We start from the raw sequence: 72,089 nt of genomic DNA, 5'->3' as shown, positions 1-72,089 counted from the left end.
AACCAAAAATGGCTAAGACTTACTTATGAAATGAAAATCTAAGCATGTTTAGTGGATCAGAGAAAGGATCAAATGGAAAACATGGCAGAAACAGAAGAAAGGAGAAAGAAATGAGTGTGTTCCCTACCCTTTGTTTTACTCTAAGCTACATTTACAACTGCTTGCTGTTTAGTTACACCTAAGTGGTCCAATATACCCTGAACTCAACATACTTATACATCCACAATTCATTCTTTTCAAAACTCACTACTCTTCTGCTTTTATATTACTACATTTGTATGTGATACACCAGGAATAGTCAAAATTAATGAGAAGACACAAGACTTGACTTCCATCATAAGTATCCCATAGCTCCTAGGGACCTGACCCTCCAACCAGTTCCAAAGAGTCTATTTCCAACAGTCTTAATTCATGCAGATCTGTTTCATCCTTCTCTAGAAGCTGCAGTCTTCCCTATTGACTTGTCATTAAAGTGCAGTCCATCAACGACTTGGCTGATGCCTGAGAGGCCTGAGTTCCAACCTTCTCCACCAACAGAATGATTAACTCAGTAGAATTATGGACAGCTAAATCTATATGACTCTTGTCTCTGTTACCCTTGGTCACCTCCCAATACATGAGGCCTCAAGTTTTTCTGATCATGCTCTGCTATGACTCCATTTTTAACATATCCTGTCCCTCTCACTTCCATTTCAAAGTCCCACTTATTCCCACCCTCAAAAACCCTCCCCTGAGTCCTCACGAACTCCTGTTTATGGTTGCATCTTTCCCATATTAGCATCCCTTTCATAGAGATTTCCTCTATCTCCTTGTTGAAACTGAAAGCGAGGGCTCTCCCCAGATTCAGCTTCACTTACATCCTCTTAAATAGAGAAAAAAATTTTATTACACCTCTTCAGTTCCCCTGCTACTTTCAGGGCATTACTTTTCCATCTTCTCTGAGAAAAACACGCCCACTGATGTTCGTGCCTTTGGCTTATTATAGAAGATTGAAATTTGGCCTTGTTTTCAATTATCCTGACAGCTCAATTATTTACTTTATATGGCAAATGACTTTTCCACAAGACCCTTTATATCTGTTTCTAGTACTAAGAGAATCTGCATCATCTCTTACACTGGTTAAGTAATTAAAGGTAGATCAGTGAAGTCATAATAAGCAGGTTAATTATCCCTAAGATGATGAATAAATTCAACCTCTAGTGGTTAGTCAATGTTAAATACAGACTCTAGAGTTCACAGCAATTCAAATTCCATAGTTCACAATTTTAAATGAAAAGATCCTGCTTTCTACACAAACACTGTAACAAATTTAGTTACTGAAAACAAGCAAGTAAACATTGATAATCTCAAGCTTACAAGCCAATAGTTCTTGAGTTATTTTTAAAAAACCTCTCAATATTATAGGGAACTTCTGACAGTGTTTGCAATTATAACTATACAGACGAGAACGGGCACGTTCAGGGTGGTATGGCCGTAGACATGGCAACTTAAAGTCTTTTGTCATCCACAGTTATATATGACTTGCTGCTCATAAAACTAAAGCGTTGTTGGTTCTGTGTTTAGCTGTCCTCCTATAGGTTCCTATGGACTTTTTCCAGCCACTTCTATTGTATTCAGTACTTTGGGATGGCTCTGTAAACAGATGAAGCCAATAATGTATTAACAGTACCAACTGAGAGAAAGTATGGTTAACTGAGGTTACTAAAAACAAAAAGCAATTCAAATCAATTGGCAATTTACAAAAAGAGTTTAAAGACTTTAAAAGCTATTATTAAAATTTCTACATTGGTCTATTATGTTAGGTTATATGTGTGTACATACTGTATGTCCACATGGGAAAATTTTATTAAGAATTTTATTTTAATTGGCTTATAGATAAGATTGTCCATAAATTTAAGCTGCTAAAATTAATCAAAGATACACTTTAATTCGTGTGACCTGAATCTCTGTATCATATGTTTTATACTTGTTGGTAGAAAGAAACTAAAAACATTTTATATGTTTGTGCTTAAGTTTACTGGTTAAACAAACTACACAATGTTAGATATTTAAGAGGTGTTTCCAAATACATGATTCTTACAATTTATAGAAGGCATTGGACCTTCTGGTAAATGTTTTCTTAAGTTGTTATCTAATGGTTGAAACGGTTTGCTAAGTTTTCATGTGATATTGCTATTGTCAGCAAGTGATCTAGGACTTGCTCCCTCATTTCTCTATTCTAAGCCCAACTTGTTCTTTCATTTCTCTATTCTCTTCAAGGTAGGAAACTAATTCTATTATGAAGGAATCTGTAGGACGCACAATTTAATCTTTAGACCTTATAAAAGAGATGGCTAATATTTTTCTGTAATAGCATAGCCAAAATAAGAGCTTAAATTATAATTTCATAGCTAGATTTACTTCGCCATCAGCGAAGTAAACACTAAGTAGAAAAAACTTCCCTTTCAGGCCAAAGGGAAAGAAAGTTTTAAAGTGAGAATATAATTTTCCTCATGGGCATTGTCTACCTTAGAAAAACTACTACAGAACATGCCTGTGACTATAGACTTGTAGTTCAGGCCACCGAAGATTAGAGATGGGACTTGGGCACTCCCTTGACTTGCATCCTCTGGTCTGCTTTAACAAAAACCAGGAGGAAAAGAAAGCTAGGCATCAGAAGCAATGGGTGGCAGGCCTATTAATGGCTGATCTGTACAGTGATCTGCCCTCAAGGAGACCCAACAGGCTAGTCCACTGCAGTGGCTTTCAATGTGGTAAGCCTGGGCTTCAGCTGAAGTCAGCTTGTGAAGAGCCCTGGCAGCTCTGCCAAGAGTTGGATCACTGGAAATGGACCTGCCCTGGAGTCAAAGGACGCCCAGGTCAGAGCCACAGATCTTATTGGCTCTAAGCTGAAAAGCCCTTCACTCATCCCAGCTTCCAAAGTGACCACCGCAGCTGAAGGGACGGCCAAGTAGGGTCAGCAACATTTCAGGCAGAACTATAAATTTCTTGTTAGAGATGCCACCTGCCTTTACCTGGCCAGCTCTCCTCCCAGTCCAGCTAAGTAATGAAAGTCAACAGAGTGCCTTCCCCTAGGAGGTTCACACCTCCCTCAGGATGTACCCCATGTGAAGAGTTAGATAGGTCTGGGCCTCTTACAAGGCCTAAAGCCCACCAGATTATTATCAAGCCCCTTCTGTGAGGTTCTATTTGCCTCTCAATCAGAAAACTTAATTGTAGCTTAGACAGCACCTTTCTTAGCTCCTCTAATAATGACTCTGTCCTTTGTTCTAGACCCTGTCTAGTGCACTTGGGCCTCATTCCTTTGTAATCATAACCTCTACTCTACCACCAATGGCTCTACTGCCAACCTGTGTGTATTGATGGTCCTCTTCCCCACTTAATGCTGTATAATTGTTCAAAATTTCTCTACAGACAAACCCCTCTACCTACAAAAGATGAGTGACTTTTCTCCCAGTCTTGGCTGGAATCAGCTTTCCGGTCTGTTGGGTGTTCCCCAATAAACCCTTTCCCTTAATAAAAAAAAAAAGAGGGAGGTGCCGTTCTCTGAAGGGAGGAGAGAACTTCCACTTTGACTATGACTTTGTCTAAGTATGATCAGAGTTGGCGAACTCGGAAGGCTTCCATAGCCTTGGCAACTCATGATGGGAGCCTAGGGTGGTTACTGGCGCCATAAACTAGAGTGTCAATTTGTTGGGTCAACAACAGGAGTCACTGTGCACTTGCTCCTCATGTGGGATCTCTGTCCATAATGTGCTATACATTGTGATTTAATGATATAACTAGTACTCAAACAGTATGTTTCACTTTGTGTTTCTGTGTGGGTACAAACTGTTGATATCTTTACTTAATATATACTAAATTGATCTTCTGTATATAAAGAGAATTGAAAATGAATCTTGATGTGAATGGAAGGGGAGAGGGAGCGGGAAAGGGGAGGGTTGCGGATGGGAGGGAAGTATGGGGGGGGGAAGCCATTGTAATCCATAAGCTGTACTTTGGAAATTTATATTCATTAAATAAAAGTTAAAAAAATTATAACTAGAGAGAAACTTAACTTCATTATGAGAATACATTGCAAAAACATATATTTAACTTAAACCTTATGCTTGTTGCTATGCAGCTCTTTACTAACCTATATTCCTTATCTAAATACAACCTAGTGACTAACCTAGTGGGCTGTCTGTACAAACTACCGTGTCAATGGCTTCTTTACTTAGTTTTCCATTAAGAGCCTCTAAGGACTTAGAGTTCATGAATAATTTTTTAAGGATTTATTTATTTATTTGAAAGGCAGTTACAGAGAGGCAGGGGCAGAGAGAGAGAGAGAGTCTCCATCTGCTGATTCACTCTCCAAGTGCCCAAAATGGCTAGAACTACGCCGATCTGAGCCAGGAGCCAGGAGCGTCCTTGGGGTCTCCCACATGGGTGCAGGGGCCCAAAGACCTGGGCCATATTCTACTGCTTTCCAAGGCCATAGCAAGGAGCTGGATCAGAAGTGGAGCAGCCGGGACTCAAACTGGTGCCGATATGGGATGCCTGCACTGCAGGTGGTGGCTTTACCTGCTATGCTGCAGGGCTGGCCCCTCATGAATAATTTTAATACATGCTGAATCAAGTTAATGTGCATGTATTGTATAATATAAATTATTAGCATACTAAACATATGATGTAATATATATGTGTGTATATATATATTTTAATTTCTACAGGATACATTGCTCTTTCTCCCCTCATTGCTATTATTCCTGGCCTAATCCAAATCTGTTGAAGATATTGATATAAGGGTCACTGATTTTTTTTCTTTACCCAAACACCTGTCATTATTCTGGATGACCAGCCACAAACATGTAGTGTTATATGCTGAACTGTGTCCACCCAAAATTGAAGTCCTAACTCCCAGTAATTCAAAATGTGACTATATTTGAATATAGGGTCTTTGAAGAGTTAATTAAGGTTAATTGATTTCATTAGAGGGTGAGCATTAATCCAATAGGATTTAAGTCCTTATAAGAAAGGATTATGGTACAGAGAGACATAGAGGGTAGAACAGGTAGCCAACAGAAGGAGAAAGGGACCCCTACAAGCTAAGGAGAATATCCTCTGAATAAATCAACCCTGCTGATATCTTGAATTCAGATTTCTAACTTCTAGAATTGTGAGAACATAAATCTCTGTTGTTTAATCTACCCATTCTGTGGTATTTTGTTATGGCAGCCTCAGCAAACTAATGCATGAAATAGCTACTAATGTACCAGCCAGCTTCTGAGTGATTTACCTCTATTAACACACTCCTCCCAGCATCTGTAGGAAGTGGGCATATGAGGAAAATGAAATAATTTTCTAAGCTTTTGCAGTTACTAAAAGACAGTATTAGAAGCCGGGCAGTCTGTTTCAAGAAGATACTGACAATGGTGTTTGGAATCTGTAAAGCTCTGGGTATGTCGTCAGTTGGAGTAGCATAAAGGTTAGAGATTGTTTAGTTAGCCACTGCACTCTTCTCTGTTGGCTGACCTCAGTGCCCATTGGAGGTTTAGCCTCTCAGTTATGTCATCTCAAGTCCACTCTGGCTTCTGTCCTATTATTCTTCTCCAATTCATGGCCAAAAAACTTTAAAAGTTATTTTCACTGCAACTTCTATTTATTTCAGTGCTGTTTGTTAGCCCACTGCACTACAGGTCTTATGCCTGTCATGTCCCTGATATAGCCATTACTAAGTTTATTTGCAGCTTCCTTTCTGCTGAATATGATGAAAAGATTTTATATTATTTTTACATTTGAATATGTAATTCACATATATACCCAATATTTTAAAATTGCAAGAAGAATAAAAAGGAAATCGCTCTCTAATCCATGTGTTTTCTCTTTTTTAACTTTTATTTAATAAATATAAATTTCCAAAGTACAACTTTTGGATTATAGCAGCTTTTTCCTCCATAACCACCCTCCCACCCACAAACCATCCCATCTCCCACTCCCTCTCCCATCCCATTCTTCATCAAGATTCATTTTTCAATTATCTTTATATACAGAAGATCAATTTAGTATATACTAAATAAAGATTTCAACAGTTTGCACCCATACAGAAACACAAAGTATAAAGTACAGTTTGAGTACTAGTTATATCATTAATTCACATAGTACAACACATTAAGAACAGAGATCTTACATGGGGAATAAGTGCACAGTGACTCCTGTTTTTCAGACCATGTTTTCCAACATCCTTTCTCAAGAAGCAACAACTATCATTATTTTTATGTGTTTCCTTCTGGAGATATTTTATTCAAAAATAAATATAAATGGTCTTTAATTTTTAAAAATTCATAATTTGAGGCCAGAGCCACGGTTCAATAGGCTAATCCTCCACCTGTGGCGCCAGCACACCGGGTTCTAGTCCTGGTCAGGGCGCTGGATTCTTTCCCGGTCGCTCCTCTTCCTGTCCAGCTCTCTGCTGTGGCCCAGGAGTACAGTGGAGGATGGCCCAAGTCCTTGGGCCCTGCACCCCATGGGAGACCAGGAGAAGCACCTGGCTCCTGCCTTCGGATCAGCGTGGTGCACCAGCTGCAACACGCCGGTCGCGGCAGCCATTGGAGGGTGAACCAACGGCAAAGGAAGACCTCTCTCTCTCTCTGTCTCTCTCTCTCACTGTCCACTCTGCCTGTCAAAAAAAAATCATAATTTGAAGCAAACTAACATACTATTTTGCTCCTCGTTGCTTTCACAGAATGAAGAGATCTTTCCATACTACTATGTACAGAGTTCACTCATCGCTTTAAACAATTGTATCATATTTTGTTACTTATTTAATGTGGATATATCATGATGTAACTCATCCTCTGTAACACTTAGATTTTTGCACTATTTACACTCAATGTTGCAATACATTTCTTCAAACACGTGTCAAAAATATGTTGGATAATATCTAGAAGTGGAATTGTAGGGTCAAAATAATTTCTGATATATGCTGCCTCACTGGACTCCTTAGCAGTTGTACCAATTTATACTTCCAACAGTAATATTTGAGACATTTCCCAATGCACAAGGCAGTGTGTCAATAGTGTCTCTTTGAAGTTTTAATTTGCATTTTTAAAATTGTATGTGTGGTCGAGTATTTTGTATATTTGAGTCATGTACATGTCCTTTGAACTGGAAGATACTAGTAATAAACAGTTTTTGAACATTGTCAGAGTTGGATGATGATGACCTCTGCTTTCTTCCAGATATATTCTCTTGACTTTCATAATAGCACTGGTGCATTTTCCTTCTCTGACTATGCCATCTTGGTGTCTGCTGCAGGGCTGTCTCCCTTTGCTTCTCTCTTCTATTTGGCTTTTCTGGGCACTGTCCTATACAGCAGGGACCAAAGTGAGGTAAGCAAGACACCTTGGGCATCTCAGAGGCACCTACTATCATGGTCCTGCAAATGCAAGGTCAGCATTTGTATGATCCAGAGAAGTGAGAATATGAAGGGATAGATAATCCTAAGAGTAAGCGTTTCTTGACAATTGCTTGCATATTTCCCCTTTACTTGCTGTTTCTTAAATAATTCCTTAAAACTACTTTTTAACTTTAAGCAATAAGCACTGTTGAGATTAAGGAGAAAATGAGAAATTTTGATTCCTAGGAACTGAGTGTTATATAACTCTAGGTGAGTCATTGTTCTCTAGTAAAAGAGGATAGTCACAAAGCTTATTACAGGCTGTCAAGGGTGGCAGGAGATGAAGATGATAACACAATTCCTCTCCCCTTCCCATTTGTGAGAAAAGGAACATATTATGATGTGATGTGGCACATAAATTTGGAATAATTCAATTCTTGAGCATGGGTTTGGTAAAGACCTCAGAACATACATTTATTAAATATCACATTATGCCATGTGGTTTTATAATGTTATAGACTAAGGATATATTTCAAACAATAGTTTCCCAGCATTGTTTTTGGATAATACATGCTCTATGATTAATAATAGTAAAATATGAATGGAAAAAATATTGGTCTAAAAGTCCAATATTTTGAGAACAGATGCTTATATTTTGTTAGTGACCAAAGCAATATTGGATTGAAAACCATTGGATTACTTATAAATTACCGGTATAAGTTTTTGGAATGTGTCTTTAAGGTTCAGGCTCTAAAAGTTAATATCTATGCTGTTGTTATATTTTCTTTGACATCAAAATTACCAAAATTTGAAGAACATTCACAAGAAGTGATGTTCAGTGTGACAGTTAATTTTGTGTCAGCTTAACTGATCCATGGGTGCCCAGATAGTTGGTTAAAGACTATTTATAGGTGTGTCTATGAGGGTGTTTCTAGAAGTTTTTAACATTTGAGTTGGTAGACTAAGTAAGGAGTTGGGCCTCTCAGATATGGATGAGCATCATCTAATCTGTTGAGCTACTGAATAGAACAAAAAGACAGAATAGGTTGAATTAATTCTGCCTGATTGCTTGAGCCAACATGTAACTCTTCTCCATCCCTCTGTACTCTATGTTCTCACACTGTCAGACTCAGACTGGAATCTAGACCATTGGCTTTCCAGCTCTTAGGCCTGAAAACTATAACATTAACTTTCCTGGGTTTCCAGCTTGTAGATGGCAGATCATGGGGCCTCTTAACCTCAATAATTTCAGGTGATTAAATAATTTATAATAAACTTCTTCCTAAATATATAGATTATTGATCTATCTATCTAGGTATCTATCTATATGGAGATTATGTAACCATCTGTAAATAAATGTGTGTGTGTGTGTGTGTCCCTGGAGAAATCTAATTACATCCAGCTGAGATAGCAAGATTCAAAGGGTCAGTTTTTCAATGACCTTGATAAATAGATTGTCAGATTAGAATATATTACATATATTTGTATCTTTTATAAAAATATAGTTTCTAAAATTCAAATAGCAAGAGGTTAATTTTAATAATTACTATAATAAAAGATTTACTTAGCATTCATTTATATCTAAAAACATTTTGATTTATCATTATTTTTAGCCACTAAAATCCACTGCTTAATTTTATCCTGATTCTCACTCAAATTACCTTTAAAAATTTATGATATTGGCTACTATTTAATGAAAAATAACCAATCATGCATACAACTGCCCAAAAACCAATAGAAAAATTAACTCACAGGAAAATTGGAAAATATAGTAACTAGGCATGGATTTTAAAATAGCTTTGATTAAATTTTTCAAGAATTTAAATGACAAAATGAATTTCAACAGGGAATCACAAAATATAATGTGCTATCAAATGCAAATTCAAGAAGGAAATATGCAATATCTGAAATTAAGAACTCAATGAATGGTTTAATGACATATTAGGACATCTTAAAAGAGAATAATAAATTAGAGGTAGATCAGAAGAAAATATCCATTCTGAATGTGGGGAACAAAAAGGACAGAAAATATAGAGCACAAGAGATGTATAGAACATAGTGAAAACATCTAACGTGTATGATTTAAATTACAGAAAGAGAGGAGACAGAGAATACAGCAGAAGTAATGTTTGAATAAATATATTTTTTAATTTATTTGACAGATAGAGTTAGACAGTGAGAGAGAGAGACAGAGAGAAAGGTCTTCCTTCCGTTGGTTCACCCCCCAAATGGCTGCCACGGCCGGAGCTACACTGATCCGAAGCCAGGAGCCAGGTACTTCTTCCTGGTCTCCGATGTGGGTGCAGGTGCCGAAACACTTGGGCCATCCTCCACTGCCCTCCCGGGCCACAGCAGAGAGCTGGACTAGAAGAGGAGCGACTGGGACTAGAACCTGGTGCCCGTATGGGATGCCAGCGCCACAGGCGGAGGATTAACCAAGTGAGCCATGGCACTGGCCCGATAATTTTTGAAAATCAAGAAAAGACATCAGGCTGTAGATTCAAGAAACTATATAAGTTCAATGCAGGAAAAATACAAATGGAGGCATATAATGCTAAAAGTGCTGATACTCAAGCCTGTGAAAGCATGATGTTTGATATAGCTTAAAATAATTAGAGTTGGGGCCAGCGCTGTGCTGTAGTGGGCTAAGCCTCTGCCTGCGGTGCCAGCATCCCATATGGGCACCAGTTCGAGTCCTGGCTGCTCCATTTGGATCCAGCTCCCTGCTGATGGCCTGGGAAAGCAGTGGAAGACAGCCTAAGTGCTTGGGCCCCCATACACGTGTGGGAGACCTGGAAAATACTCCTGACTCCTGGCTTCAAGCTGGCCTGATGCAACTATCTGGTGAGGGAACCAGAGGATGGAAGACAACACTCTCTGCCTCTGCCTCTCAAATAAATAAATAAATCATTAAATAATGATTCGAGTTAAAATATACAACAATAACACAAAAGGTGAGAAAGAAATAAACAGTAAAAGAGTTCTATGGTCATTTCATTTTTCTGGGGAGAGGTACTTTATGAATTAGACTTTATGAAGTTGGAGATGTATGTTGAAATTTATAGGGTAAACACTAAAGGGTTGTAGAAAATACACTGATAAAAAGTAATAGAAGAGGGGTGGACATTGTGGCACAGTTGGTTAAGCTACCACTTCAGATGCCAACATCCCACACTGGGGTGCTGGTTTGAGTCCTGGCTACTCTGCTCTTTTTTTAAATTTCATTTAAGATATACATGTTTCGTGTATTTCATATATACAGATTCAGAAATATAGTGAAACTTCCCATCCTATGATCCCTCTTGTCCACGCTCCCACCCTTCTTCCTCTTCCCTCTCCTTTTCCCAATCTTAATTTTTACGAAGATCTATTTTCAGCATATCTTATACGATTAACCCTACACTAAGTAAAGAGTTCAACAAATTATACAAAGAAAAAAAAACTGTTCCTTGTAGAGACAAGGGCTTCAAACAATCTTTGAACTCTGCTTCTTAAATAGAGCTCTGCTAAAGTGCCTAGGAAGCAGCAGATGATGACACAAGTACTTGAGTTCTTGTCACCTATGTGCGGGACCCTGCTGGGGTTCCTAGCTCCAGGCTAGCTCTAGGCTTCAGTCTGGTGCAGACACAGCTGATGGAAGATGGATCTCTCTCTCTCTCTCTCTCTCTCTCTCTCTCTCTCCCTTTCTCTCTGCCTTTAAATCTTTTTGTAAAAAATACAAGATATAAAATAATAGAAATAATTCACAAGAAGGAGAGGGAAAACACAAAAGAAAACACATGGGAAAGAAATAATGATTGGACACTTAAGTTCATGTCACCATCTTTTCTGGAAGCTGAACATACTTTTGATGGAGATATCTGGTTCATTTTTTTCTTAAAATTCTTTTAAGTACAATGTCCCCAGAATATCTGTGTAGTTACAAATTATTTCATTATAATTTGTTTGATGTTTTTCAATACTTTTGCCCCAAATACCCATCACTTTCAGTTTTAAAGGAAAGAATTAGAAAATGATTTTCACTTTGTAACTTTAGTTTTTTGAGAACTGATGTACTTTAAAAAGATGATTTAGGACCCAACTCTTAACCAAATTTGTAGGTATGCTTTCTGAGGCTTCTATGTAGATCAGCATTCATAAAATGTTCTATCATCTTATCTGATTGGATGTTTCCTGTATGCTGCATTCTTACATTTCTTTACCAGTATTTTGTAAGTGCTTATATAAACATTCATTAATGAATTTATATATTTGCTAACAAGCCTGAAAGGGATGTTTTTTAATACAACTCATTTAGATTTGAAAAAAAAATTCCCTTGTGGTTTCAACTATTCTATGGAAAGTAAATGCACTCAAAAGTGCCTTTCAAAGTTATGCAGTTGTTTTTATTATATTACGGTTATTCTCTAAAACCTGGCTTGCGCATTTTGGCATTTTCAGTTCAATTATTTTTCTGAAATATCTGCAGAACAATGAAAATTGATGTTTTCAATAATGACTCTGAGGTCATCTTGAAGAAAAATCAAAATGTGTTATTTTTGGTTCTAGTACTCAGTTTATTTTAAGATAATTCTTTTAAAATTGACAACCCAGGAATTGGCTGTTATACCAAAGCACTTAATTCTCAGACTATATTTTATACTAGGTATTATGCGGTGCTTTCATTTGTAGTTATTCTTGAGATTTTGGTAACAGGGATTTTTTTTTTTTAATCTTGGGAACCTTTGATTTATCCAAGTACTGTGAAAAACTATCTCAATGCTTAAAGATAGGGCTGATATTCAATTAGTATACACTGGTAGCATAGTATTGATTGTTAAAATAGTGAAATATTGGGGCTAGTGTTGTGGCATAACTGGTTAAGCCTCCACCTGCAATGCTGGCATCCCATAGGGGTGTTGGTTCGAGTTCTAGCTGCTCCACTTCTGATCCAGCTCTCCTCCTATGTGCCTGGGAAAGCAGCAGAAGATGGTCCAAGTCCTTGGGCCCTTTTGGAGACTTCGGAGACTTGGAAGAAGCTCCTGGCTCCTGGCTTTGGCCTGGCCCAGCACCAGCTGCTATTTCTCTCTCTCTCTCTCTCTCTCTCTCTCTCTGTGTGTGTGTGTGTGTGTGTGTGCATGGACATATCTCCCTCCCTCTCTCCCTGTAACTGTGCCTTTCAAATAATCATTTAAAAATAGTGAAATATCATCCAACTGGTTAGTAAATGACTTGAATCCAGAGACCAGCTATTGTTCCCTCCATAACTGCCCTGCTCCCATACTCTTGACATTATTAAGGACCCTACTCCAGAGTTTATGTTGTGGAAATTGATAGATGTTGTGGGAAAGGTCCCACATAATCACACTAATGTTACTCAAGATGGATTATAAACCACCCTTAGCCACTCGGGTAAACAACATAGTATCAGGGGGCACACAGAGTCTTCTCCTAGGGTTCTATATCCTTTCTGAGATTATACATGAACATCTCAAATATAGCTGTTCATAGCAGCATTCATTATTAATTTAGGCATGCAGTTTATTTGTGACTCTAGAAGTGGTAATTTTGCTTTATTTAGGCATCTTACTTTATGTTCCTCCAGACAAACAAGGGTTTTGTCGTTAGGGAGATGATACCAAAAATACCAATGGAGGAGTGGAGAGGTGAGAAAGGAAGCCAATGAAATGTGTTTTATCAAGAAGGATGCCACTGTGGGAAACTGATGCTTCATTTTATTAGAGAAGTCTGGAAGTCAGTCTAGAATGCACATCTTACAGTTATTCATCACAAAGAGTTAGAATTCTGCAGAATAAATACTCCTAGTCTTGCCTGTTAAAGACTGAGGTCTCCAGAGGAATTACTTTCCTGGCATCTTTGACTTGCTGTGCAGTAAGCAGAGTTGGCACAAATTGCTAGAGAAAACTCTGTGGTAGAGATGCAGGCAATGATAATTCAAATTCATTTAGTCAAGAATCTACTATAAGAATAAGGTCTAGAAAAACTTGCTAATCTAGGCTTTAGGTAAGAGATGTTGTCAGGCGGTGCCGTGGATCACTAGGCTAATCCTCCGCCTGCGGTGCCGGCACCCCAGGTTCTAGTCCCAGTCAGGGCGCCGGATTCTGTCTCGGTTGCTCCTCTTCCAGGCCAGCTCTCTGCTGTGGCCTGGTAGTGCAGTGGAGGATGGCCCAGGTCCTTGGGCCCTTCACCCGCATGGGAGACCAGGGAAGCACCTGGCTCCTGGCTTCGGATCAGCGCGGTGCGCCGGCTGCAGCGGCCACCTAGGGGATAAACCAACGGAAAAAGGAAGACCTTTCTCTCTCTCTCTCTCTCTCTCTCTCACTGTCTCACTCTGCCTATCAAAAGAGAGAGAGAGAGAGAGAGAGAGAGAGAGAGAGAGAGAGAGATGTTGTCAACAATCTCTTGCTGCCCCATCACTCCCACCTCACTTTGCCCCCAAAGTGAAGAAGCGTGTTGGGGACTGATCAACTTTAAGGGGAGTATTTTCTCACCTGACATGTTTTCTGGGAGTGAAGACTTAGCAGGAGGGAAATAAAAGAACTTTCACTGGAGTTGTATGTCCTTAATATTTTTGAATAATCTTCCAGGTAACATAGCATAAGTGGGTTGGGGATACATTTTCCTAAAGAGAAATCTCAATAATAATGTTTTCTTTGGACTTGTACTTCAGGCCTTCAAAAGGATTTTGCTAAAACAGCAGACCTGGGGAACTAAGGTGTTGTCACTTAAGGAAACACTCAGTCATCTCTTTCTCTGTCTGAATGTCTTTACTGGAGAATATAGGAGCAGCTCCATCCTGGAAAGATCTATGGTAGCTGTCTGTACAAGCTCTCTCTTGATATTGGGGCACTCTCCGCTTCTGGATTTCATGCTCTTGTGTTTGCTACTTCTTCATGTTGGTCATCTGATTACTTAGGTCTATGGATTTGCTGTGACCTTTGTAGAAAATAAAAGAAAGTGAATCATTTGACCTGCTTTGACTCCAGGATATTAGCTGAGATGAAATAATAATTATTATTTTAATTATGTTAATTTATTGTTCCCTTACTCTGTAATCTAGTGATGTGTTTTGTATGTATTGACATTTTCAGTTCTTACAACTCTGAAGTTGGTTCTATTGTTAAAACTATTTTATAGCTGAGTGCTTCACTGAGTCTACCAGATATCTGCAGTGAAGAGGAAAACCTTTCCCTTGGCAATTACTAAACAATCCAGGAGTGATGTGTTGACACCATTAAGCATCCTGTTCCCATTAACCCTTTGATGTTTGTTACTATTCTTGTTCCAACCAATTATTGCATTATAGCTTCAAAGGTGTGGTTTTCTATTTAGGTAAGTCATTTTACATTTATTAACCCCCTTTCTCTCTTCCTGTAAAGAATTTTTCTATTTGTTCAGACTTCTAATAATTTTCATCTATTTTTCTTTTTGATGTTCAAATTTGTCCAGTAGGAATTTTTTTTTAAGTTGGCTCCTTTGTTCTTCTAATACTCTTTGAGTGCCTTCTTACTTTCTGACTGGGTAAAACATGGAGGCTCACTGTCCCACTCTATCTGCCCCAGAGCTATAATCAGCCATTTCTCTGAGAACTGGGTTTCCTCTCAGTGGAAAATGGTGCTTAGACACCAAATCTAGGCGTTAGGTATATTCAGTGCCACTGTGTGTCACTGTCTCCAGACTCCTTCACTGGATAGAGTCAGAAAAGATCTGTCTTTTAAAAAATAATGAGTTCATTTTGACATTTACATTTTCATTATCCTTATGAATAATCAAAAGAGAAGCTGACTTTGCAGCTTTCTGTGCCTTCTTTGCTGTACCTTTTGTGAGCTCTCTTCTCTCTGTGTCTCTAATGGTTATCAGAACACACTGCTACTGCAATTTTATCTGTTTATTTTAGACACCTGTCCCTACACTTTTGGTTCCAGAAAAGATTTCTGTGACTATTTTCCAGCCTGGCTTTTTCTGCTGCTCTTATTTGCTCCAATTTCACAGCCAAGCTAGGGCAGAATAAAAAAAAAATGCACGCAGTGCCATCTCAGAACTACCTTGCATCCTAGGTTACTAAAAGCACATCATATTTCAAGGAAATAGTTTGATCATTTGGATGGTGTGGCACCTTAGGTAGCTTCCAGCCAGAATTATTTTCTGTTCAGAGGCAAGATACCACACTTCTTTATTCTCAAGATTTCTCTTATAAAATGATATCTCTTCCTGAGTCATCTTGTCTTACTTTTGTTTTTATGGATATCTTGTTTGCATTTGCAAATTGATTTTAAAAAGAGGCGTTCAATTTTAAAAAATTATACCTGTCCTTCATATTTATGGTTCTGTGTTTATTTAAATATGGTATATAATTTTTGCAGTAGTGATATGGCATTTGGATCTGTATTAGTTCACTTAATTAGATCACATTAGTCCAAAGGCTTCTCTTCCTAATTTGGGCATTCCTGTGATATCAGGAAAAGGGGTTAGATAATTATGAGCTCTCTTTACCTACCCTTGAGTTTTGCTGTTGTTTTTTTAGTTTAATCAAAGGATCTAAAAATCCTTGGGCCAACCCCTTCTTCGGAGACCACTTTCTATCTTCTTTACAACATTTCTCACACTTATTTCTTTGTGAAGCTATTATCCTGTTTCCTATAAACTATCCTCTCTTTTTATCTTTAATATAGTGGTTAAAAGCTTGTTTTCTGGAGATACTTTCTTGCTCTGTAGTCTTTGGTAGGCTATTTAATATTTCTGTGCCTTTGGTTATCTAAAAATAAAGGATAATAATAATAGAATGCAGTTCATAACACTGCTTTCAGAATTAATGAAGTAATACATGTGAATATCATAATATGGTGTTTTGCATAAACAAAGCTTCAATAAAAGTGAACATCTATTATTATTTACTGGCATGTACAACTTATATATCACCATGAAAACTACTGAGTCATAAAAAAGAATGAAATCCCACGTTTTGCAACAAAATGTATGCAACTAGAGACCATTTTGCTTAGTGAAATAAACCAATCCCAAAAGACAAACATATTTTCTCTGATATGTGGTAGTTAATATCAAACACAAAAAAATGTATGGGGCCAGCGCTGTGGCGTAGCAGGTGAGGCTGCCGCCTGTAGTGCTGGCATCCCACATGGGCGCCAGTTCAAGACCCGGCTGCTCCACTTCCGATCTAGCTCTCTGCTATGGCCTGGGAAAGCAGTACAAGATGGCCCAAGTGCTTGGGCCCCTGCATCAGCATGGGAAGACCTGAAGGAAGCTCCTGGCTCCTGGCTTGGGATTGCAGCTCCGGCCGTTGCAGCCAATTGGGGAGTGAACCAGCGGATGGGAGACCCCCCCACCCTGCCTCTCCTTCTCTCTCTGTGTAACTCTGACTTTCAAATAAATAAATAAATCTTTAAAAACTGTATAAGAGTGAAATTGACATGGTTTGATTATTGTTTACAGGCCTTTTCTATATTCCTGTGGAACAGTGATCTTTCTACTTTTTACTGGCTGAACGTTATGGTTAGTGGGGCATTGAGCCTGTTATTATAAAGTAAATTATGTTATTATAAAAATTAAACAATAAAAGGAAGTAAGTCAAATTGTTAATTCAGCAACAGGAGTCACTGTGTACTTACATCTCATGTAGGATCTGTCCTTAATGTGTTGTCTAATGTGCAGTGATGATATAACTAGTACTGAAACAGTATTTTTACACTTTGTGTTTCTGTGTGATGAAATCTTTACTAATTATATACAGAATCGATCTTCTGTATATAAAGATAATTGGAAATGAAAAAAAAAAAACCTAGTGTTAAATTGGAAATTTGCGGCCATTTGGGGAGTGAACCAGTGGATGGAAGACCTTTCCCTCTCTCTGACCCTCTGCCTCTCTGTAACTCTGCCTTTCAAATAAAATAAACTTTTATTTAAAAAAGGCACCTTTTGGAGATACTGATAAGGAACAACAAGAGAAAGGGCAGTGAACCACCAGACCCACTAACCTTGTTGCCTCTCTCTGTCATGTCTTTCTGGAGACTTGGTTTGAACTTGCTTGGCATCTTGTATTCTTTTTTTGCTTCAACTCTGTATTTTATTTTATCTGTATTTATTTACCATTCTATAATGACTAATTGTAATTACATCTCTTAAAATAGTTATTTTCCTTAAGTTTTGATTAACATGCAATATTTGCATATCTTCATGGGGCACAGTGCAACATTTTAACATATATACACAGAATAAACTGTTCAAACCCAAGTAACTAGCATAATTAGCACTTCCATCTCCCCATCCCTTCTCCACACTTGGAGCCTACAAGCTCGTCCTCTCCATTCTCTCATACAGTACATGACACATTATTCTAAACTACAGTTGTCTTATACTGCTGTGGAACACTAGAACTTTTTACTTCTATATAACTATTTTGCTACCCATTATCCAACCTCTGTCCTCCCCCCCCACTTTTTCTAGTTTATAATAATCACTATTCCAGGTAGAGTCTAACTTTTTAAAAATAACTCCAACATATGAGATAACATTCAGTTTTTGTTTTTCTGTCTCTGGCTTATTTCACTTAAGACACAATGACTTTCAGTTCTATCTATTTTGCTGCAGGTGACAGGATATCAATCTTTTTCATGGGTGAATGATATTATATTGCATTTATCTATATTCTTTATGCATTTATCCATAAACTGACACCTAGGTTGATTCTATATCTTGGTTACTGTGAATACTGCTGCACTGAACATAGAAGCTCAGGTATCTCTTGCATGTTGTTATTTACCGAGAAGGCAGATAGCTTAGTCAACTGGTAGATATGTTTCCAGTTTTTGAAGAATCTTCATGCTTTTCTCCACAATTACTGTACTAATTTGCATTCCTTCCAACAGTGTTTAAGGATTCCCTTTTCCCTACATCCTTCCCAGGATTTGTTATTTTTTGTCTTTTGGAAATAGTCATTCTAACTAGGGTGACATGATGTTTCACTGTAGTTTTTATTTGCATTTTGTGATGGCTAACAATACTGAGATTTTTTTTTTCATACAGTTTTATTTGCTCAGCCTTGTGACTCTATTCAGAGGCCCCATGATCATGGATCAGTACAAGATTCTTTGTCTGAGTAAACCATGACTCAGTTAAAGAGTCACTGCTGCAGATGCTGTTAATGTGCTGCTCTCTCCTTGGCTCTGACTGGACAGCATGTTCCATCCTAGTCCCAGTTACCAATATCTGCATCTCTGGGCCTGAAGATTTTTTTTTTTGTGAAACTGGAGTGGCAGGTAGGAAATATTGGTGAAATAATTCCCACTCCTCCGCTTCAGTAGCCCTTGACCAATGACTGCTAGAAGTTGGAATATGAATACCCCAGCCACGTTGACCCTTGGACGAGATCATTTGTAAGGCATTTATTTAATGTCATTTTCTAGAGTATTCTCTCAGAATGAAGCTGCAGTTACTGCTATGGTGGTTGACTCTATGACATATCTTTTCCTTGAACATGTTGCCTTCCTTTCCCTGTATTCCTTCCTCATTGCACTGTCAGTGGTCTCTATGCCTCACAAATGTATGACTGGCAATAGAATCCTCATGTCACGGTCTGATTCTTAGAAACCCAAATAATATATGAGCTCTTGTTTCTCCTTTGTTTGCAGAATCTTCCTGATTATGTCTGTTTTGTGCTAACCCCTTCAGTCAATGCCACTTCTTGGTGTGTGTGTGTGTGTCTGTGTGTGTGTGTATTCTTAAAAAGAAAGTAAAAAAAAACTCTGTTCAATTACTATACTGTTTCAGAGCGGTGTTTCATTTTTGATACTTGGATCACATTTCAGTAATCGTCTGATTTTTTTTTTGACAATGAATAATATGCTGCTTTCTCTGGGATGCCAAGAGATTGGCTAGGAATTGGATATTAAGACCAGCTTTGGCACAACAAATGAAAGGCCTTCCACTGCCATTTTAGAGGAACTCTAACAAAGGTAGGATAATATGCAGCAAAATTACTTGCCTCTTTGAGCTGGCAAAGAATATAATTAAAATAAAGAACTGACATCTTATGTGACAGAGTCTGAGTAGGAAGCATAGCATTTATCACCTCCTGTTCGAGAGCTTTTCTTTGGGGGAAAAAAAGTCAGCAAGATTTTATCTTGGATGACGCCTACTCACCTGGCTTGGCTTAAGCTAAAAAAACATGAAAATAGTGGGGTGTGAAATAACATGCCAGATATGCAATTTGGCTGTGTTATGGCTTAAACACTAAAACCAACATTTACTTTCCCAGAAAAGCCATGATCAGTAAATCTGCACTACATATTGAAAACTAATAGTGGTACAAACATTGTTAAAGAAAATGGGGCTTGGGTTATTGTCAGTATCCAAGTGTGTGGGGAAACTAGTAATGTCTGTTCTTCAAGATTATGTCACAGGAGTCCTGAAGGCTAAAACTCAGTATAATCCAGATTCTTAGGGGCAAGAAAAATGTATTGCATGAAGTAGGATATATGCAAATGAAGTAGATTATAAAGAGATTTTTACTGTGTCTATAATAAATATTTTTATCTTCTATAATTATCCCTAAAGGGAAGCCTCCTATAAACATTGACCTGACTCTCTGAAAAGGAGGATTAATTTTGCCGAACTCGGGAGTCCTGCTGAAGAACTCATCTAAGCACTTGAGATCTCTCAAATCTAGGCCTCATCTCAGACCACAGCATACTTTCTTTCCTAAATAGTCTCTGAGTGGGAGGATCTCAATGTAGTACTGACGTGGGTGTGAACATTCGGTGTTTAAAGTCATGAGAAGCAACTTAAATTAAATTGCCTTGAAGTTTTTTAAGCTTTGAAATTTCTATTTTGGATTTTGTTTAAAAAAAAAGGAATGGGAAAAGAAAAAGAGAAGCAGTTTGTTCACTGGGTAGGTTTTTGTCCACCTGCTTCCCATACACCCTCCCACAACTCACTGGGAATCAACAATCATTTTATTGGCAGTAGCACAACAAGTCTATCAGTAGAGGAGAAAATGTACTTTATGGTGTGTGTTTTTTATATTGGTGACTATAGTGAGGAACCCTTTTAAAAAGGTCTTCTCTTATACCAAGTAGAGTTACAGCCATCATCAAGAGAAGCTATATTTACAAGGCCATGTTCCCTTGCAAGCTTGCTTGTACAATCTGCTCCTGAAAATCCCATCTGGCATGTATTGAAGAGATTCAAGACATGGGCTTACTTAAAGCAGTGAATTCTTTTCTTCAATCAGAGACATTCACATCCTGAGGAATGAAAGAAGAGAAAGATTCTACTCCTATTGCTAATAGGCTTTAAGAATTCCTTGATTTATGCTTGATCTCAATGGATTTTAATGTCCAGAGAAGCAGCAACAAAGACATATAAACTAGAGGAGGATGGCTCTGAACTGAAATAGCTATCATTCCATTTACACATGGTGCTTTCCAAATATAGTGCCAAACCTGAAACTTACGTAGGTTTTCTTTATGTTTTATGTCTTGACTCTCCTTGTTTTTGTTCATGTTGATCAATGGATGCAGATTGGTTCTGCCTCCTTAAGTATATTTATTATGTTCATCTGGAAAATGAATAGCAGCAGTACTAATGCTTGGCAGGCAGTGGGTGCTAAATGAGTATTTGTTAAATGAAAGAACACTTCACATTTTAGTAGCATTATTCAGTTTTCCCAGGACTTCAACATTCATTTTGTTTGATTCCAACAGATAACTGAGGGAAAATTGAGGAGCATGAATTCTATATCCCTGACTGAAGTCACCCAACTGGCAGATGGCAGAGTTTGAATTAAAACTCATACTTTATAAATGGAAGATTGTACATTGACCCTACCAGGCATGGAGGCATGGAATGCATGGCATCTTTGGGGAACAACAGCTAGTTCAATTGGATGGCAATTTAGGGCATAAGATGTAAAGTGATAACAGGAGACTATTCTGGAATGGAAAATTTTGTCCATCTTGAAGAGGGCCTTAAATGGAAAGTTAATGTGTTGGGACTCTACTCCAAAGTCATTGGGAAACCACTGAGATTTTCTGGGTGAGAAGTTAGTGTTATCCTTTAGATGGATTATTTTTTTCCCATGATTGATTGGAGGGGGGTGAGAATGGTAGGAAGCTGAGCTGTTTCTTACTCATAAAAAGGAAAAAAGAGAAGTTGAGATATGGAGAGTGTTTGAAGTAGAAAGAAGATAAGCTAGAATGCTGGACTCAAAGGAACTGACCTTTGTACTGTCAAAGCATGATTCCCAGGGGTGGGAATGGGGTGGAAATGGAATAAGATTGAAGCTTTATGAAGGCACTTTAGAACCTCTCATTTGAGTAGAAAATAAAAGGGTTCTCTACAACAGTTAAGCCTCACCTAAAAGTAGATAGCATGAACTGTGGTGGACACAAAGCACAGTGTTTTGTCTTTGGAGAATACAGTTAGTAGAGAAAGAAGACCAGAAAAACAGAGTTTTGCATGTAGGACATGCTTAATAAAAACTATTAAGTAAAAGCAGGGTGATAAGGTAGAAGAATTAGAAAGGATGGAAGGTCTGGAAGTGGTCATAAAGAGAAGAAAGTTCAGGGTGTTTTGTGTGAAGATGCAGTAAAGCCAGAGGAAGGGGTTTAAGAGTTCAGGTTCTCAGAGACTTCGAGAAATAACAATCTCAGAAGTATAGCGAGTGACTAAAATGCACTGGAGATGGAACTAGTATAGCAGAGATCAGGGTAAAAGAAAATTCATCAATAAAGATCAATAAGGATTGTGACCTCATTGAAAGGGCCAGAGAAAAAATACAGTGAAGTTTAATTTATATAGAAAAACTTTACTTAGACAAAGGCCAAAATAAAACCGAATTTCACATTTGGCTATTCATTAATCTATTCATTAATCTCCCTGCTCTACCCCACTCCAGTCTCCCCTTTCATTGCCAAATTACAGACCCTCCATCAATAATAACTGGCTCTTTGACACAATCTTTAAAGTAACAGGAAATCCTGCTTGCTGTTTAGAGAAAAGAAAAGAAGAAACATCCCTTTACATGAATGGTTGTTTGAATGAAGGGATAGAGAAAAGTTTGAAACAGTACATCAAAATTCTTGGCAGGAAGGAAATTGTGAGGTATAGCCAAGCAACTGTGAAGTCAGAGTAAGCACAAGGATGGGGAAGGTTGCAAACTGGACTGGAAACGATTCAATTAAACTTTGCTGACAAAATGCCAATGGTTACTTCTTAGAGTAAATGTAAATTTGGTAAAAATACATTAGAGGGGCTGGCACTGTGGCGTAGCAGGTAAAGCCACAGCCTACAGTGCTGGCATCCCATATGGGGGCCAGTTTGAGTCCCGGCTGCTCCACTTCTGATCCAGCTCTCTGATATGGCCTGGGAAAGCAGTGGAAGATGGCCCAAGTCCCTGGGCCACCCTTGTGGGAGACCCAGAAGAAGGTCCTGTCTCCTGGCTTCAGAGTGGCGCAACTCTGGCCATTGCGGCCCATTGGGGAATGAACCAGCGGATGGAAGACCTCTCTCTTTCTCTGACTCTGCCTCTCTATAACTCTTTCAAATAAATAAATAAATCTTTAAAAAAATACAATAGAAAGGAAATAACAGAATTGTAGAAAATTTATAAATAATATTCTCAGGGTGGCTAGACAAAGTCTAAGCCTAGACAGGGATTCTACTACTAATGAATCTAGGCTGCTGACCTCTGTTTTCCAGTAGGCCCTTTATAAATATCAATGCCCATCTCCACAGTGCCAAGTTCATTCCCCTTGAGCCTTGTATTCCTCCTCCTCGACTTTCCCTATCTCACAAACATATTTATTTACATCTAGCTTTGTTGGAATAGGACGGAACTCCTATGGAATTAGTGTCTTCAGCTTTTTTCCACTGCACCTTACACTTCCTCTGCATCATCACTCACTTCAGCTTTTGTGCTATCTTCCCCCTCAGAGAAAGAAATCTTCTTTCTTGATAATGGAGTGAAGGCTCACCTCTCCATATATGCACTCTTGTTACCTCCCTTAAATATTCCTTCAAATTCATTGGCAAATTCCCAAATACAAACCTATCAGTTTCTCTCTCCCCCGACCTCTTCCTCTCTCCAATATCATCCTATTGAACTATATCTCTTGCAAAGAATTCCATTTTTATTAACCTTATTTCTTCAACATCCATTTGCTTGGCAACTTGGTGTTACCTAAAACCCTGGCCACATTTTTGTAACCACTTTCTTGGATATCCCTTCAACATCTCTAAATCAGAAAGCACATGTTTTCTGCATCATCATTCTTGGCTCATTCTCAAAACTTTCCTCCTCTGACTTCCAGGGCTCTATCCCCTCCTGATTTCCCTCCTGGATCATCCTTTTGCTGCCTAATTTTTCTACTTCTTAAATATAGATATTCCCTAAGAATGTTATATTTTCCATCTTCTCCTTTCAGATCTTATGCAATACCTTATTTGTTCTCTTGCCTCAATGGGTATTCCAAAATGTGTCGCTTTAGCCCTGGCCTCTTTCATAAGTGTTACTTCTGTATTCCCAACTGTCTCCATCTGAATTCCTACTCAACAATCTTGTTGATCAGTCAGACCAGATGATCAGTCAGCCTGGAAACCCCTGAGTTTTCTCTGGAAGTTTTTACTCTTATACCCCAACACACTGGGTTCTGTTTTCTTAATTTTTATTGTACTTGTTTTCTTTTTATTCTCATCATAACTAATCAATTCCATATTCTACTTACTGCTAAGTCAGGCTAAGGAAAAGCTGTATCAGTGATCTCTCTGTCTCCAAAGTTTCTCTGCTCCCACAAATGAAGGCACTCCAGTCTGACCAAAATGCCAGAAGTAAAACTTTTATAATAATACTGGACTAATAAAAAAACTCCATATTTTTTATACAATAAAGTTCAGGCTCCATAATGTAATATCTAAAATCTTTCCAAAATCTAGTTCTGCCTTACATTTAAAACTGAATGTCACTTCTTTAGATTTATCTCTTCTCCAGCCACACACAATCACTCACTAGACATTTTCTAGGCTTTCTGATTTCTGGCCTTTCCAGCATTTGCCCATATTTCTCTGTCTAAATTGTACCAGTTCTTCAAAACTCATCTCACTTTACTCCCTCAATGAAGGCTTCCTTATCACCTGTCTGTTAACAAGGCTTCCCTTCTCTGAACATTCATATAATTATAAATATAGCATATACTATCTTTTATATTATAGATTTGAGTGCACATATTATCTTAATGATGTTTGAATTGCTCATGGTGTAGTAACAGATTCTAGTTACATGATGAGTATGAAGGTAAAAATATACTAGTCCATGAGTAAATATATCAGCCTCAAAAGTGGTTTGGTAATGAGAAGACAGTAGGTAGGATGGAGTAGACATAAGTATATCTTGAAAATTTGAGTTGGTATAGCTATGCCACTTTAAAAAATGCTTTTATTGAGATATAAATAATATGACATATAATTCACTCACTTAAGGTAGACAATTCAGTGACTCTCAGTGTATTCACTGGGCTGTGGAAGCATCACTATAATCCAATTCTATAACATTTTATTCCCCTTAAAAGAAACTCTGTACCTATTAGATACTACATTCCCTACTCTCTTTCACTTAGCCCTAAGCAATCACCAATCTAATTTCTATCTCTACAAATTTACCTAGACATTTCATATAAATGAAAGCATACAACATTGGTCCTTTGTGACTGCAAGTTTTTAGAGTTCATCTAAGTTCTAACATATTTCAATACTTCATTCCTTCTTATTGCTGAATAAAATCCCAATATATGGATAGATTACTTTTATTTATCACTTGATAGATATCAGTTGTTTCTACATTGGGTTATTATGAATAATTATGCTGACTCCGCAAGTACAAGTTTTGTGTCAATGTTATTTTCATTTCTCCTGAGTATATATGTAGAATTGGAATGGCCAGGTCATATAGCAACACTGTTTAACATGTTGAGAAACTGCAAGACCATTTTATAAAACAGCTATGTCATCTTACATGATACATAGTGGTTCCAACTTTACATTCTTTTTTTTTTTTTTTTGGACAGGCAGAGTTAGACAGATAGAGAGAGACAGAAAGAAAGGTCTTCCTTCCGTTGGTTCACCCCCAAAATGGCTGCTACGGCCGGCGCGCTGCACCAATCTGAAGCCAGGAGCCAGGTGCCTCCTCCTGGTCTCCCATGAGGGTGCAGGGCCCAAGCATTTGGGCCATCCTCCACTGCCCTTCTGGGCCACAGCAAAGAGCTGGACTGGATGAGGAGCAACCGGGACAGAACCAGCGCCCCAACTGGGACTAGAACCCAGGGTGCCAGCGCCGCAGGCGGAGGATTAGCCTAGTGAGCCGTGGTGCCGGCCCCAGCTTCACATTCTTACCAGCACTTATTTTACATCAGCTTTATTATAATCATTATAAAGGATGTGATGGCATTGTGGTTTTTGATTTGTATATCCCTAATGATTAATAAGATTGAGCATCTTTTCACTTGCTTATTGACTAGGAAGAGGAGGAAGAAAAGGAGGAAGAAGAGGTGAATGGGGAGAATTCTTCCAAATGACCACATACGATTTGTAATAATCTGAAACACTAATGTCAAAGTCTAATTTTTAGAGTGGTTGTGTTTATGAGAATAAAATTAAATAAATTTGATATAAACAGAGAGATTAAGTGAAATTGTAGAATTCTTAGATGGCAGTGTAACTTCCTTTATTCATATATGTAAACTGGAGCGAAATTCTAGGTTAGGTTATGGCTCAAGGAATTTCGACTTACAATAGAATCTATAATGAACAGATTTAAAACTTAGATTTGAAGGTTGTATGGTTTCCTACTAAAAACAGACTAACTTTGCTATTAGTGGATGTTTGACTGCTTACAAATGTAAATAACATCTTAAAGTTTGAAAAGTTTAGAAATTTCCTATATATTTCATAATTTAATTTCATTTAGTAGGAATCCAGATGAAAATAATTTCTTTCTTAGTGAATTTCACTTTAACTGTGGCATTTGAGTCAATCTGAATAATGCTAGCCTCAGGCCAGAAAGGTCTTAATTGCTTTTGTAAAAACTGAGGCAGTTCTAAGAGAATCAATCCTCAACTTTTTGGCAACTGATCATCGGAAACCAGAAGTATTTTCCACATTGTGGTAAGGAGTGTTTCCAAAATTCTATTCCCAGAGACTGGAGATAAGACAAAATGGGGGAGGGGTAGTTAGTGGTGTGTTTTGTTTTTATTTGTACCTGGAGTCAGACCAAATGATTTCTCACACTTTAATATCAAAAATATTGCAGCATTTAAAAAATTTATAAGTGGTAAGCTTTTTTATTCTTGAAGTTAGAATGACATGATGATGGAAAACATATTTTTGGTTTGGTAGACAGTGAAAATCAAGGGAAAAGGGAAATATAGCACTTTTAGAAGCAGATGGCAGTGCTTTCAAAACTTTTTGAGCTTTCTCTTTGCTTTTTTCAAACTCATGTAACATAACCAATTAAAAATACCAAAATCAGCGCAATGACAGCACGATAGCAACTAGCAGAATGATTGGATATATATGTGAGGTGATACTACTAATGATGGATCTCATTAGTTAAGACTGATTAAAGGAGTATTACATATAATTACATTTAAATCACAGCATCCTCACTAATCCTATTTTGGCTACTTCATAATATGTCCCTACTTGTTTATCTCTGAAAGGTATCTATTAACATTAATGCACCATCTGATTTTTAAAAACTTTTCATTTTGAACTAATTTTAGACTTAGAGAAAAGTTGAAGAAATAGTACAGAGTGTTCCCATATACACTTTACCCAATATCTTTGTCCATTTTTGCAATGCTGCAACAGAATCTCACAGACTGGGTAATTTATAAAGAAGAGGGATTTATTTCTTATCATTCAGAAGGCTGAGAGGCACAAAATAAAAGGGTCAACCTCTAGCAAAGATCTTCTTACAGTGTTACCCCATGCCAGAAGGCAGTCAGACAAGAGAATGTGAGAGAATGAGAGGAAGAAGTTGCTTTCATAACAAATCCTTTCTCTGGACAACAAAACCTCTCCAGTAATAACAGTATTAATGCATTCATGGGGACAGAGCCCTTGTGACCTAATCATCTCTTCAAATTCCCATCTCTTAATAATGATGTATTTGGGATTAAGTTTCCAATACATGAATACTAGGGCACATATTCAAACTATAGTTTTCCCTAATTAATATGTGACATAACCGTGGCATAATTATCAAAACTAGAAAATTAACTTTGTTACAATACTAGTAATTCAACTTCAGGCCTCATTCAAATTTCACCAACTGAGGGGTAGCCAAAATAGCTCAGTTGGGAGAACATTAGACTGAAGATCAAATTTCACCAACTGTTTTTTTCATTAAAATTATTTTTCTGGTCTAAGATTCAAACCTATCATTAAATTGTTATTTCTTCTTAGCTCTTCCAACCTATGATCATTTCTCCATCACTTCATGTCTTTCATGACCTTTAATTTGTGAAAGACCTTTAATTTGTGTTTGATGATTACTTGCAATTAGATTGAAGTCAGCTTTTTTTTTTTTTGGCAAGAATACTACAAAAGATAACATTTCATGTCGAGAGGCTCATGATGTCAATTTATCCCATTACTGGTAATGCTAACTTTCATTATTTGGTTAAGGTGGTGCCCATTATGTTTCTCCACTATGTTGCCATCTTTTCCTTTGTTCCTAATAAATATCTATAGGGGACCATGAATTTGAAAAGCAAAGTAGGGCAAGATTGCTCACATGTTTTCAAATGACTGGACAACTGTGAGTGGTAGGAAGACTAATAATGTGATCTTGAGCACAGAAAAAGCCCCTACAGGAAAATTTTCTTTATGTCTCCTTATTTCCACATTTTGCACTATGCTTCACTGCTACTTCATTTATTTGAGAAAAAAAGGAAATATTAACATATTCAACACCTATATGGAGAATGAAAACCTTCATCTTTAATTTAGTTCTACTGCTATACATTTCAGGTATGGCAACAGATATAAGCTCTTAGAAGTCTTTGAGGTTAGAGGTTTTTATTGTTTCTATTTCTTATTTATCATTTTTCCTGAGTATCATTTCTTTTCCTGTGTTCAGAGAAAGCCTTTACTGATTGTCATAAATTTTATTTTTAAATCAGAAATGAATCTAGCCTTCATTAATCAAGCACTATTGATCATATTGACCAAATATTAAAGTTCTCTGGCAATAAAAACAATGGAGTGGCATAATTTCTCCAAATTCCACTTATTAGATTGAGCTTAAGTGCCACTGATGTCTGATTATTTAGCTGTCTAGTCAGTGTTTATTCCTTTGCTTGTTCATTCATCTATTCTTCATTACTCTTCTACTTAATTGATTAAATGCATACTAAATAAAAAGCATTGCACTAAATGATTCAGAAGATAAAGACGTGTACGAGGCTGTCTCTGATCCCAGGGAATTTATTCTGTACTATTCTAGTAGCATAAAGGGCTACAATATGCTATCATATTAGCTACTGGTGATTCTTTGTTCCCATGTAGATACAGAACCCTGAAGGGGAAAAAGCTATGCATTCTACACTACCTTCTACTCTTCAAATTCCTCCAAAAGTGGAGATGCTACTTTACAGAATGATTCTTTGAGACCAAAAATAGAGAAACTGTAAGAAAAAAAAAATGGATGCTTAGGAGATCCACTCCCTTGCCATTTTCCCAAAGTAGTTTGGGCCTCAGTAGACACAACTTGATATTCCATTAGCGCAATCAGAGAGACACTGTCTGGGAAAGTTCAGGATTTGGTCACAAAATCACTGTCACTTAAGAACCACTTTGGAAAAAAACATTGGTTGACTGCCTTGCTAGTGAAGTACCTAAAGAGGGTCTTGGATCGAATAGATCTGGTTTGAGAGCCCAAAGTCAGAGGCACTAAGCCAGATGGACATATACATGGATCAATAACCAATTATTTGTTCACAGTCAGGTCTTTCTTGCTACAGTGTGAGCTCTTTGAAGGAGGGTGCATGTCAGCAGCATCACAGCCCTAGAACTTGGCACCAAGCCAGGTCTGTAGCGAGGGCTTAGGAAAAGTTTATCCTATGAAGGGAAGCTTCAAATCGTTGTGAACCACTGCAGGATTCTTAGATATGTACAATATGGGCTCTACTTTTACCAATATTATTTGCAATTGAGTCAAATGGTTTCTGAAAGCTTACATGTGGATGAGAATGGACTGCTCCGGGATTTCCAGGACAATACATTTCAGCTCAAGGGACTCAAGCCAAATAAACTGTAACTCAACCCTCCTGTCACATAATATGATCTCTTTAAACCAAGGATAGATGCTTCTGATCCATTAGACTAGGTTAGAGATATAATCTGTTGGGTATATCCAGATCATTCTGGGATTTCTCTTTTATAGAATTAATCATTTTGTGATTCTTTCTTAATGTCTGCATTTCCTGAGAGAAGATTAGCATCCTGAGAATCCAGTTCTATAGAGTGCCTTGTTTATGGCTATCTCTGGCACATGCCATCTAGCACAGAGGAGACATTTAAGAAATAACCATTACATAAATGAATGAACAAAAGGCACAAAGCACAGAACAAGAGATATATAACCAGAAAGATGTAATTTAAAAGATTATGAGAAAATATAGGGTGGAGAGACTGTATTTAGCCAGGGATTTGCATCTAAACTGCTTCCAGAATGATAAGGAGGATTTAGTGCTCTGAAGATGAGTGTATGGAAAAGGAATAGTGGCAGGAGGACAAGGAAAGCCTTCCATATAGAAGGAGTAGTGGCGTCAAAGGCACATGACAAGAAAAGGAAGGATTTAGTTACTTAGGTAGGAAAGTAGGGGATTTTAAGGTGAGCAGGCAGATATAGGACCAGGAAGAAATAGAATCCATAGATACAAAGGTGAGGGATTGAAAATATAAACAATAAAAATATAATCATTAAAATATGTGTGACTATTATAATCAAATCTCAAGTATAGGATGATTCATTTTTATTATTTATTTTCGTATTTTGAAAGCTTTAGTGTATGTGGTTCTATTCAGAAATTAACAATGGTTTCTTTTAAAGAGGAGTGAAAATTAGACATGGTACATTCATTATAACATAAAACCGATTTCAATAATGATCAGAACTTAAGTATGATGGAGAACCTAGAGGAAAATGGTTAATAGTGAAGACAAGTTTCTATTCTTGGTGATACAACTTTTTCTGACTTGACCTCAAAGTCTCAAGACTTAAAAAATATTGAGATTCTTTCTAGCCCACATTTGTGATTAGGAGCTCCAACATACATAAGAGGCATCTCCCCCTTCTTAGAATCTCCAGAGAAAAGATTCTGGTTGATGAATCTTAAAAAGTTAGTATTTTTTTTTTTATTTTTGACAGGCAGAGTGGACAGTGAGAGAGAGAGAGACAGAGAGAAAGGTCTTCCTTTTGCCGTTGGTTCACCCTCCAATGGCCGCCGCGGTAGCGCGCTGCGGCCGGCGCACCGCGCTATTCCGATGGCAGGAGCCAGGTGCTTCTCCTGGTCTCCCATGGGGTGCAGAGCCCAAACACTTGGGCTATCCTCCACTGCACTCCCTGGCCACAGCAGAGAGCTGGCCTGGAAGAGGGGCAACCGGGACAGGATCGGTGCCCCGACTGGGACTAGAACCCGGTGTGCCGGCGCCGCAAGGCGGAGGATTAGCCTGTTGAGCCACGGCGCCGGTCAAAAGTTAGTATTTTTTAGAAGATTTATTTATGTATTTGAAATCAGAGTCACAGAGAGAAGTAGAAACACAGAGAGATCTTCAGCACTGGTTCACTCCCTGAAATGGCTGCAATGTCTTGAGCTGGGCCAGGTTGAAGCCAAGAGCCAAGAGCTTCATCCAGGTCTCGCACATGGGAGTAGGGATCTAAGCACTTGGGCAGTCCTCCACTGCCTTCCCAGGCCATGAGCAAGGAGCTGGATAGGAAGCAGAGCAGCTGGGACATGAACTCGCACCCAAATGGGATGCCAGCCTTGCAGGTGGAAGATTTGCCTGCTACTTCACAATGCAGTCCCCCAATTTTTTAAATATATGAAACCCAAATATATCTTCCTACACTTTAAATGTCTTTCCTTCACTCCTTTGAGAAGATGGAAGACTGTCATTTCACAACTGTCAATAGTATTATTTTCTACATGCACATTGCCTGTGTACCCATTACCAAATGTCATATCAAATAACTTTCTAATTTTAAATAGTCTCTTAATCAAGACACTCTCAGAGAGAATTGATGTGAATTTCTGTTTTCATTTGTACTTGCTTCTCTTAAGAATGTGCACAGATGTATAAACTTTGTATAATTCCCATCACAGCATGTAGCACTTAATACCCACCCACCACCCCACCCAAAAAGGTGAACAGCCATACAAGGAAATGGAATGAGTCACTTAGTACCACTCTATGAACAGCTTAAAATGACAGCTTTGCAGAACATATGTGAGCTTAGAATAAAGACCCCTGGTAAATTCATGCAATATGCTTTGTACACTAATAAAATTCATCATGGTCTCTTGGAATGCAACAATTATTCATACTCTCCTCATTGTATTTTTTGGCAGGGGTGGGACAGCAAATGGAAATACTTCTACATAGCAGCATGTTGGGATGAAATCAAGTGGGATGTGATTTTTCTCAGGTGTGCAGTTTGGAGTGCGACAGCAGCTGAATAGGAAGGTCGGCAGCAGTATTGCTTTTTCCTGTCAAAGCACTGGAATTAAGTGAAATGGATTTGAAATAGAAGAACATATTGTACTGTACTTCTTATGGAAGAAAACATATCCCTATAACACTTTGTACAAGCTAACATTAGACATGGTAATTAAATTCAGTGGTTGTTCCAAGATTAATAGATGCTTTACTTCAAGTACTTTGCTAGCAGAACAAAATCAGATGGAAGCAAAATGAAAGAAAAATGAATCTCATCCTTTTCATTTCATTGAGCTATAGAAGAGCATTTTGCAGCTAACCCTTCACAAAGGCCCAATACACATTCCCATGAGGTGGTCCCCTTTCCTTCTCATGCCTAAATTCCCAAACACACTGACTGTAAAGCATTATCCTTTGGCTGCCAGCTAAGTTCCACCTAGGTCTTTGATAGGATGTGTCACCTGGCACAATAATTTCCAACATAATTTTAATTTGAATTCAAAACTCTCATTTCTATCAATCACAGTGATGTTCAAAGGTTATATTGATTAGACTTTCTTTTCAAATAAAATACTGTGTTTAGGTCAAATCAACTTACGTTTTTTGCTTGCCTATGAAAAACACCAAAATTGAACAGTGTGTTCTATTGGCTTCAGTGAACTTGCTTTCTCAGATCATGTCACTAATAATGACACAAAACAATATCATGTACCAGATATGGGAAATACTGATGGAATGTACTGAAAAGGACACACCATTATTTTCGGCAATATTCCTGTTAAAAACAGATAACCTTTATGTAATCATTAGAAAATATCAGATAAACCCAAAAAGAGGTTCATTTAATAAATTCTTCAGAAATATTAGTGTCAGGCTGCAGGACTTTTTCAGATTAAAAGAGAACAAAACAACATGACAACTAATGCAGTATGTGAACTTGCACTTTAAAAGAATTACTATAGGGGCCACTGTTTTTGGTGCAGCGGGTTGAGCCACTGCTTGCAAAACTGGCATCCAATATCATGATATTAGTTCAAGTCCCGGCTATTCTACTTCTGATCCAACTCCCTGCTAATGCACCTGAGAAAGTAGCAGATGATGGTCCAAGTATGTGGGGGATCCCTATCATCCAGGTGGGAGACCTGGATGGAATTTGAAGCACTTGGCTCCAGCCTGGCTCAGCCCTGGCTGTAGAGGCCATTTGAGGAGTGAGCCAGCAGATGGAAGATTTCTCTTAATAAATAATAAATTTTTATTATTTATATATTTATATAAAATACATAAAATTTATATATTTACACATATATATTATTTACATAAAATTTAGATTTTATATAAATAAATATTAATCCTTTGAAAGATTTAGTTATTTATTTGAAAGGCAGAGATAGAGAAAGAGAGGCAGAGAGAGAGATCTTCCATTTGCTGGTTTACTCCCCAAATGGCCTCAATGGCTGGGGCTGGGCCAGACAGATGCCAGGAGCCAGGAGCTTCTTCCAGGTCTCCCATGTGGGTGCAAGGGCCCAAGCACCTGGGCCATCTTCCATTGCTTTCCCAGGTGCATTTGCAGGGAGCTGGATTGGAAGTGTAGCATCTGGGACTTGAACCAGCATCCATATAGGATGCTGGCACTGCATGTAGAGGCTTAACCTTCTATGTTACAGCGCTGACCCCAATAAATAAATCTTAAAAGATAATTGAGGGCTGGCGCTATGGTGCAGTGGGTTAAAGCCCTGGCCTGAGGCGCCAGCATCCCATATGGGCCCCAGTTCTAGTCTTGGCTGTTTGTCTTCTGATCCAGCTCTCTGCTGTGGCCTAGGATAGCAGTGGAAGATGGTCCAAGTTCTTGGGCCCCTGCACCCACATGGGAGATCCAGAAGAAGCTCCTGGCTCCTGGCTTCGAATTGGCGCAGCTCTGGCTGTTGCGGCCATCTGGGGAGTGAACCAGCGGATGGAAGACCTCTCTCTCTGTCTCTACCTCTCTCTGTAACTCTGTCTTTCATATAAATAAAATAAATCTTTTAAAAAAAGATAATTGCTATGGGGCTGGCATTGTGGTATAGCAGGTTATGCAGCCATCTTCAATGATGGCATCCCATATGGGAGCTGGTTGGAGTGCTGGCTGCTTCACTTCTCATCCAGCTCTCCACTAATATGCCTGGAAAAGCAGCACACATGGGAGACCCAGATGAATCTCCTGGCTCTTGGCTTCAGTCTGGCCCAGCCCTGGCCATTGCAACCATTTGGAAAGTGAACCAGCAGATGGAAGATCTCTCCTTGTCTCCCCTTCTCTGTGTCTCTCTGCCTTTCAAATAAATATTTTAAAAAAGATAATTTCTACAAAAGCCATTATTCAATTGGCAAAACAAAATACAGATTATAGATTATATAATAAATTACCTGACTTTGATACTGCAGTCATGCAAAATTATTTGTATTCTAAGAAAATACCCATTGAAGGGTCAACATTTGGAGCAGCAGTTTATGCCTCTTGGGATGACTACATCTCATTTTGGAGTGCTTGGGTTTGAGTCCCCACTGTACTTCCAAGCCAGTTTTCTGCTAATGTTTCCCCTGGGAGAAGTGGATGATGGCTGAAGTACTTGGGTGCCTGTCATCCATGTGGAATATTCAAATTGAGTTCCTGGCTCATGGATTAAGGCTGGCCCAGACTTGACGATTGTAGCCATTTGGGGAGTGAACCAGTGGATGGAAGATTTCTGTCTCTATTTGCCTTTTAAATAAAATGAAAAATAAATGAATAATTTTTTAAAATCAACAAAAATTAGGAGCATTTTTTTCACCACTAATGAATCCTAGAGAAGGCAATTATAATGGACCCAAGATGGCTGAATATAGAAGGCTGGCACTCACTTCCACCAGAGAAGAACCAGAACAACAAAGGAAGGATCACATTTCCAGGAGATTTACTGAGGGAAAACTTCATAAAAGAGTGACAGCAACTATAAACAGCACAGACTCTGAAAGCCAGGGAGGAGGTGGACAAGGCATGCAACGTCTCCTAACCTAGTTTCCACCTGGAAGGACGTTATCTTGTTAAGAAAAGGTAAGTGGAAAGCTCCACGACTCCTGCCATCACTGCACACTGACAGCCCAAACTACAGGAGAATTCCATAGTCCTTCTGGCTTTGAATATATTCTAGGATCCATAATAGGAATTCACATTGCTTCGTTTGCCCCCAAAGCCCCAGCCCAGAGTCGTAGCCCTGAAGTCACTGTCAATCTCCATTTGTCTTAGGGGACAGCAAATAGCTCTGTCACTACCAAAAGTCCCCAGAGCAAGATCCAGGATGCTGGGGTACTTCACAGAGCAGAGAGCATGACCCTCTGCATCCCGTAGCTGCACCAGTCCTGGAGCCACATTAACTCGCTGTGTGTGATCCAAGGAAGCTACATTCTGCTTCTTGGGGCTTAGCAACAGCAGCAACCAATACACAGGCTCAGAGGATCAGATCTGAGAAAATGACCTTGTGTAACTCTTAGCACAGGGTACTGGGTGATCACCGCATAGGCTCCAGCATAACCCTTTCATGCCCAGTGAGAAATGTGGTTGTCCCTTCTGTGTCCTGCAGCCATGAGACTGGGACTGTTGGTGCTTTAATGCCTGGAGTAACTCCCACTCAACAGTGAGACTTGGAAGGCCCTATCCTCTGCTTCAGGTTGGTGCCTATCAGTTCACAATCTCCAGCATTACTGGCATTCTACATGTAAGACCTGGGTCAGGACTCCACTGCATCATGCAGATCTGGGACTGTGACTGATGTTTCTCTAAGTCCAATGGACACCCGCACTCTCCTGTGGGGCTTAGAAAAGGCCCTATCTACATTCTTCTACTCCAGAACTGCATCTTCTAGTGCACAATCCCAGTATAACATGTGATCATCATGTGAGACCTGGGTTAAGTACTCTCTGAATCCTGTAACTCTGGCACTCTGACTGTTATAGCTATGTTCCAGCAAGTCTCCCAGGTTTACCCCAAGGGACCTGGGTAAGGATCCTACTGAATACTGAAGTGTGGAGTCTGTGATTCATTATTTAAGCCCCAGGGATACTTGTACTCATCCGTGGGGACTGGGAAAGACCATATCTGAATCCCACTGATCTAGGCTTTCACTGACTAGTACATAATACATAGAATCACCTGTGATCAACCTATGGGATGTGGGTAGAGTATACTCTGGGTCCTGTAGCTCAGGGACAGAGGTTATTGGGGCTATCTTCTTAAGAGTCAAATGAGTTCTCGCTGTAGCACCTGGGGAAGAATCTATCTACGTTCCATTGTTCAAGATCCATGCCTGCCAGTACATAATCCCCAGCATAATCTGTGCATGAAACGTGAGACCTGGGTAAGGTCTCCACTTTATCTTGTAGATATGAAACCCTGAATGTTGATTCTCTAAGTCTCAGGAACTCCTGTGCTTCCTCTGCAAGCTATTGCTGCAGGCCTATTGCTGCCTGTGCAAAACCTGCAGCATAGTCTGGGTGCTCCCAGGGGACTAGAATAAGGCATCTTTCTGGCCCTATGGCTGGCTCTGAGGCTGTGTCTATTAGTACTATATTCCTCAGAGTCACTGGAACCCATCTGATGGGACCTAGGGCACACTCTACCTGTATTAAACTGCTTTAGGCCCACACCTGCAAGCATACAATCCAAAACATAACTTTTATTCACGTCGTAGTATCTGAACAATGTCCCCTTCACATCCCCTAGTGCTGCAAGCAGAAATTTAGTACCATAGGACCTAGAATAACTAACATCCACAGAGCAGGAACTGGGGGAATTCCTATCCACATTACATAGTTCTAAGGCCACAGCTATTGATGCCACAAGCCTCAGCATCAATTAGGCTGGGTGTGGCAGGTCAAGGGGACAGCCCCACTTTGTCCCACAGCACCAGGAACATGGCTACTGCTATCAAAAACCCTAGTGTGATTGCCACCCAATTCACTCTGACCTGAAGACATACACCTTTGGAAGCCTATATCTGTTTCAAATTCATACCACCTCCACGAAGTTCTGCAGACTGGGCAACTCTAGCACTCACAGACACTGCTGGCTTTGATTACAGCTGAATAAATCACTAGGAGCTTACACTTTGGGGTTCACTGAGAACTAAAGCTAAAACAACTATCTGACACCTCACATTTTATCTGAACAAAATGTCTTTTCTAATGAAAAGTACTCCATAAAGAAGAAAGAACTGTTACATCAGATACACAGACATCAATGTAGCGATAAAGGAAACAAGAAGAACGAGGGAACTTGACATCTCCAAAAGAATACAAGAGTTCTTAAGAATAATAGATGCCATGGACAGTGTCGTGTAGTAGTGGGTAAAGCTGCTGCCTAGCCGGCATCCAATATGGGTGTTGGTTTGTGTGCCAGCTGCTCCACTTCCAACACAGCTCCCTGATAATGGCCTAGGAAAAGCAATGGAAAATGACCCAAGTGCTTAGACCACTTCCACCCATATGGGTGACCTGGCAGCAGCTCCTGGCTTTGTCCTGGTCCAGCTCTGGCTGTCGTGGCCATCTGGGGAGTGAACCAAAGATGGAAGACTAAGCTTGCCTCAAGCTTCTAATCATAAAGTAATATTGAAGAAGAGAAAATGTTGACTATCCTGTTTTGATCAGTACACATTGTATACATGTATTCAAATAGCACAGTGAAACCCTTAAATATGTACAATTATTGCTAATAAAAATTTTTAAAGAAATTATAAAAGCAATCCCAGTCATAATATCTACATTAATAACTCCAGATAACTTTATTTAAAGATGTGAAATACTTCTACAGTGCAAAATGAACATTGATGAAAGAAATGAAAGAAAACACACAAAACCAGAAAGACCTCAAATGTTCTTGGATTGGTGTAATTAATATTGTTAAAATGTTTATATTACTCAAAGCAATTTATAGTTTCACTGAAATCTCCATCAAACACCAGTGACATTCTTCTCAGAACTAGAAAAAACAATCCAAAAATTCACATGGAAATACAAAAGATCCTGCCTAGCCAAAGCAATCTTTTTTTTATTTGACAGGTAGAGTTAGACAGTGAGAGAGAGAGAGAGACAGACAACAGAAAGGTCTTCCTTCCATTGGGTCACCCCCCAAATGGCTGCTACGGCTGGCGCGCTGCGCTGATCCGAAGCCAGGAGCCAGGTGCTTCCTCCTGGTCTCCCATGTGGGTGCAGGGGCCCAAGCACTTGTGTCATCCTCCACTGCACTCCCGGGCACAGCAGAGAGCTGGACTGGAAGAGGAGCAACCAGGACTAGAACCCGGTGCCCATATGGGATGCTAGCGGCGCAGTCGGAGGATTAACCAAATGAGCCATGGCGCCAGCCCCTAGCCAAAGCAATCTTAAACAAAAAGAACAAAGCTAGCTGCATTAGAACATCAGATTTCTAGACACATTATATAATGGTTATAACCAAAACAGCATGGTGTTGGCATAAAGACATACACATAGGGGCCGGTGCTGTAGCCTAGTGGGTGAAGCCACGGCTTGCAGTATTGGGATCCCATATGGGTGCTGGTTCGAGTTCCAGCTGCTCCACTTCTGATTCAGCTCTCTGCTATGGCCTGGGAAAGCAGTGGAAGATGGCCCAAGCTTGGGTTCCTGCACCTGCGTGGGAGACTGGGAAGAAGCTCCAGGCTCCTGGCTTCAGATAGGCACAGCTCTGGCTGTTGCAGCCATTTGGGGAGTGAACCTGTGGATGGAAGACCTCTCTCTCTGTCTCTGCCTCTGCTTCTCTGTAACTCTGCCTTTCAACTAAATCAATACATCATTAATAAAAAAAAAAGACATACACATAGACCAAAGGAATCGAATGGAGATCCCAGTTACTAACTCAAGCATCTATAGCCAGCTCATCCTCAACAAAAGTGCCAAAAACATACCCTAGAAAAAGGATAGTCTCCATAATAAAAGGCACTGGCAAAACTGAATATAACTATGCAGAAGATTTAAACTGACTTCTACCTCACACCTTATTTAAAAACCAACTCAGAATTGATCAAAGATTTAAATATAATACATGAAACTATGAAATTACTAGAAGAAAACAGGGGAGACACTTTGGCATAGGCAATGATTTCTTGAATAAGATCCCAGTAGCACATGCAACAAAAGCAAAAATAGAAAATGTGATTATATAAAGCTAAAAAGCTTATTCACAGCAAAGGAAACCATCAACAGGATGGAGAGACAACTCAAAAACTGGGAGAAAATATCTGCAAACTATGCATCTCACAAAGACTATATAAGGAACTAAAAAAAAACCCCAACAATGCAAAAACAATCAATATCATTAAAAATGGGCAAAAGATCTGAATAGACATTTTTCAGGGAAATGCAAATGAAAACCACAATGGGGTATCATTTCACCAAGTTAGAATGGCTATTATCAAAAAGACAAAAAATAACAAATGCTGGGGAGGACATGGAGGAAAGGGAATTCTTAAACATTTTTTGTGGCAATGCCAATTAGTACAGTCATTGTGGAAAACAATATGGAAGTTCCTCAAAAGGCAAAAAATAAATCTTCCTTACGACCCAGCTATCCCACTTGTGGATATATATCTGATGGAAATTAAATCTACGCATCAAAGAGATATCTGCAGCACCATGTTCGTGCGTCCATATTCACAACAGCCAAGATATGGAATCAAATCTAGGGATCCATCAATGGATGAATAGATACAGAAAATGGGGTACACGTATACAATGCAATTTCTTAGTTATAAAAATAATGAAATCTTGACACTTACAGTAAGTGGAACTGGGGATCATTAAGTGAAATATTCAGACACAGAAACACAAATAATGTATGTTCCCTCTCACATATGGGATTTTTAAAATAGTCTATCTGAACTTAGAATAATGATTACTAGAGGTTAGTAATCATTATTAGAGGGAGGTAGAGAGATGTTGGATGATGAGTGGCAAAACACGATCAGAACCAACAAGGTTCAGCATACCATAGCACAGTGTAGCATGTAAAGTATGTAATAATGTATTACATACAATATAAAGAACCTGAAGAGAGAAGCTGGTAGACTCCACACATAAAGAAAAGGTAAGAAAAACACAATGGCTACTTGCATGCTGGTTTTTTTAAAATGTATTTGCTGAAATATCACACTGTTCTTCATAAAAATGTACAAGTATTGCATGTTAATTAAAAATGCTTTTTAAAATAATCCAAAAGGGATGTACTGGGTAAAACCACAACTTGCAATATTGGCATCCCATATGGGTGCCAGTTTGAGTCCCAGCTACTCCACTTCCATTCCAGCTCCCTGTTAATGCACCTGGGAAAGCACTGGAAGATGGCCCAAATGCTCTGGCTCCTGCATCCATGTGGGAGACCCAGAAGAAGCTCATGGATCCCAGCTTTGGTCTGGCCCAGCCCTGGCCTTTGCAGCCATTTGGGAAGTGAACCAGTGGATGGGAGATCAATCTCGTTCTCTCTCCCTCCCTCTCTGTAACTCTGCCTTTCAAATAGATACATAAATCTTAAAAAATTATTCAAAAATGTTTGTGGAAAATGTAACTTAAAGATGAATTTATTTTCATGCAAATTTTTTTGAAATCCATGCAGTTTTTCCATAATACATATTTTCTATGGACTTTTGAAAACTCCTTGTATATGCAATGGAATATTATTCAGCCTTAAAAGGAAGGAAATTCTGACACATATTAGGATATGAATGAACCTTGAGGAAACTATGCTAAGTGAAATAAGCTGATCACAATAGGGCAAATACTCCATAATCACACTTGTATAAGTTATCTAAGGTAGTCAAAATCACAGAGACAGAAAGCAGGTTCGTTCTCAGGGACTAGAAGGAGGGGGAAATGGGGAATCATTCAATGAGTATGAAGTTTCAGTTTTGCAAGATGAAAAGAGTTCTGGAGATTGGATACACAGCAATGTGTGTGTGCTTAACACTACTGACCTTTAAACTTTAAAATGGTTAAGATGATAAATTTTACATTTTGTATACTTTATCAAAATATTAAGAAAACAGGGCAGAGAGTGTATTAGTCAATTTCCATTACTATAATGAAATTCCTGGGACAGGCTAGCTTTATAAAGGTAACAGTTTTATTTACATAGCATTCTTTCCTTGAATTCTTCTCATAATGCAAAATTAATTCATTCCATCTGCACTAGTCCCAAAGTCTTAGGTATTCTTTTATCACTCAGAAGTCCAAGGCCTAAATCTCAAATGGCACTCAAGGCAAACTCTTTCAGCAATGAGCCTCTGTAAAGCCAAAAATATATTACATACTTTGAAGATAACAATGTCAGGACAGAGATAGGATAAATATTCTTATTCTAAAGTGAGGAATAGGAAATATGAAGGTCTATACAGCCCACGAAGACTAAAATATAGCAGGGCATACATTAAATTCTCAATCTTCAAGTGTGGCATCTTGCACAAAATGTTGTGAGAGGTGTACCCTCAAGAATCTAGGCAGCCCTGTTCTTATGGCTTTTCTGGTCACTACTCACATGGTTGCTCTCTGGAGCTGTACATGGATGTGGGCAGCTTTCCTGTGTGTATGTGTTGCTTGTTGTTCTACCACTTTACTAAGCATATACCTCCATGGCTCCACTAGGCATCATCCTATTAGGTGCTCTCTTCAGAGGCTCTGACCCCATGGCAAATTTCTGCTTGACTTGCCAGGATTTCTTTTTGAAATCTCGGTAGAAATCACCTTAACCCCATAACTTTCACATTCTGAACACCTCCAGAACTAGCACCACAAGGTCCCCGAAATGTTCTACCCATGGCATGAGCAGCATCTAGGCTTCTTTAAACCATGGCTGCAGCAAAGGATGGAACCACCAAGGAGCACTTTGCTGACAAATGCAGGGAAATGTACCCCAAGGCAGTCCTGGGAAGTGAGCCTCTGGAAAGCATCCTAGGTTCCACAAAATACTTCTACCCTTCCAGACTGTTAGGCATATGATGGGAGGGGTAGCACAGCTTTCTGAGATGCATTTGAGGTCTTGATTCCATTGTCATGCCAATTAGCACATGGGTCACTTTTATCCACACTAATCTCTTTTGCAAGCAGCTTTGGATGTCCCTTTCTGTTGCAGACATGCTTTTTTACCATGTGAATTTTCCAGACTTTTCCACTCTGCTTCCTTTTGCTCTAGGTCTCACTGTCAATTTGACTAAAAGTAGCCAGTAATTCACAGACAGAATACTTGGCTGTTTTGAAATTTCTTTGGTCTAATAGATTGGTCCATTACTTAAGTTTGGCTTTTCACAATGTCTTAGGCCATGGACACAGTGAACCAGGTATTTTACCATGGTGTGGCAAGGGTGAATTTTAGCCTGATTTCCAATAAAATTGCTATTTGCATCAGCATTCTGGTCATGATCACTTACACAATCTCTAAGACATTCTGGTTCTTCCCTACTCTTATTGTCTTCTACTGAAACTTTACCAGAATTGCCCATAATGCTACATTTATAGCACTCTCTGCTTTTTCTAGTCTTCTCCTCCAAACTTCCATTCTCTTCCCATCGACCAGTCTCCCATATGGGTGCAGGGCCCCAAGCACTCAGGCTGTCTTCCACTGCTTTCCTAGGCCATAAACAGAGAGCTGGATCAGAAGAGAAACAACTGGGACACGAACCAGCACTCATATGGGACGCCAGCACTGCAGGCAGAAGCTTAGCCTACTATGCCACAGCGCTGGCCCTGTCCTGGCCAAATATTGACTGGCTTCATCAATATTGGAGGAGTAACCAACACAACAACCCCTTCTCCTTTACATCTGGCTCCATTTCTTCAGCTACAGTTATAGAAATGACTTCACTCCTCAGTACCAATTTCTATATTACTCCATATTTCCTACTACCTTTATAAATAAATGAGGCTTATTTCAATCAGTTTTTGGAAATTTAAAGGCATGGAACTATCATCAATTTTGCTCTAGTGAGGACCCTCTTGGCTGTTTCATATTGTGCTAGTAGGGGCAAATGTGGATGAAAGAAATTATATTACCTAACAGGAAGGCTGGTATTTTATAGTAATTCTTTATGAGAACTAACCAGAAACCCACGAGAAATACTTTAGTCCATTTTGAGGGTACACTCCAATTTACTTAAAGACCTCCGACTAGGCCTTACCTCCTAAAGGTTCCATACCACCTCCCAATACCATCATCTGGGAAACAAGCTCCCAAAATATGAGCCTTTGAGAGGGATAGAAAAGATCCAAACCACCACAGAGGACAATAGGTCTGACAGAGTAGAGATCCATTGCTCTAAAGGCTTAAAGGAGAGGGACATGGAGGCATGCCTTGCTCCACTTCCTTCTTTCTAGCAGATTCTACATCCTCAGATATTGCAACAAAAAGCAGTGAGAAGGAAAGCTTATCTCTTTATATGACCACAAATGGCAAGTTGGTTGAGTCCATTGCTTATTTTCCTACTGGATAATCATCATATTGTCAAAAGACTAAGTGTGGGCAAGTGATATACCCAAAGCCCCACTGATGAAGGAATCATCTCTAAGTGTTCCCTAGGAGACTCAGCATACCTCCAAGATGACTTTTAGCTGTAGCCCCCCTACTATATCTACATTTACATTTCTCTGAAATCTTTTACTCTAAGTGAACTGTCTCCTAGAAATTCTATAGCCCTGGCATATTGGAATAGGAGAGACCCATCTTTACATAACCTTCAAAGCAAAAACTTGGAACTTGATTGGTTAGTTATTTTTTTAAGTGAAATTTTCTCTTATGCCTTCAACTTCACCCTAGTACCTTCAGAGTCAGAGAGATATGCACAATGATAAGGCATCTTTCCTCCATTGTTGTTAGAAAAATATTTTACTTATTTATTTGAGAGAATTACAGACTGGGAGAGACTGAGAGAATGGCCTTCTGTCCACTGGGTCATTCCCCAAATGGCTGCCATGGCTGGAGGTGAGCCTATCCAAAGCCAGGAGCTCTGTCCAAGTCTCCCACATGGGTGCAGGGCCCCAAGCACTCGGGCTGTCTTCCACTGCTTTCCTAGGCCATAAACAGAGAGCTGGATCAGAAGAGGAACAACTGGGACATGAACCAGCACTCATATGGGACGCCAGCACTGCAGGCAGAAGCTTAGCCTACTATGCCACAGCACTGGCCCTGTCCTGGCCAAATATTGACTGGCTTCATCAATATTGGAGGAGTAACCAACATAACAACCCCTTCTCCTTCGTCTTCAGGTGGGTAAGTTAAAACGATAGTCTTTCTTCAGGAATAAAGAAAGAACACAGGAATATAAGAACACTGATACAGCAACAGTTTTCGAAGTTTGAGGTCATGTACATATGAAGATGGATTTTAGGTACACCCTTAAAAAACCAGGTCTCCTCCCTGCTACCAGTATTCCTAATTTTTCTTTTTATGGAAAATTTCAGAGGGCATGGAATCTATGAGCTAAGAATTAAACCTTCTTTAAGTTCAGCCTGGGAGGATGTATTTTTGTTCTAAAGAAGGTTTGATCTCAACTATAATCTCTACTACACTCTGTGATCTCTATACAGGAAAAGTTCTTATGTCATGTTGTCACAAAAAGCTTTTAAATAGTGCTTTTCTTATAGGCAACTACCTTCACCCTTTTAGTTACACTCCTTAATTTTGCTTGTGCCTACTCTTGTTAGGAGCTTCCTGAATTTCCCTCCATACTACCCATTATCTTGGCTTTTGTAGCTTCCTGTTCATTTTTCATTTGTCCAATCATTAATTTGACCTTGATTTTGACTTTGGATTTTTGCAATCATTTATTCATACAAAAACATTGAACAAATACTGTGTGTCAAGTCTTCCCAACTCTGGTAACTCCACTGCCTATTTCAGTTTTTATGATCTCAGGAAAGAAATTCCTTCTAATTTGGCACTAATAAATATCTTCAATCTAGTTAGTGCCACTCCTAAAGCACCATTCTCCTCTCCTTACACTTGAATTCAGCTTCCTTGCTTAGGGCTTGTAAGTCTCCCCATCTGAAGGGTTACTCTTGTTCTCAAGATCCTCAGCCATTTCTTGACACCATTTTATGGATGGATAGATAACTCCAACTCAAAGTGAACTACTTTTTAGATATCAGGTAGCTAATGCTGCATAACAAACCACCCCAAAACTCAGTGACTTAAAACAGCAATCACTACTTATTATAACACATTATGCATGTGTCAGCTAGGGCTCTGTTCTAGACTGTGAGGACTGGGGCACCCGAGGTGAGGCAGCTATGTTCCATATGTCCCTCATTCTTTTGTTAGCTTTAGGCATATTCTTCTCAAGGGAAGCCATAAACACAAGAATGAGTGATTCCAATTCTGTGAGCATATTTCAAAGCATACTACAAACTAAAGTAATTAAAACAGCATGGTACTGTTATAAAAAAACTGACACACAGATTAATGAAACAGAATAGAAATCCCAGAAATTAATCTACACACGTACAGCCAACTGACTTCTGACAAAGTACCCAGACCATACATTGGAGAAGGGATAATCTCTTAAATAAATAGTTTTGGGAAAATTGGATGTATATATGTAGAGGAATAAATTAGATCCATACTTCTCACCATATACAAATATCAACTCAAGATGAATAAAAGACTTAGATTTAAGAACTGAGACTATGAAGTTGTTGGAAGAAAATTATAGGAAACAGCAAAAGCTGTGTTAAGAGGGAAGTTTATACAATTGGTGCCTGTATCAAGAAATTAGAAAGGCATCAAATGAATGAGATATTAATATATTTCAAGGACCTAGAAAAATAACAATGAACCAAACCCCAAATTGGTAAGAGGAAAGAAATAATTAAAATTAGAGAATAAAAAAAAACTGAAACAAAAAAATACAAAAGATGAGTGAACTAAAGAGATGATTTTTTGAAAAAATAAACAAAATTGATGTACCACTGGCCCAACTAACCAAAAAAAATAAAAGAGGGAGAAGACTCAAATCAATGGAATTAGAAATGAAAAAGGAAATGTAACAACAGATACCAAAGAGATAAGAAGAAACATCAGGAATATACTACAAAGAGCTGTATGCCAACAAATTGAGAAACCTAGAAGAAATGGATAGATTCCTGGACAAATACCATCTATCAAAACTGAGTCATAAAGATATAGAAAACCTGAACAGATCAATAACCAAGACAGAGAGTGAATCAATAGTATATACCCTTCCAACAAAGAAAAGCCCAGGACTGGATGGCTTCACTGCTGAATTTTAGGGGACATTTAAAGAAGAACTAATTCCAATTCTTCTCAAGTTATTCAAAATAATTGAAAGGGAGGGAATTTCTATGAAGCCAGTATCACCTTCATTCCTAAACCAGAAAGATACAACAGAGAAAGAGAACTATATCCTTGATGAACATAGATGCAAAATCCTCAACAAAATACTAGATAATTGACTCCAACAAAACAAGGGAAAGATCATTCACCTGGATCAAATAGGATTTTTTTCTGATATGCAAAGATGCTTCAACATTCGCAAATCAATCAGTGTGATACTTCACATTAACAAAAAAAAGAACAAAAACTATATGATTATCTCAATGGATACAGAGGAAACATTTTATAAAATACAACAGTGTTTCATTCTGAAAACCTTAAGCAAATTGGGTATATAAGGAATATTCCCCAACACAATCAAGGAAATTTATGAGAAACCCACATCCAGCATCTTACTTAAAGGGGAAAAGTTGGAAGTGTTCCCATTAAGATATGGAACCATACAAGGATGTGCACTCTCACCCCTGCTATTCAATATAGTTCTGGAAGTTTTAGCCAAAGCCATTAGGCAAGAAAAATAAATCAAAGGGATTCAAATTGGGAAGGAGGAAGTCAAGCTATCCCTATTTAGAGATGACATGATTCTATGAATAGGGAATCCACAAGACCCTACTAAAAGACTATTGGAACTCAGAAAAGAGTTTGGTAAAGTGACAGGATATAAAATAAACACACAAAAATCAATAGTCTTTGTATACACAGACAATGCCATGGCTGAGAATGAACATTCTAAGATCAGTCCCATTTGCAATAGCTACAAAAATAACTAAATACCTTGGAATAAATATTTTAAGATTTATTTATTTATTTAAAGGCAAAGTTACAGAGAGAATGAGAGAGAGAGAGAGAGAGAGAGAGAGAGAGAGAGAGACTCTCAGAGAGAGAGATCTTCCATCTGGTGGTTCATTCCCCAAATGGCTATAATGCTATAATGGTCAGAGCTGGGTTGGTCTGAAGCCAGGAGCCAGGAGCTTTTTCTAGGTCTCCCATATAGGTGCAGGGACCTAAGCACTTGGGTCATTTTCTGCTTTCCCAGGCACATTATCAGGGAACTGGATCAGAAGTGGATCAGCTAGGATTCAAAATGGCTCCATATGGGATTCTGGCACTACAGGCAATGGCTTTACCCATGACACCACAATACTGGTCCTCCTTGGAATAAATTTAACCAAGGATGTCAAAGATCACTATTATGAAAATTACAAAACATTCAAGGAATAAACAAAAGAAGACACCAAAAAAGGAAAAATGGTCCATGTTCGTAAACTAGAAGAATTCACATCATCAAAATGTCCATACTACCAAAGGCAATTTACAGATTCAATGTGATATCAATCAAAATACCAACAACATTCTTTTTGGATCTAGAAACAAAAATGCTAAAATTCGGGGCGGAGCCAAGATGGCGGATAGTGAGGACGTGTGCCTTAGTTTGGGAAAATAAACTTTCATAAAAGCGGAATTACTGTAGCATCAGGAAAAAACTCAAGAAAAAAACTGCAGAGGAATCGCTTCCGGATCTTGTGGAGGAAACACAGAGGACTTACAGGGAACCCACCACGTGGAAAACCAACCGAGACAAGCCGAGCGGCAGCGGCGGGAGAGGAGGCAGAGCCACAGAATCTCGCCAGCGCGGGAACGGAGGAGGGTAAGAAAGACAAAAGACCTGAGAAGTCCGAGACATTGGGGGGAGGGGGAACAGAGGCCTCTCCCTTCACTCACCAAGCAAAACAAAGAGCACCGCGATTTTACATATGTAAAGCTCAGCCAAACTCAGTATCTTTAGCGAAACTGGAGAACACATTGAGGGCTGCATAAACTCTTTGTGTGGTCCCAGGGGTAAATCAAACGAATACTCACAGAGGCTAGGTTTCAACTACCCTCAACTCCACTCCCAACTGAGTCAAAAAAAAAAAAAAAAAAAAAAAGAGAGAGAGAGAGCGTCCCAGCAAGGAGCAAATAATCTGGGAGAGTCGCTCTTTACACAGCCTTAAACCTCAAGAAACAAGCATAGCTCTCTGGCCATACCCATCACAGCCCCTAAGGCTCCAACAAAACAGACAGCTCACTTAGAGGCATAGTATAACGAGAGAAAAAAAAACAAAAACAAAAACAAAAACACCACAAATTATCTCTAACTTGCCAAGCGGGAACGGAGGAGGGTAAGAAAGACAAAAGACCTGAGAAGTCCGAGACATTGGGGGGAGGGGGAACAGAGGCCTCTCCCTTCACTCACCAAGCAAAACAAAGAGCACCGCGATTTTACATATGTAAAGCTCAGCCAAACTCAGTATCTTTAGCGAAACTGGAGAACACATTGAGGGCTGCATAAACGCTGTGCATGGTCCCAGGGGTAGATCAAACGAATACTCACAGAGGCTAGATTTCAACTACCCTCAACCCCACTCCCAACTAAGTCAAAACAAAAAAAAAAAAAAAAAAAAAAAGAGAGAGAGAGAGAGAGAGCGTCCCAGCAAGGAGCAAATAATCTGGGAGAGTCGCTCTTTACACAGCCTTAAACCTCAAGAAACAAGCATAGCCCTCTGACCACACCCATCACAGCCCCTAAGGCTCCAACAAAACAGACAGCTCACTTAGAGGCATAGTATAACGAGAGGAAAAAAAAACAAAAACAAAAACACCACAAATTATCTCTAACATGCCAAGCAAGAAACATAGAAGCGGAGCTACCAAGAACAAGGAAGGCACTATGACGCCCCCAAGTGAACAAGACATGACAATGCAAGATTATGAAGATGAAGAGATAGAGCAAATGCAAGAAGCAGATTTCAAAAAATTCACAAGAACATTAAGAAGTTCTCAAAAACAAATTCTTGAACTACAGAAATCCTTAATGGACAAGATAGAAAATCTCTCCCGTGAAAATGAAATATTAAGGAGGAATCAAAATGAAATGAAACAACTAGTGGAACAGGAAATTGCGATAGTGAAAAAAAACCTCAATGAAATGAAGAACTCAATAGATCAAATGGCAAACACATTAGAGAGCCTTAAAAACAGAATGGATGAAGCAGAGGAGAGAATATCGGAATTAGAAGACAGAGAACAGGAAAGGAAACAGGCAAATCAAAGAAAAGAAGAAGAAATCAGAAATCTAAAAAATACTGTCAGGAATCTACAGGATACTATTAAAAAACCCAACATTCGGGTTCTAGGAGTTCCTGAAGGCATGGAAAGGGAGAAAGGATTAGAAGGCCTTTTTAGTGAGATACTAGCAGAAAATTTCCCAAGTTTGGAGAAGGACAGAGACATCCTAGTACAGGAAGCTCAGAGAACCCCTAATAAACATGATCAAAAGAGATCCTCACCACGACACGTCGTAATCAAACTCACCACAGTGAAACACAAAGAAAAGATCCTAAAATGTGCAAGAGAGAAACGACAGATTACTCTCAGAGGATCTCCAATTAGACTTACAGCTGATTTCTCATCAGAAACCCTACAAGCCAGGAGAGAATGGCGAGATATAGCCCAGGTACTAAGAGAGAAAAACTGCCAGCCCAGAATATTATATCCTGCAAAGCTCTCATTTGTGAATGAAGGTGAAATTAAGACCTTTCACAGCAAACAGAAATTGAAAGAATTTGTCGCCACTCGTCCAGCCCTGCAAAAGATGCTTAAAGACGTGTTACATACAGAAACACAGAAACACGGTCACCAATATGAAAGAAGGTAAAGGAAGGAAACCTCAGAGCAAAAGATCACAGGAATCTCAAACCAGATATTAGAAAATATCTTTGGCAAATGGCAGGGCAAAATTACTCCTTCTCAATAGTCACATTGAATGTTAATGGCTTGAACTGTCCAGTTAAAAGACACCGATTGGCTGATTGGATTAAGGAACAAAACCCATCCTTTTGCTGCTTACAAGAAACCCATCTATCCAACAATGATCCATACAAGCTGAGAGTGAAAGGCTGGAAAAAGATATACCACGCCAACAGAAATGAAAAGAGAGCGGGCGTAGCCATCTTAATATCGGACAACATAAACTTTACTACAAAAACTGTTAGGAGAGACAAAGAGGGGCACTATATAATGATTAAGGGATCCATTCAACGAGAAGATATAACGATTATCAACGTATATGCACCTAATTACAGGGCACCAGCTTATTTAAAAGACTTGTTAAGGGACTTAAAGGGAGACTTAGATCCCAATACAATAGTACTGGGGGACTTCAATACTCCACTCTCAGAGATAGACAGATCAACAGGACAGAAGATCAACAAGGAGACAGTAGATTTAAATGACACTATAGCCCAAATGGATCTAACAGACATCTACAGAACATTTCATCCTACATCTAAGGACTTTACATTCTTCTCAGCAGTACATGGAACCCTCTCTAGGATTGACCACATACTAGGCCATAAAGCAAGTCTCAGCAAATTCAAAAGAATTAGAATCATACCATGCAGCTTCTCAGACCACAAAGGAATGAAATTGGAAATTGGCAACTCAGGAATCCCTAGAGCACGTGTAAACACATGGAGATTGAACAATATGCTCCTGAATGAACAACGGGTCATAGAAGAAATTAAAAGAGAAATCAAAAATTTTCTGGAAGTAAATGAGGATAACAGCACAACATACCAAAACCTATGGGATACAACAAAAGCAGTGTTAAGAGGAAAGTTTATATCAATAGGTGCCTACATCAAGAAATTGGAAAGGCACCAAATAGATGAGCTTTCAAGTCATCTCAAGGATCTAGAAAATCTGCAGCAAACCAAACCCAAACCCAGTAGGAGAAGAGAAATAATTAAAATCAGAGAAGAAATCAACAGGATTGAATCCAAAAAAACATTACAAAAAATCAGCCAAACGAGGAGCTGGTTTTTTGAAAAAATTAACAAAATTGACACCCCATTGGCCCAACTAACTAAAAAAAGAAGAGAAAAGACCCAAATCAATAGGATCAGAGATGAAATGGGAAACGTAACAACAGACGCCACAGAAATAAAAAGAATCATCAGAAATTACTACAAGGACTTGTATGCCAGCAAACAGGGAAATCTATCAGAAATGGACAGATTCTTGGACACATACAACCTCCCTAAATTGAGCCAGGAAGACATAGAAAACCTAAACAGACCAATAACTGACACAGAAATTGAAACAGTAATAAAGGCCCTCCCAACAAAGAAAAGCCCAGGACCAGATGGATTCACTGCTGAGTTCTACCAGACATTTAGAGAAGAACTAACTCCAATTCTTCTCAAACTATTCAGAGCAATCAAAAAAGAGGGAATCCTCCCAAATTCCTTCTATGAAGCCACCATCACCTTAATTCCTAAGCCAGAAAGAGACGCAACATTGAAAGAGAATTACAGACCAATATCCCTGATGAACATAGATGCAAAAATACTCAATAAAATTCTGGCCAATAGAATGCAACAACACATCAGAAAGATCATCCACCCAGACCAAGTGGGATTCATCCCCGGTATGCAGGGATGGTTCAACATTCGCAAAACAATCAACGTAATACACTACATTAACAGACTGCAGAAGAAAAACCATATGATTCTCTCAATAGACGCAGAGAAAGCATTTGATAAAATACAACACCCTTTCATGATGAAAACTCTAAGCAAACTGGGTATGGAAGGAACATTCCTTAATACAATCAAAGCAATATATGAAAAACCCACGGCCAACATCCTATTGAATGGGGAAAAGTTGGAAGCATTTCCACTGAAATCTGGTACCAGACAGGGATGCCCTCTCTCACCACTGCTATTCAATATAGTTCTGGAAGTTTTGGCCAGAGCTATTAGGCAAGAAAAAGAAATTAAAGGGATACAAATCGGGAAGGAAGAACTCAAACTATCCCTCTTTGCAGATGATATGATTCTTTATTTAGGGGACCCAAAGAACTCTACTAAGAGACTGCTGGAACTCATCGAAGAGTTTGGCAAAGTAGCAGGATATAAAATCAATGCACAAAAATCAACAGCCTTTGTATACACAGGCAATGCCACGGCTGAGGAAGAACTTCTAAAATCAATCCCATTCACAATAGCTACAAAAACAATCAAATACCTTGGAATAAACTTAACCAAAGACGTTAAAGATCTCTACGATGAAAACTACAAAACCTTAAAGAAAGAAATAGAAGAGGATACCAAAAAATGGAGAAATCTTCCATGCTCATGGATTGGAAGAATCAATATCATCAAAATGTCTATCCTCCCAAAAGCAATTTATACATTCAATGCAATACCCATCAAGATCCCGAAGACCTTCTTCTCAGATATAGAAAAAATGATGCTGAAATTCATATGGAGACACAGAAGACCTCGAATAGCCAAAGCAATCCTGTACAACAAAAACAAAGCCGGAGGAATCACAATACCTGATTTTAGGACATACTACAGGGCAGTTGTTATCAAAACAGCATGGTACTGGTACAGAAACAGATGGATAGACCAATGGAACAGAATAGAAACACCAGAAATCAATCCAAACACCTACAGCCAACTTATATTTGACCAAAGATCCAAATCTAATCCCTGGAATAAGGACAGTCTATTCAATAAATGGTGCTGGGAAAATTGGATTTCCACATGCAGAAGCTTGAAGCAAGACCCATACCTATCACCTTACACAAAAATTCACTCAACATGGATTAAAGACTTAAATCTACGACCCGAAACCATCAAATTATTAGAGAGCATTGGAGAAACCCTGCAAGATATAGGCACAGGCAAAGACTTCCTGGAAAATACTCCAACAGCAAAGGCAGTCAAAACCAAAATTAACATTTGGGATTGCATCAAATTGAGAAGTTTCTGTACTTCAAAAGAAACAGTCAGGAAAGTGAAGAGGCAACCAACAGAATGGGAAAAAATATTCGCAAACTATACTACAGATAAAGGATTGATAACCAGAATCTACAAAGAAATCAAGAAAATCCACAACAACAAAACAAACAACCCACTTAAGAAATGGGCCAAGGACCTCAATAGACATTTTTCGAAAGAGGAAACCCAAATGGCCAACAGACACATGAAAAAATGTTCAAGATCACTAGCAATCAGAGAAATGCAAATCAAAACCACAATGAGGTTCCATCTCACCCCGGTGAGAATAGCTCACATTCAGAAATCTACCAACAACAGATGCTGGAGAGGATGTGGGGAAAAAGGGACACTAACCCACTGTTGGTGGGAATGCAAACTGGTTAAGCCACTATGGAAGTCTGTCTGGAGATTCCTCAGAAACCTGAACATAACCCTACCATACAACCCAGCCATCCCACTCCTTGGAATTTACCCAAAGGAATTTAATTTGACAAATAAAAAAGCCATCTGCACATTAATGTTTATTGCAGCTCAATTCACAATAGCTAAGACCTGGAACCAACCCAAATGCCCATCAACAGTAGACTGGATAAAGAAATTATGGGACATGTACTCCATAGAATACTATACAGCAGTAAGAAACAACGAAACCCAGTCATTTGCAACAAGATGGAGCAATCTGGAAAACATCATGCTGAGTGAATTAAGCCAGTCCCAAAGAGAAAAATATCATTTGTTTTCCCTGATCGATGACAACTGAGCGCCAAAGAGGAAACCTGTTAAGTGAAATGGACACTATAAGCAACAATGAACTGATCAGCTCCTGTCCTGACTTTAGATGTACAATGTAATACTTTATCCTTTTTAGTATTTGTTGTTGTTGTTGTTGTTCTAGTACTATTGGTTGAACTCAGTAATTAACACACAATTATTCTCAGGTGTTTAAATTTTAACTGAAAAGTGATCCCTGTTAAATCTAAGAGTGGAAAAAGAGAGGGAGGAGATGAACAATTTGGAACATGCTCAATCGGACTGGCCGCAAATGGTGGAGTTAGAAATGTGCAGGGGATTCCAACACAATTCCATCAAGATGGCATGTACCAATGCCATCGCACTAGTCCAAGTGATCAATTTCAGCTCACAATTGATAGCTCTGATAGGTCTAAGAGTCAAAGAGATCACACAAACAAGACAAGTATCTGCTAACACTAACTGATAGAATCAAAAAGGGAGAGAAAGATCCAACATGGGAAGTGGGATACACAGCAGACTCATAGGATGGCAGATGTCCTAAACAACACTCCGGCCTCAGAATCAGCCCTCAAGGCATTCAGATCTGGCTGAAGAGCCCATGAGAGTATAGCAGGCATGGAAAGCCAAGATATCATGGGAAAAAAAAAAAAAGACCTAAATGAATGATCTCTGTGAGTGAGATCCCAGTGGAAAGAACGGGGCCATCAAAGAAGGAGATACCCTTCTCCGAAGGGAGGAGAGAACCTCCACTTTGACTATGACCCTATCGGAATAAGACCAAAGTCAGCGAACTCTAAAGGCTTCCATAGCCCTGGCAACTCATGACTAGAGCCTAGGGAGATTACTGACGCCATGAACAGGAGTGTCAAATTGTTAAGTCAGCAACAGGAGTCACTGTGTACTTACACCTCATGCGGGATCTGTCCCTAATGTGTCGTCTAAAGCCAAGTGATGCTATGACTGGTACTGAAACAGTATTTTTATACTTTGCGTTTCTGTGTGGGCGCAGACTGATGAGGTCTTTGCTAATTATATACTGAAGTGATCTTCTGTATATAAAGAGAATTGGAAATGAAAAAAAAAAAAAACAACCTGGTGTTAAAATGGAAATGGCATAGAAAATTAATTATTTTGAAAAAAAAAATTATGTAGGATCTCTGTCTTTAATGTGCTGTACATTGCTATTTAATGCTATAATTAGTAATCCAATGGTAGTTTTTTCACTCGATGTTGCTATATGGGCAAAATGTTGAAACCTTTACCTAATATATACTAAATTGATCTTCTGTATACAAAGAGAATTGAAAATGAATCTTTACATGAATGGAAGGGGAAAGGGAGCGGGAGGGGGGAAGGTTGCGGGCGGGAGGGAAGTTATGGGAGGGGGGAAGCCATTGTAACCCACAAGCTATACTTTGGAAATTTATATTCATTAAATAAAAGTTTAATAAAAAAAAAAACAAATAAAAAAAATGCTAAAATTCATATGGAAACACAAGGGGTCCTGAATAACTAAATCAGTCTTTTTTATTTTTTATTTATTTTAATTAAAAAATATTTTTTTTGACAGGCAGAGTGGGCAGTGAGAGAAAGAGACAGAGAAGAAAGTCTTCCTTTTCCGTTGGTTCACCCCCCAAATGGCCACTATGGGTGGCGAGCTGCGGCCGGCGCACCGCGCTGATCCGAAGCCAGGAGCCAGGTGCTTCTCCTGGTCTCCCATGGGGTGCAGGGACCAAGAACTTGGGCCATCCTCCACTGCACTACCAGGCCACATCAGAGAGCTGGACAGGAAGAGGAGCAACCGGGACAGAATCCGGCGCCCCAACTGGGACTAGAACCCAGGGTGCCGGCACTGCAGGCGGAGGATTAGCCTATTGAGCTGTGGCGCCAGCCTGCTAAATCAGTCTTAACACAACAAAAACAAAGCCAGAGACATCACAAAAACAAATTTAAGACATACTACAGGGCAGTTATAATCAAAATAGCCTGGTTCTGGCAAAAAATTAACGTGTAGACTAATGGAACAGAATAGAAGCTCCAGAAATCAATCCATACATCTACAACCAACTTATCTTTGACAAAGGAGCAAAAATCAATCCTTGGAGCAAGAGCAGTCTCTTCAACAAATGGTGCCAGGAAAACTGGATCTCCACATGCACAAATATGAACAAGACCGCTACCTTATACCTTACACAAAAATCCACTCAAAATGGATCAAGGACCTATATCTATGACCCAATACCATCAAATTACTAGTGATCATTGAGGTAACTCTCCAAGACACTGGCATAGGCATAGACTTCTTGGAAAAGATCCCAGATGTACAGGAAATCAAAGTCAACATTGATAAATGGGATTACATCAAGTTGAGAAGCTTCTCTATCACACACACAAAAAAAAAAATCAGCAAAAAGACAACCAAAAGAATGGGATAAAATATTTTGCAAACTATGCAGCTGGTAAAGAATTAATATCAAGAATCTATAAAAAGTTTACAAAACTCAAACAACAACAAAACAAACAATCCAGTTAAAAATGGGCCAAGTACTTGAACAGTCATTTTTCAAAAGAGGAAATTCAAATAGCCAACAGACACATGAAAAATGCTCAGGATCACCAGCCATCAGGGAAATGCAAATCAAAACCACAATGAGGTTTCATCTCATCCCAGTTAGAATGGCTTTCATACAGAAATTAACAAAAAACAAATGCTGGCAAGGATGTGAGGAAAAGGGTACCCTAATCCACAGTTGGTGGAAATGTAAATTGGTACAACTACTGTGGAAGACAGTATAAAGATACCACAGAAATCTGAATATAGACCTACCATATGACCCATCCACCCCACTCCTGGGAATTTATCCAAAAGAAATGAAATCAGCATATGAAAGAGTGATATGTAACCTCATGTTTATTGCAGCTCAATACATAATAGCTAAGATATGGAATCAACCCAGATGTCAGTCAAGTGAAGACTGGGTAAAGAAATTATGGTATATACATGCTATGGAATACTACACAGTGGTAAAAATAAATGAAATCCTGTCATTTGCAACAAAATCGGTATAACTGGAAACCATTATACTTGGTAAAATAAGCCAATATCAAAAAGGCAAATGCCATATGTTCTCTCTGATCTGTGGTAACTAATAGAGTGCCTAAAAAGTAATCTATGGGAGTGAAATTGATACTTTGTGATGGGATGATTTTGAATAGCCTTTTATGTTAACACATAAGGAACAATGTTTTGTTTGTTTGTTTTTGTGTTTGTGTTTTTTCTTCATACTATTAGTTGAACTCTCTACTTCCTGTAGGGTTAATCTTATAAGTATAAAATTATCTGAAAATATATCTTCAAAAAAATAAAACAGGAATTGGAGAGGGAGGAAGAAGTGTGAGAGTATGGGTGAGAGGGAGGTAGGGTGGGAAGACTCACTATGTTCCTAAATTTGTATATATGAAATGCATGAATCTGTACTCCTTAAATAAAATTTTAAAATAAAATAATAATAATAATAATAATAAAGGTAAAGGAACTACTTTAAGACATTAGTGTAGTGATGGATTCTTGCACAGGCAACAAAAGCAAATCTAGACAAATGGAATTATATCAAATTCAGAAGCTTCTGCACATCAAAGGAAATCATCAATAGACTGAAGAGACATCCAACAGAATCTGAAAAATATTTGCATTCTACCTATTCACAAAGGATTAATATCCAGAATATATTAGGAACTCAAAAAATTCAACAACAACAAACAGTACATTAAGAAATGGGCTATGGACCTCAATAGACACTTCTAAAAAGAAGAAATACAAATGGCTAGCAAACAGATGATAACATGCTCAGCATCACTAGCCACAAGGGAAATGCAAATCAATAACACAATCAGATATCTCCTCATCCTGTCAGAATGGCTATCATCCAAAAGACAGAATAACAAATTCTTGCAAGGATGTGGAGACAGGGGAACTCTTATATACTGCTTACGGGAATGTAAATCAGTGCAGCTACTGTGGAACACAGTATGAAGATTTCTTTTAAAACTGGAAATAGACTCGCTATATGATCTAGCAATCCTGCTACTGGATATATACCCAAAAGATATGAACACACTATATCAAAGAGATATCTACACCACCATGTTTATAGCACTGATTATAGCAGCAGTGTTCAGAATAGCCAAAATATGGAATCAATAAAGATGTCCATAATTAGATCAAAGTGTAATGAAAATGTGGTGTGTACAAAAATTGAAGTTCTAACATTTATATCAAAATGTTTGCAACTGGAGGACATTATGTTCAGTGAAGTAAGTTGGACATAGAAAGGCAAATATCACATGTTCTCCCTTATACAAATAATAATGACTCTGTCCTTTGTTCTAGACCCTGTCTAGTGTACTTGGGCCTCATTCCTTTGTAATCATAACCTCTACTCTACCACCAATGGCTCTACTCCCAACCTGTGTGTACTGATGGTCCTCTTCCCCACTTAATGCTGTATAATTGTTCAAACCTGGTTAATGCCACTCTTAGGATCATTGGTTACTATCCTCACTCTGTCTTTTATGACCTTGTCTAAATATGATCAGAGTCGGCAAACTTGGAAGGCTTCCATAGCCTTGGCAACTCATGACGACAGCCTAGGGTGGTTACTGGCGCCATAAACTAGAGTGTCAATTTGTTGGGTCAACAACAGGAGCCACTGTGCACTTGCTCCTCATGTGGGATCTCTGTCCTTAATGTGCTGTACATTTTGATTTGATGCTATAACTAGTACTCAAACAGTATGTTTCACTTTGTGTGTCTACGTGAGTGCAAACTGTTGAAACCTTTATACTAAATTGATCTTCTGTATGTGAAGAGAATTGAAAATGAATCTTGATGCAAATGGAAGGGGAGAGGGAGCGGGAGAGGGGAGGGTTGCGGGTGGGAGGGAAGTTATGGGAGGGGGAAGCCACTGTAATCCATAAGCTGTACACTGGAAATTTATATTCATTAAATAAAAGTTAAAAAAAACAAATAATACATGTTCTCCCTTATACAAAAAGTTCAAAGAAAGAGAAATGCCTGTAGGTATCAGTTTTATTGAAAATATAGTGTTTTTTTCAAGCTTTGTTTTAAATCTTTGTTAATCAAATTGTTAAGAATAATACACTACTAGTTTTACTGATTTGTGACTATCAAAATTCACTGTGTATGAGTCAAATTTTCATTTGATTATTATTTATAACACTTACCTATATTACTATGGAACTATGGTCTTTTTACTTGTTTTTTGTTTAGCTGTTTGATTGGTAGAGGATTAATTCTTTGAGTATAATGTAAATTAAAAATGTATTATCTCAAAATTAAAATTATTCTCCACAGGAGTTTTAAAAATATTTGTTGATTTCAAAGATAGTGACAAGGTATGGTGGGGGCGAGGTCTTCCAGAGCCCAGAATTGCATCTGGATCTCTCATGTGCATGGCAGGGACCCACATGCTTGGGCCATCATCTGCTACCTTCTCAGGTACTTTAGTAGGAAGCTGGATCAGAAGTGGAGGAGCCAGGACTTCAACAGGCACTCTTAAATGGGATGCTGCTGTCCCAAGCAACAACTTAACATGCTGTGCCACAACACGAGCACCATGTGAGAACTTTTCAAGATTCTATGTCACATTTGCTATATCCCATTGGGTAAACCATGTTACATGGCTAAGTCTGGGGATAAGGAATTACGCGTCACCTATGTCAGAAAGGATTGCAAAGTTACATGGTAAACAGGATGGATGCAGGGAGAAGTAGAAAATATGAGCCATTGGTACAGTCTCTTTACATTTCTTATCCCACATGCTTTATTTCTGTTGTAATCTTAGGTTGCATCTATGTATCTACCCAAATCTCACCCCAGTTTTCTGTATTTTTCTGATGTTATGAAAGATGTCTTTCTCTGGGTGACCTTTCTCTTACTTTGCATTTAGGCTGTTCAAATTCAATTTGCCTACCTCACAATCATATTCACATAACTGTCCTATATAGCGAAATGCTAAGATCTAGTACAACTATATTCTGTTTTTTATTTTTATTTATTTTTTTAAAAGATTTATTTATTTGAAAGTCAGAGTTACACAGAGAGAGGAGAGGCAGAGAGAGAGAGAGAGAGAGAGAGAGAGAGAGAGAGAGAGAAGGACTTGGGCCATCTTCTATTGCTTTCCCAGGCCATAGCAGAGAGCTGGATCAGAAGTGGAGCAGCCGGGTCTCAAACTGGCGCCCATATGGGATGCTGGCGCTTTGGGCCAGGGTATTAATCTGCAGTGCCACAGCACCAGCCCCTGTTTTTTTTTTTAAATGACTTATTTATTTATTTGAAAGTCAGAGTTACACACAAAGAGGAGAGGCAAAGAGAGAGAGAGGTCTTCCATCCACTGGTTCACCCCCAACTGGCTCTAATGGCCAGAGCTGCGCTGATTTGAAGCCAGAAGCCAGGAGATTATTCCGGATCTCCCATATGGGTGTAGGGGCCCAAGCACTTGGGCCATCATCTACTGCTTTCCCAGGCCATAGCAGAGAGCTGGATTGGAAGGGGAGCAGCCGGGACTAGAACTGGGGACTGGGGCCCATGTGGGATGCTAGCACCTCAAGCCAGGGCTTTAACCTGTTGTGGCCGCCCCCCCCAACTATATTCTTAATACAAATAAAACTGAAGATTACTAAGAAGCTTGTGAAATATTATTAGAAAACAATGGATGAATAGTCTAGATATAAATTTTTAAAATCATTTCATATGCTATTTGACTAGTTAGATGGTCTTTGCCCATGTCTATGTCTTTATGATGTATGCCTAACTGATAATGGGTTAGTATTATCATGTTTGTATGTAGAGAACCCTTTTTCACACTAAAAATACTTGCTGTCAATGATACAATGAGTGCCTTGATAGTGCATGGTCAATTGGGTGTCTTTTACCCCTCAAGAACTGATTTTTAAGCAATCAATGGCAGCTCATTTTTCAAGTCCCAGGGTTATTATTTTAGCTAAAAACAGAAAGAAATTGCAAAGATATTGTACTTAATTTCTGGTAAGATTAGAGCTGCTCCAATTGATGCATTGGGTTTATATGGCTCCCTGTGCCTTCTACCAGCTAGAATTATCCACTTATTAGTTCCCAGTGCATTAGATTGGTAGCATGATAGAATGTCTTCAAATGTAGTTTGTCTTCCATCTACATCTCACTGCTATTAGTGGGTTAGATGTTTTTTTTTTCATATTTTAAGATTTTATTTTAAATATAATTGAATGATTTTTTTTAACTTTTATTTAATGAATATAAATTTCCAAAGTACAGCTCATGGGTTACAATGGCTTCCCCCTCCCAAAACTTCCCTCCTACCCACAACCCTCCCCTTTCCCGCTCCCTCTCCCCTTCCAATCACATCATGATTCATTTTCAATTCTCTTTATATTCAAAAGATCAGTTTAGTATAAATTAGGTAACGATTTCAACAATTTGCCCCCATATAGCAACACAAAGTGAAAAAAAAATACTGTTGGAGTACTAGTTATAGCATTAAATAAGAGTGTACAGCACATTAAAGGCAGAGATCCTACATATTATTTTTTTTATTATCTTCCCATAGTTGTGTAATAATTACTACTTTCTAATTCCAGAACATTTTAATCACCCCAAAAGGGAATCACATACCCATTAGCAATCACTTCCCATTCACATTCCTTCCCTTGCTTTCTGGCAATCACTACTCTGGTTTCATCTCTATATTTTTGCCTGTACTGGGCATTTCATATAAATGTAAGGAGATAATATGTGGCCTTTTATATCTGGCTTATATCACAAACTTAGTATAATTATTTAAGGTTCTTCTATGTCATAGCATGTTCCAGTACTTCATTCTTTCACATCAACAAATAAAAGCCCATTGTATAGATGTGCCACACTTTGTTTATATATTTGTCAATTAATTGTCAATTTTTGGTTATTAGCATAATTCTACTATGAACATTTGTGTGCAGTTGTTTTTGTGGATATACGCTTCCAATCCTCTTGAGCATATGACTACAGAACTCAAACTACTGATTCATATATTAGCTCTATGTTTCAGTTTTTAAAGGACTGCGAAAATATTTTTCAAAGTGTCAATGTCATCTTACATTCTTACTAACAATAGATGAATGCTTCATTTTCTCCATATCTTTGCCAATATCTGCTATTTTCTATCTTTTGGGTCACAGATATCCTGGGAATGTGAAGTAGTATCTCATTGTGCTTTTGATTTGATTTGCATTTTCTTTTTCTTTCTTTTTTTTTTTTTTTTGACAGGCAGAGTGGACAGTGAGAGAGAGAAAGACAGAGAGAAAGGTCTTCCTTTGCTGTTGGTTCACCCTCCAATGGCCGCCGCGGCCGGTGCACCACGCTGACCCCAAGGCAGGAGCCAGGTGCTTATCCTGGTCTCCCATGGGGTGCAGGGCCCAAGCACTTGGGCCATCCTCCAATGCACTCCCGGGCCATAGCAGAGAGCTGGCCTGAAAGAAGGGCAACCAGGACAGAATCCGGTGCCCCGGCCAGTGCCGCAAGGCAGAGGATTAGCCTGTTGAGCCACAGCGCCGGCCCTGCATTTTCTTAATAACTACTAATGTCAAAGATATTTTCATGAGTTTTGTATCCATTTGTATATCTTTTGGAAATTTCTGTTCTTTTAATTTGGATTTCCTTTGTATTATCATAAAGTTGTAGGTATTCTTTATATGTATTGGATACCTATCAGAGAAATGACTTGCAAATAGATCAGCCTTCTCACTTTCTTTTTATCTTTCCATTTTCTTGATGATGTCTTAAGATACACATTTGATTATTTTGAGGAAGTTTAATCTCTCTCTTCTCCCCCCTCTCTTTTTGTCACCTTTGTTTTGTTGTTGTAGCTAAAAAACCATTGCCAAATCCGAAGTCAGGAAGATCTCAGACACATTGTCAAAATTTTTATTGTTTGAGCTCCTATATTTTTAAGTCTTCGTTCCTTTTTGAGTGAGTTTTTATAGATGATACAAGAAGAGACTAATATCATTATTTATTCTACAAATGAATATCCAGTTTTCCCAGTATTATTTGTTAAAACAATTGACCTTTCCCCTTTGAGTATTTTTAGCATCTTTATCAAAAATTATTTGACCTTAATTGTGAGAGTTTATTTGTGAGATTTCTATTCTTTTCCATTGGTCTGTCTTTATGCCAGTTGTACATTTGCTTGATTAGATAGCTTTGTTCTAAGTTTTTTTTTTTTAACTTTTATTTAATGAATATAAATTTCCAGTGTACAGCTTATGGATTACAATGGCTTCCCCCTCCCATAACTTCCCTCCCACCCACAACCCTCCCCTCTCCCGCTCCCTCTCCCCTTCCATTCACATCAAGATTCATTTTCAATCCTCTTTATATACAGAAGATCAATTTAGTATAAAGATTTCAACAGTTTGCACCCACATAGAAACACAAAGTGAAACATACTGTTTGAGTACTAGTTATAGCATTAAATCACAATGTACAGCACATTAAGGACAGAGATCCCACATGAGGAGCAAGTGCACAGTGGCTCTTGTTGTTGACCCAACAAATTGACACTCTAGTTTATGGCGCCAGTAACCACCCTAGGCTGTCGTCATGAGTTGCCAAGGCTATGGAAGCCTTCCAAGTTTACCGACTCTGATCATATTTAGACAAGGGCATAAAAGACAGAGTGAGGATAGTAACCAATGATCCTAAGAGTGGCATTTACCAGGTTTGAACAATTATACAGCATTAAGTGGGGAAGAGGACCATCAGTACACACAGGTTGGGAGTAGAGCCATTGGTGGTAGAGTACAGGTTATGATTACAAAGGAATGAGGCCCAAGTGCACTAGACAGGGTCTAGAACAAAGGACAGAGTCATTAGTAGAGGAGCTAAGAAAGGTGCTGTCTAAGCTACAATTAAGTTTTATGACTGAGAGGCAAATAGAACCTCACAGAAGGGGCTTGATAATAATCTGGTGGGCTTTAGGCCTTGTAAGTTAAGAGGCCCAGACCTATCTATCTCTTCACATGGGGTATATCCTAAGGGAGGTGTGAACCTCCTAGGGGAAGGCACTCTGTTGACTTTCATTACTTGGCTGGCCTGGGAGGAGAGCTGGCCAGGTAAAGGCAGGTGGCATCTCTAACAAGAAATTTATAGTTCTGCCTGCAATGTTGCTGACCCTACTTGACCATCCCCTCAGCTGCAGTGGTCACTTTGGAAGTTGTGCTGAGTGAAGGGCTTTTCAGCTTAGAGCCAATAAGATCTGTGGCTCTGACCTGGGCATCCTTCGACTCCAGGGCAGGTCCATTTCCAGTGATCCAACTCTTGGCAGAGCTGCCAGGGCTCTTCACAAGCTGACTTCTGCTGAAGCCCAGGCTTACCACATTGAAAGCCACTGCAGTGGACTGGCCTGTTGGGTCTCCTTGAGGGCAGATCACTGTACAGATCAGCCATTAATAGGCCTGCCACCCATTGCTTCTGATGCCTAGCTTTCTTTTCCTCCTGGTTTGTGTTCAAGCAGACCAGAGGATGCAAGTCAAGGGAGTGCCCGTGTCCCATCTCTAATCTTCAATGGCCTGAACTACAAGTCTATAGTCACAGGCATGTTCTGTAGTAGTTTTTCTAAGGTAGACAATGCCCATGAGGAAAATTATATTCTCACTTTAAAACTTTCTTTCCCTTTTGTCTGAAAGGGAGGTTTTTTCTACTTACTGTATACTTTGCTGATGGCGAAGTGAATCTAGCTATGAGATTATTATTTAAGTTCTTATTTTGGCTGTGCTATTACAGAAAAATGTTAGCCATCTCTTTTATAAGGTCTAAAGATTAAATTGTGCATCCTACAGATTCCTTTATAATATAATTAGTTTCCTACCTTGAAGAGAATAGAGAAATGAAAGAATAAGTTGGGCTTAGAATAGAGAAATGAGGGAGCAAGTCCTAGATCGCTTGCTGATAATAGCAATATTACATGAATACTTAGCAAACCGTTTCAACCATTAGATAACAACTTAAGAAAACATTTACCAGAAGGTCCAATGCCTTCTATAAATTGTAAGAATCATGTATTTGAAAACACCTCTTAAATATCCAACATGGTGTAGTTTGTTTAACCAGTAAACTTAAGCACAACCATCTAAAATGTTTTTAGTTTCTTTCTACCAACAAGTTTAAAACATATGATACACAGATTCAGGTCACACAAATTAAAATGTATCTTTGATTGATTTGAGCAGCTTAAATTTATGGACAATCTTATCTATAAGCCATTTAAAATAAAACTATTAATAAAATTTCCTATGTGGACATATAATATGTACACACATATAACATAGCATAATAGACCAATATAGCAATTTTAATAATAGCTTTTAAAATCTTTAACTCTTTTTGTAGATTGCCAATTGATTTGAATTGCTTTTTGTTTTTAGATTACTTTAACACATTGCTTTAACAGAGCATCAGAGTTTAATTCTATGTCAAAGAGAAATTGAGCTTTCTGTGATCTTTTGCTGTGAGGTTTCCTTCCTTTACCTTCTTTCATATTGGTGACCATGTTTCTGTGTTTCTGTCTGTAACACATCTTTAAGCATCTTTTGCAGGGCAGGATGAGTGGCAACGAATTCTTTCAGTTTCTGTTTGCTATGAAAAGTCTTAAATTCACCTTCATTCACAAATGAGAGCTTTGCAGGATATAATATTCTGGGCTGGCAGTTTTTCTCTCTTAGTACCTGGGCTATGTCTCACCATTCCCTTCTAGCTTGTAGGGTTTCTGATGAGAAGTCTGCTGTGAGTCTAATTGGAGATCCTCTGAGAGTAATCTGACGTTTCTCTCTTGCACATTTTAGAATCTTTTCTTTATGTTTCACTGTAGTGAGCTTGATTACAATGTGTCGTGGTGAGGATCTCTTTTGGTCACGTTTATTAGGGGTTCTATAAGCTTCCTGTACTAAGATGCCTCTGTCCTTCTCCAAACCTGGGAAATTTTCTGCTAGTATCTCACTGAAAATGCCTTCGAATCCTTTCTTCCTCTCCATGCCTTCAGGAACTCCTAGAACCCGAATATTAGGTTTTTTAATAGTATCCTGTAGATTCCCGACAATATTTTTTAGATTTCTAATTTCTTCTTCTTTTCTTTGGTTTGCCTGTTTCCTTTCCTGTTCTCTGTCTTCTAAGTCTGATATTCTCTCTTCTGCTTCGCCCATTCTGTTTTTAAGGCTCTCTAATGTGTTTGTCATTTGATCTATTGAGTTCTTCATTTCATTGTGGTTTTTTGTCACTATCACAGTTTCATGTTCTACTAGTTGTTTCATTTCATTTTGATTCCTCCTTAATATTTCATTTTCACGAGAGGGATTTTCTATCTTGTACATTAAGGATTTCTGTAGTTCAAGAATTTGTTTTTGAGAACTTCTTAATGTTCTTATCAATTTTTTGAGATCTGCTTCTTGCATTTCTTCTATCTCATCATCTTCATAATCTTGAATTGGGGTGTCTTTTTCATTTGGGAGCGTCATAGTGTCTTCCTTGTTCTTGTTACCTCGGTTTTTGCGTTTGTTGTATGGCATGTTGGAGATATTTGGTTTCTTCACTGTGGTGTTTTTTCTTGTTACACTATGGCTCTATATTAAGTGGACTGTCTGCTTTCGATGGAGCCTTAGAGGCTTGAGATGAGTGTGGACTGAGAGCTGTGTTTGGTTCCTCAGGGTTGAGGGTGTGTCAAAGATGACACTCCCAGGTTAGGCGTGGTAAATCTCTCTTTCTTTCTTTTCTTTTCTTTTTTTTTTTTTTTTTGATTCAAAAGGGAAGTAATTCCGCACAGCTGAACGTAATTGGAGGTAGTTAGCAGGCAAATGATATACCCACAGGAGCCAGAGATTGGAAGCTCTTTCCCAAGGACCACGCAGGGAATCTCTGATGCCCTGGGTGTGGGCTCCAATTCTACTGCAGTCTCCCACTGGGTTGCCAAGTTAGATGCTAATCTCCTGTTATTTTACCCCTCCCCCCAGAGTCAGGTTTTTCTGCTAGGCTCAGGGCCGGTGCAGACCTGAGGTCGCCCTGCTTATGACGTATGTCCAAAATGGCGCCTGCTCTTTGTCTTGCTCGCCTTTGAGGGGTGAGCGGAGAGAGAGAAACTCGTGTCCGTATCGGTCACTTTTTTTTTTTCCCTCTCTCTCTTCTAGTTAGCCTGGTGAACTTTTCCCCACGGAGTTTCAAGCCTCGTTCCCTCTAGCCTCCTCTTTCCGCTTGCCCGCTGGTGTCTCGGGCTATTGAGGTTCGGCTCACCTCGCGTTTCAGCGCTGGTGCGTTGATTCTGCCGCTGGTGGCCCGAACTTGGGCTCCCACGCTCTCCACGCAGGTCCACTGTGAATCACTAGTTCCGGAAGAGTTTCTGCTGCTGTTTCTTCCCCTACTCTTCCTTGACCCTGCAGTATCTCCACTTTTATTAACCTGTGTGTCTTGCTGAACTATCAATGCGCTCCCTTCCTATTCCGCCATCTTGCCGCTCCCTGTTCTAAGTTTTTGGGTTAGATGTTTTTAGATGATAATTACTGCCACTTGAGATCTTGGAATCCACATATCTACTCACTAGTTCACTGGTATTCTACTACCAGAAGCCAAGTATTTTGGATACCTGGGAGGAAAGAGTCATTGTTAAGTTGTTCCCACATTATTCTGTAAACAAATGACATAATTTCAGAGCACTTTATAATTTGCAAAATACTATCAAAACATGTTCCAATTCTCTTATTACTTTTTCATCTTTTTTGTTGTTGAGAATGGTAAAGATAACAAAATCCTTATTTGTCCACAAATGAGTTTCAACTACTCTTCACCACTGGTCTGTTGTTCCTAAATGCCATCTTTAATTAAAATGCTGAAGTTGCAACATTTACTCTGAGTAATAACACTCTTCTCTTTATGTATTTACTCTCTTTGTATGTGTACATCTCTATAAATAATAAAAGCTTCATAAGGCAAAACAACCACAATTCCCTGACTGAACCCTTTTATTTTGCCCTTTAATTAAAATCTTACTCTATTCAAGTCCAGTGAATTTTGAGTCGATTTTTCTTCTCTCTTGAATTTTAAATGATAGAGAGACACATTCTGTGGGAATTTTCTTTGAATTTAGCCTTCATAAGTGTCCAGTGCTATTATGATCCACAGTCTTGCACAGATGCTTAGAAAAATTGTTAGTCATTAGAACAAATTCCTCTATTTGTTAAAATCACTTTTTATCCCTTTAAGATGTTGCTATAAAATCTCTTCTGAGTTTTTATGTTTCTGAAGTTCTTAAAGATTTATTTATTTATTTATTTATTTATAATGCAGAGGGAGGGAGGGAGGGGGACAGAGAAGGAGGGAGAGAGAGAGGGAGACGGGGAGGGAAAGTGGAAGAGGGAGAGAGAGAGAAGGAGAAGGGGGGAGGGGGAGTGAGAAAGAAAGAGAGGGAGAGGAGAGGGAGGGGAGAAGGAGAAAGAAGGAGAGGGAGAGAGGGAGAAACACTAGCTTTAAAACCATTGGTTCATTCCCCAAATGGCTGCAACAGCCAAGTGTGGGCCAAGCTGAAGGCAGGAATGAGGAATCCATCCTGGTCTTCCACATGGGTGGCAAGGGGTCATCTTCTGTTGCCTTTCCAGGAACATTACCAGGAAGCTGGATTGGAAGCAGGGTAGCCAGTATGCTGTTATGGGATGTTGGCTTCACAAGCAGCCACTTAACCCACTGCGCCACAATGCCTGCCCCATTTCCTTGAATTTTTAAAGATATTTTGTATGAAAGAGAGATGCTAAGGGTCCCCAGCCCTTTTTATTTTTACTTTCAAGCAGATCTGTGTTAAAGAAAACTCACTGCTCCATCTGACACACTCAGTGGTTCCATAGAAACATAAGCAAACTTGGCAATCCAATTTATGCCCATTACATTAGACCAGAGTTTACATTTTAGCTAATACTTTGCTTTTTTTTTTTTTTTTGACAGGCAGAGTGGATAGTGAGAGAGAGAGACAGAGAGAAAGGTCTTCCTTGTTGCCGTTGGTTCACCCTCCAATGGCCGCTGCGGCCAGCGCATCGCGCTGATCCGAAGCCAGGAGCCAGGTGCTTCTCCTGGTCTCCAATGCGGGTGCAGGGCCCAAGGACTTGGGCCATCCTCCACTGCCTTCCCGGGCCATAGCAGAGAGCTGGCCTGGAAGAGGGGCAACCAGGACAGAATCCGGCGCCCCAACCGGGACTAGAACCTGGTGTGCCGGCGCCGCAAGGCGGAGGATTAGCCTGTTGAGCCACGGCACTGGCCTAATACTTTGCTTTTAAGAGGCTGTATGATATGGTAGCCACATCCCTGACCTTGACTCAGTGGATGCCAGGATCATCTCTCCAAGGTTTGGTAATCAAAAATGTCTCTAAATGTTATGGGAAAGCAGGGGGTAGGGTGAGGTGGCGGGGGCAATGTTTCTTCCAACTGCGAACCACTGGCTTAAATATATTAAGCAGATTACTAATCTCAGGTTTTATATTTTTAAAGGGGGAAAGCTTTGGTTTGTTCATTTTTGTTCAAATCTTCAACGTGTGATCATTCTCTGTTACTAAGACTACAGGTTCTGTGCTTCGCCTGGAGCGAATTGTTCATCTGAGAAGAGACCACCTACTTACCAGGCTTACTGTGTGCTATTTATGCTATTAAGTGCTACTTATGCTGTATATTATCCCATTTAGATCTTCTCTGTTTCCCATCTGAAGAAACTGAACAATTTCCTGGGAAGTTTATATCCAGATAAAGCCAATGTTCTCGGCCTCTAAAATCTCTAAACTATTCTTACAATCTTTGCTATGCTCACTTTGTGATCTTGAGAAACTTATTCAATTTCAACATGCTTTAATTTGGTCAATAGTGTTATCATTATTGTTATTACTATCCATAGAAACTACAGCTTCATAAATTTAGTAAATAGAGAGGGATTCCAGATCACTGAATATAGATGCCCTGTTCTCGCCTCTGTCAAAGAGAACCATAATAACAAATTAAGAATCATGTTTCCTAGGAGTAGGAATAAGAGAGGGAGGAGATATATAGGTTGGCACATGCTCACTCAGACTTACCTCCAATGGTGGAACTAGAAATGTGCCAGGGGATTTCAACTCAGTCTTACCCAGGAGGCAGGTACCAATGCCAGCGCACTTGGTAAAGTGATAAGTATAAATGCACAACAGATCAAAAAGATAGGGTATGTGTCGAAGAGATTTCACAAATAAGACCAGTGTAAGCAAATAATGAAGGATAGAATTAAAAGGGAGAGAATGATCCTGTGGGAGAAGCAGGACACACAGCAGACTCATAGAATGGCAAATGCCCAAAACAGCACTCCTGCCTCAGAATCAACCCTTGGGACATTCGGATCTGGCTAAAAGGTCCATGAGAGTCTCACAGGCATGGAAAGCCATGACACGGTGGCAAAAAACAATCTAAGTGAAAGACCCTGGTGAACAAGACCCCAGCAGAAGGAACAGGCCATCAAGGAAAGAGGCGCCTTTCTCTGAAGGGAGGAAGGAACCTCCACTGTGACACGACCTTGATTAAACAAGTTCAGAGTCGGTAAACTCAAGGGGCTTCCATAGCCTAGACAGCTCATAGCAAGAGTCTCGGGTGATTGTTGATGTCATAAATAAGAGTGCCAATTGTTAAATCAACAATGGGAGTCACTGGGTACATGCTCCCCACGTAGGATCTCTGTCCTTAATGTGTTTTACTATGAAACTTAAAAACACTACTAGTCGAACAGTACCCTGTACCTTGTGCGGTTGTGTGAGTGCAGCCTGTTGAAATCCTTGCTTAGTATATACTAAGTTGATCTTCAGTATATGAAGGTAATTGAAAATGAAACTCGATGAAGGGCGGGATGGGAGAGGGAGTGGGAGAGGGGAGGGCCACAGGAGGGAGGGAGATTTGGGGGGGAGCTACAACAATACAAAAGTCGCACTTTGTAAATTCACTTTATTAAATAAAAATAATAATAACTATATAACAAACAAACAAAAAAAGAAAAAAAAGAACTTAATACTTTACCCTTTTAGTTTTTTTTATGTTCTACTTAAAACTATTGATTGAACTCTGTAATTAATAGACAATTATTCTTAGGTGTTTAATTAATGCTATAACTAATACTCACATAGTATTTTACACTTTGTGTTTCTGTGTGGGTGCGAACTGTTGAAATCTTTACTTAATATATGCTAAATTGATCTTCTGTATATAAAGGTAATTGAAAATTAAAAAAAAAGGAATCATGTTTCCAGGAAATTTACTAAGAGAAAACTTATGTAATAAAGACACAGGAATGCTAAACAGCACATAGACCCAGAAAGCCAGCATAAAGAGAAAGAAAGCACATTGCAACTCCTACCCAGGCTCTCAGAAAACTCTACAACCCCCATCATTGCTGGAGATGGGCAGCCATAATGATAGGAGAATTCCACAGTGCCCACATGCTTTACATCCAGTCTGGAAAGCTGCCTGGGATCTGAGCAACCATTTTGCTCCAGAAAAGTATCCCAAACTGCCTCACCCCTTAGCCCAAACCCCAGACCCAAGCTGCTACAGCACAGCTACTGCTGAACTCCATTGTCTTAGGGGCCAATAGGCAGCCCTGTTGCCTCCAGAAATCCCTGGAACCAGCACAGCTCACAGGGCAGAAGGCAGACTCCTCTGTATCTGACACTTTGAGATTGCTGTTGCTAAGCCCCAGATTCATGCTTGCTGTCTCTGTGATCTAGGGAAGTGCCCCCTCTGCTTCTTAGGGCTCAGTTCCAGCAGCAGCCTATACAGAAGACCTAGCAGACCTGAGCAATCCTCTTCCATATCTGGCTCAGGGCTCTGGACGGCCAGGGCATAAGCGCCACTGTGACCCTTGAAGAGCCCCTGTGAGACCTGGGGGATGGCCCCTTCTGTGTCCTGTAGCTCTGGCACTACAATCCCCAGAGTAACCTACACTCTCTGGTG

The sequence above is a fragment of the Lepus europaeus genome, chromosome X, assembly GCF_033115175.1.
Source record: "Lepus europaeus isolate LE1 chromosome X, mLepTim1.pri, whole genome shotgun sequence".
In the NCBI taxonomy this organism is placed as follows: Eukaryota; Metazoa; Chordata; class Mammalia; order Lagomorpha; family Leporidae; genus Lepus; species Lepus europaeus.
The sequence above is the reverse complement of the archived record's forward strand: the minus strand, read 5'-3'. Positions refer to the sequence as shown.